At 35.5% G+C, this 72,089-nt stretch overlaps 1 long non-coding RNA gene across 1 annotated transcript; it reads right to left on the bottom strand.

The window, feature by feature from the left end:
- Nucleotides 1-14,412: 14,412 nt before the first annotated feature.
- On the bottom strand, nucleotides 14,413-58,047 carry LOC127834906 (uncharacterized). The gene is made up of 2 exons (XR_008028277.1): nucleotides 57,694-58,047; nucleotides 14,413-14,933 (listed from the first exon to the last, which is right to left on the bottom strand). It is a non-coding gene; the product is annotated as an uncharacterized LOC127834906 (long non-coding RNA).
- Nucleotides 58,048-72,089: the final 14,042 nt, after the last annotated feature.

Raw genomic sequence — 72,089 nt, 5'->3', positions numbered from 1 at the left:
TGTTCTATTATTTGACCTAGTTACCTAGTTTTTGACCTAGTGACCTAGTTTTTTACCAGACAACCCTAAAACAATCCCAATCCAGATTTCATCAAGATAAACATTTTGACCAAATTTTATAAAGACTGGATTGAAACTGTGACCTCTACTGTTCACACAAACTGTTGAGAGACGCACGCACGGACGCCAGACAACAAACAATCACATACAGTACAGGCAACGTGTACTTTGACAAACGCCACTCGTTGCGGTGTTCATTTTACGGTGTTCGCTTAAACAGATAAAAGTGTGATAGAAACGCAAAAATCACAACATTCGCCATATCTCTAAACTATCAAATGAATTTCTGCATGTTTCTATTTAAAGATTTGATGTAATAAGCGCCCAATCAGAACAGGTGTATTGCAACATTCGTAAATCACCTGACGCCTAGTGTGCGCGTTGTGTAGAGTTCATGTTCTGTTACAAATTGTAGCCACAAATAAATACATGTATATATGCCCATGATATTTTCATTTTCTTTGTTCTGAACCATAAAAAGCGCGCAAAAATTGGCATGGGTGTATTTATTTTTGACACAAAATCTTTGTAGCGCAGACAACATTGGGATCTTTTAATTTCGATTTAAAGTTTCGTAGTGAATTTCTTCCTAAGAACCGGGGTAGCTTGCGAATTATTTGGAATTGACATTTCATCTGATTAAAATAAAAATCAAACACGCTGTAACACGCTATATTTAGATTTCATGCAACATGTACAAGTCATTTTCTGGAAATCGGGAAAAATGAAACCCAATTTTGTGAAAACAAAAAGGGCAATTGCATTGATTAACACCATAAAAGTTAATAGTATTGATTATCTAAACGCTTAGTTTCAGTTTCCGACTTAACGTACTGCCCGAGTTTAAGTACACATAAAAAATGTGCACATAATATCAACATGTACATAAAGTATATGATTTTATTTTGTACATGTACATTTAAAACGTGTGAATGACTCTCACAGACAGGTGTTTACGGTGGCTGCGCAGCATCGCGGTGATCACGGGTGTTCCCGTTTACGATAGCGTGCAATCGCGGCAATTTCAGGTGTTCGCTGAACACCGCGGTCAGTAGTGTGTCCGCCCCCCCCCCCCCAAAATGTCACCCATTGGGACAATTGAACACCGTGGACACGCGTTTTTGTCAAAGTACATATTGCCTGTACTGTGAGCTCACCATGTAACTTTGTGACAGGTAAGCTAAAAATAGAGTAAATCAGGTCCGTGAAGCAAAGTTTACATGTAATTTTATAGGGAGGGCTACCATCCCGAAACCCAAAATACTGTCACACTTTTTATTTTAGCTTCATAGGCGCATCTGATTATTACAATTTTTCGGCCACAACTTTTTCAGCCATTTTTACTCTTTGTCCGAAAGTAGACTGTTACCCGCTTATTGATTGGATGACCAAAGTAATAATTAACCAAATCGCGCGTTGTTATTTCAGGTAAAGATAAAACATTGACCTTTCTGTATCAAATAGTCAGAGTACAGGGCACTCTACTATCTATGGCTATATATTAAAGAATTAAATCGAATTTAGTAGGATTGGCATGGTAATCAAATCGATGCATTTAATTATAGTTATAACTCGTATTAGCTGCTCAGTGGCAGGGGTATCAACAGGCGCCATCCGATTCAATGTTCCTAGGCTCGGCTTATATCACCTTATCGGGCTTCTTCTCCCATTTGTAGTTTAAAAATCCGAGTGTCACTTGTGTTCGGAGGCACAGCACTTAAAAAAAATTTCGAGTGTCACATGTGTTCGGACGCACAGCACTTTAAAAAAAATCCGAGTGTCACATGTGTTCGGAGGCACAGCACTTTAAAAAAATCCGAGTGTCACGTGTGTTCGGAGGCACAGCACTACAAAAAATCCGAGTGTCACTTGTGTTCGGAGGCACAGCACTACTATTTACGTAAAACATTAAATAACATTGACAAAAAAGATGATTTCTCCATTGCAACACAGACGCTCTATGCATTTAATACATAAAGTGCCTCGCCGATGATGCTAACGGTGCGTGCATAAAAATCGCACTCCGTTAAAAACGTTGATGTGGCTAAAAAACGTTCCTCCAGTACAGTTTAAATTTTATCGCGATTTTTTTTATTTTGGCTTTTAATTTTGAATATAATGATGTAGGGTCGCAGCAAAATAATAGGCCCCGTTGGGGAACCGTAACCACAACATTATTTTGAACCCCGTTGATGCTGCACCCTGTAAATGTTATTAGCAATTTAACAATTGCTCAGTTATACAATTTTATTTCACGGTCAAAGAATTATTCCATTTCTGATATTGCTTGCAAATGCTATTTTACTTAAAATTAAGAATATCAACTGACAAAAGCCTTAAAAACAAGAATATCAGTGAAACTGATGGATGCTCCCCGATGACGGGCTTTGTCAATCTATGTGTTAAAAACCACCTAAAAAAACTATTATAAGCCTTGGTGACCTTGACCCTAGTGACCTCATCAAAAGGTAGAGGTCCATGCAAGGTACCTACATGCCAAATATGAAAGAGATCAGTAAAGAATTGAAGGTGCTATGAGAAACTGTTACAAACGTGTGACAGAAGAATCTATTATTAGCCTCAATGACCTTAACCCCAATGACCTCAAACCTATTCATAAGGTAGAGGTCCATGCAATGTACCTTCATGCCAAATATGAAAGAGATCTGTTAAGAAACTGTAACAAAAGAGTGACAGAAAAATCTATTATAAGCCTCAGTGACCTTGACCCCAGTAACTTCAAACCTAATCAAAAGGTAGAGGTCCATGCAAGGTACATACGTGCCAAATATGAAGGAGATCGGTTAGTTATTGAAGGTGCTATGACAAACTGTAAAAAAAGTGAGACATTAGAATCTATTATTAGCCTCAGTGACATTGACCCCATTGACCTCAAACCTCATCATAAGGTAGAGGTCCATGCAAGGTATTTACATGCCAAATAAGACAGACACACAGATTGTTTTATTGACGTAAACTTTACAGTTTTTTGTCATTTACAAAATAGTTATACAAAGCATTAAGTCAATGTGAGAACAAATAAGAATATTTAAACATCATATTGATCGCGTAAAGATCATCTAACACTGTATTATGTGACATCAATTTGGGAATAAATTGTGTTTTATCAAAAGTGCATAATATGCAGTTTTATATGTTGCATTTTTTTAGTTTTACAAATTATACTTAAAACATATACTTGCATATATAATAGCATCATTAAAATTGATTATACTTCAAAACTGGATTTCTTATTAATAAAAAAAAAAACCTCATGAAATGATACTGTGTCCATGCCGCGCATGCACACGGTTTCAAAATACACTTTAAATGATACAAATTCAATCACTGTTAATGAAAGTCATGGAAAATTTCTTATTAAGCTTAAATTATAGATAATGTATTACAAAATATATGTAGATCATGAAATGAATAGTTTTGTTTGAGAAAATCACCAAAATGATGTCCATTCGCAGTTTGATGTCTTATTCCAAATTCACATAATACAGTGTTATATTCATACATACATGTACATGAATTTAATAAAGAAGTTGAACATAATAAAGATTTGTTTTACAAGTATTAATAATAAAAAATAAATAAATGTATTCATGTTTCGCCAGATTAACATATACTGATGATGAAAACAATTATTTGTTATTAACTTTCATAGAAATATTGGAAATATAAGAAAGAGATTGGTTAAGTTTTAAAGGTGCTATGAGAAAATGTAACAAAAGTGTGACAGAAGGAAGGACAAACTGGCAACTATATGCTCCGCCGAAATTTTATTTCGGAGAGCATAAAAACTAATTACTAGAGAACATTATATTTACAAAACACAACAACATTAATCTAACAGTATTTACAATTTTACATGCAATAATATATTAATAATTAATATCCAATGCTAACACAAACCTTTAAACATCATGTATATTTACATAACAAACAACATTAATTTTACAGTATTTACATGCACAAAAACCCAATGAAACATGTATATATTTACATAACACACAACATAAACTTTCATGTAACTCATCACCCTTCAATCCCATGAAGATGCTTTTCCGTTATCCAGCATATATTGAGAGTAAAGTAAGATTGAAATCATGGGTCGGAGTGGGCCGACAAGATACAGGTTATTAGTAGTCTATTTATGTTTTGATACAAATTTCCTATGTTTATTCCGACAACCTTTTTATTGGGATTATATTTTTTATGCTTGACATGTTTGTAGATATTTTGTTTTTTTTTATTTGTTAAATAGATTTGACGATGGTAATTTCAGATTTATGTAAAAATTGTCGATTTTATGTGCCTTTCAACAGATGCAGCCAGAGCAGGGCGAATAGACAAGAAGCCGATGACGCTGCGTCGAGGGACCTGTCATCTATGCCCTGCTCGGCGACACCTCTCGTGGCTATTGTTGATGGGTCAGAGTGGGCTGACAAGATACAGGTTATAAGTATTCTATTTATATTTTGATACAAATTTCCTATGTTTATTCCAACAACCTTTTTATTGGGATTATATTTTTTATGCTTGACATGTTTGTAGATATTTTGTTTTTTGTTTATTTGTTAAATAGATTTGACGATGGTAATTTCAGATTTATGTAAAAATTGTCGATTTTATGTGCCTTTCAACAGATGCAGCCAGAGCAGGGCGAATAGACAAGAAGCCGATGACGCTGCGTCGAGGGACCTGTCATCTATGCCCTGCTCGGCGACACCTCTCGTGGCTATTGTTGATGGGTCAGAGTGGGCTGACAAGATACAGGTTATAAGTAGTCTATTTATATTTTGATACAAATTTCCTATGTTTATTCCGACAACCTTTTTATTGGGATTATATTTTCTATGCTTGACATGTTTGTAGATATTTTGTTTTTTGTTTATTTGTTAAATAGATTTGACGATGGTAATTTCAGATTTATGTAAAAATTGTCGATTTTATGTGCCTTTCAACAGATGCAGCCAGAGCAGGGCGAATAGACAAGAAGCCGATGACGCTGCGTCGAGGGACCTGTCATCTATGCCCTGCTCAGCGACACCTCTCGTGGCTATTGTTGATGGGTCAGAGTGGGCTGACAAGATACAGGTTATAAGTAGTCTATTTATATTTTGATACAAATTTTCTATGTTTATTCCGACAACCTTTTTATTGGGATTATATTTGTTTGACATGTTTGTAGATATTTTGTTTTTTGTTTATATGTTAAATAGATTTGACGAAGATGATTCATCCATTGCATCGCAGGCTCTCTTTGCATTTAATACGTAAATCTCTGATATGATGGTGAACATGATTTTGTCTGTAATATCAGATTTATGTAAACAAAATTGATTATATGTGCCTAGCAGTTGTATGTTAGGTGCCTACATACATGCATGTACTCATGTTTTCTGAATATAATTTGTTCCATTAGAGACATGGTATTTATTTCCCAGATGTAATTTTAAGTTATAAATGCAATTGTCGTTCATAGATTAAAACAATGGCACATTCTTCAAGTGGTGTTCTCACTGTATTTATGGAAAAATTTTGTTGTTCTGTTTCCTCTAAATTTCCGTGGCACAATTGAACACGCTCATCACTGTAAAAAATATAGTGATTATTATCAACACACCCAACAGTAGTGTAGTGTTGGTGGTGATGATTGACAGACGCTTTGAACTCATAGGTCTCGTTGTTAATAAAAATGTTATTATCAAGAGAGATTCTCTTTTGTGCACTACGATGAATATTTATTATCAGGAGACTGGGCGGTCTGACCAATTCACGTTTGACCTCATGTAACTTTTCACCACAATGTTCACAATTAAGCAATTTCTGTTCCATTAGCCATTTGTTAATGCCCTCTTGTATACGTATTTGTGCTTCTTCTATATCTACAAGATTGATTAAGATTCTTTGGGATCGGAATTGTTCTTTGATTTTTGAGGAACTGCAACTTTGACATGTTTTTGTAGTTTTGACAGTTCCCTTGTGAATTTGGCAATCGTATGTTTGATCAAGACGGTCAAAAAGTTTAACAAGGAACTCATCCGCATCGTGTTCTATTCCTAGGCGCCAACCAGGGAGCAGGGACTCTGTTAGTTTTATAATTGGCATTTTAGGGAGATCCCTTAGGGGTAAATTGTGATGCCGATAGGCACGATTTACAACCTCATTCAGTGCACAAAGAGGACAAATCTCATTTTGAAGGTGGTAACCAGAGCATTGCTGGTGCAAGTATTGACACTCCCTTAAGAAGGCATCAAAACTTCTGGTATGGCAAAGAGCTATAATTGGGGCATTCAAAAAGCACACATTATTTCCACTGTTTTGCAAACCTTTAAATGTTTGTCTGGAAATATCAGGTCGAGTTTTTAGGGACAGCAAATTTTCATTAGGTATGGGATCAAGAGGTGACAATTTTTGTTTTGGGGTTGGTAATTTCCTTTTCTTAATGTCACATGATGGGCCTCCTAGAGATAACTTATCGTCAAATTGTCTTTTTAAAACCTTTGGTTTAACAGATTTGTTCTTTTGGTAATTAGTCAAGGTTTCATAATCCTCTTGACTTATGTGTGGTGCTGCTTCAGCTACCAGATATTCCTGGGTTTCGATCAACTTTTCAAGCACTCTCATAATAACATTTGTATCGGTGTCTATAAACATAAGTTGCACGATGCGAATCAGTTCCTCTTTGTCCTTTTTGATACTTAACCTTTTTGCAAAAGCTTTATCTATGATACTGTCTGCCAAATCATTATAATGAGTAGTCCAAAATGGGTCGCCACAGTTTTTATGTCGGTACATGCGTTCAGACTTAACTTTTACGGCTTCTTCAAATGCTTGTGCATCAAGAACATTTTCCTTAAGCCTTTGTACTTTAAGGTCCATGTAATTTGGAAAAGTACGTATATGAAGATGGGCGGGACTTCTAACCCTAGAAATGGCAACCAGGAATATGCCAGGCACATGAAACCAGCCATCCAGATCAACTTCAGCCAATGGGAAATTAGCTCCTTGTCCTTTAAAACTTGTTGCTGCATCTCCTCCTTCGAGTGGCAAGGCGATTCTAATCATGGGTATGTTTGACTTTGTCTTCCCAGCTTTTTGTTTGTAACTTTCAACAGGAGGAATTGGGACATAATTTTCGCATCCTGGTAATCTTAAAATATTTGGGCCCGAGTAATTGGAAGCTTGTATTACCATAAAATCAGGCATTTCTGGTGGGTTACTAGGACCCTGAAACTTACAGGTCATGTGTACGCCTGAAGGAAACTCATCAACAGTATCCTTACAATAAGGAACATCATCAACAGAAAGCAATACACTCTTTGGGGGAATCTGCTGTACTTTTCCACATGTATCGATTGGTTTTGTAGTAATGCAGTCCTGTAATTCTCCTGTTTTCAAATCTGCACTAGTTAAAGAAGCAACAATGCTGTCCCTGTTATATATTGGTCCCACCAAAGTATGTAATGATCCATTGTACAGACCTATACTTGGAGCAATGTTACGTAAGAGCATGACTCTCATTCCCCTGCATGCGTGCCAGCTGGGTGGGGCACCTTCAAATTCTTTTGCAGACATTGCTCTCAGCTTGTTTTCTTTTGCTGCTGGACGATGTATTGAGTCGATTCGCATTATCGGATTTCCTGTTATTTTGTGATGTCTAAGAAGAGCTTTTGCGTTTTCAGACTCAACAGTTGACCTATTTTCATGGTTTTTTGAATGAAAATGATACCCATGGATGATATGTGCACTGTTCCACTTCCCGTCCATCTTCATATCACGTTCTGTTGCACAGTTTTTTCTAAGGAAAAGCATTTCTTTTTCCCTGCATTTTTTACCATACCTCATATTGACAAGCACTTTTCCAGTGAAACATTGACTAATGGGATCAACATCTGTTCTTTTGACTTCAGTCAAAAACACAGCATCAAATTGGCCCAGCATCAGATCTTTCCGACAAGCAGTAATATCATCTGATAAAAGACGATCTTTAGGCGATGTTAACGATTGCCATTTGTCATAGTTTGGAATTGTTTGTAACGGTGGAAATTTGAAGACCTGTCTAAACCTTATCAAACCATTAATAGAAAGGGAACTGCATTTTTTGTTTTCATGCGTGTAAGAACGAGCGCTCCAGAGAGGTTCAGCTGCAATCGGAAGAATCTGTGCTGGGTCCCCAATAAGAACAATGCCAATATTGTCGAGATCAATGTTGCACTGAATCAGTCGTTCAGTTACAAAGGCAAACATCTCTCGTGACAGCATGGAAAACTCATCAACAATGAGGAGAAAGAATTTTTTGGGGTCAAAATTGAGCATAAGTCTGGAATATGTGGCAGATGTTTCTTCCAGACGCAAATCTTTTTCATTTAGATGGACAGGTATACAAAAAAGTCGATGCAAAGTCTCTGACTTGAAGTACATCTGACTTGATGCAGCTCCTGTGGGAGCTGCAAGTTTGATTCTGTCTGTCCAAGTGCTTACCTGTGCATCTGAATCAGGGTTAGATTGTAAGAGGCTTATTACACTGCTTATGATGCATTTTAGTGTCCAGCTTTTTCCAGTACCTGGATTGCCCATTAGAATGAGACGCAAGGGGTTTGGGGGAGGTGCTTGTTTATTTTTTTCCCAATTTAATCTAATTTTAACATAATCAACAACAATGTCATGAGCCATCTTTTGTTTATCATTTAATGAAGATGCTTCAAATGAATTACTTGACAAAACTCCTTGTGTGTTTGTGAGATTTGAAATATGAGCATGTATTTCAGCCATAGAAGGTATAACATTCTCTCCTAGCCAGCTCTTCATAAAATCAACACCTTCAGGATTGGCTAAAACGTCAGAATCACTGAAACATGGCTTGGAATCTATGCCCTGCTGCGGGGCAGACCGCAAGCGATCAACGGGGTTTTGATAAAACTGTTCATTTCCGGGGCGTGCTATCGGTTTTGAAGCGGAATCGTAATTACTGCTTTTAATTTTGCTAAGATTAGTGTCATCAGTTGCATCTAATGCACAAGCTTGCTGGTTTTCTTCGACATCTTCGTCTGAGGATGAATCTGAATCAGAGTTGTTGTTTCGAGGAAGATGGTGATGTTTCCAAAATTTGTATGCCCATGGTGGAAGTCCATTACCATCAAGAAATGTTTGATTGAATAGATCAATCCAAGCTTTCTTTAAAGATTCTGCATCTTCAGCAATTGGTGAGAAGTCAGTAGTTTTGTGGCAAGGAATCTTCCAAAGGCAGAGTGTTCTACAATAGTGCCAATATTGTTTTCCACGGGGATTTGCCATTCTTATACCATGGCAAGGTATCAGCTTTAATGCATTTAATCTGCCATTTCTTGCAGTACTTCTTCTTTTAAATTGTAAGAATCTTTCCCCCCCATCATTGGGTTTAATTTCTTTAACATCAAACAAGTCACAAAACTGATGTAGACACATGTTGCATTGTATCTCTGCCTTCAGTTTTGGCGACTCTTTGCCACATTCGATGAAAACAGCTGTTGTGCCATGTCGCCCATCAAATTGTTTAATGAGAGGTGGGAGAATGTAATCTTCGCCATCTTTTTTATCATAGTCAGTTCTCAGCAGAGACAAACCAGATACACTGCAACTTTTGATGTTAACATTGGAAAGAACATGTGGGATATTTTGATTGAGGTGAGTTGCCTGAAAGATAGATGTTGTTCCAGCAATGGCATGGCTATTGTACATTTTTTGAACAGCACCTTGATTTATTGGTTCACCATCTTGCAACTTCTCCATTGCAGTTATGAGCACTTCGTTAGATGTTTTAGTGGGAATTGCATCTTTAAAGGCATATTTAGTTACATACTCTGTAGCAGAGTCACCAGTATCTGAAAAGAACTCAAGATTTAAGTCCTGCACCCTATTGTCTTTATTTTGGCAACAACTGACCTCTATTACTGGAGGTTTTCTGAGAAACTCTGGCACAACAGCTTTGTCATCAGCATTGCTAAGAACATGCAGAATCTCAAAAGGATCATGACCATTAAACCATTTGTCGTTACATTCAAACTGAAGTTGAAAAATTTTCTTATTGTGTTTGTCAGGCTCAATGGTGGGTACTTTATTCATTGGTTGCGGTTTTCGCCTTTTACAGGTAATAACCTCTGTGGACTGTTTATTCCCTGTTTCCTTGCATGTTGATTGCTTTTTCTTAACCACTGCACATTTATCTGTCTTTGAAGGCTGATCGTTTATTCCTGTATGACCTAAGTGGCGACATGTTCCATTGACAACAGTCACATATATTGTGTCCAATGTTGAAAAATCACCGGTTGTGAGGGCATTGTCTATCACACTTGCCATGTTCAGTCTGCAGATGGCGGAGGTCCTTTCATAGATGAAATCAAATGTCTTGTTTTTACCATCTGCTAGTAAACCTGCATTCCAGTTGGTGTAGAATGGTCGCATATATTCAATGTAATCCTTCCTAGCATTATCCCAACAGTCGAGTACCCTAGTACGGATAGTGTCTTGAACAAGAGGATTGTCGAGATCCTGGCCAGTATTAAAGCATTCGTCTTTGGCACTCTGAAGGCAGTTTTGTATATTTAGTTTCAAGCTGTCCATGTGCTGACTGAATTCACGACTAAAATACAGCCTATGAGCATGTGGATTGGCATTTGCACCCCATTCAAACCGTGTAAAATAGGCATCACCATCATATCTAATTCTAGATAAAAACGTTGTGTCCAGTTCTGCCATCAATGCGCACATAAACGATACGATGCTTGGATACTGTAGTACGTTTCTTCGCCGACCTTCCAAAAATTCTTGGTCACTCTGGATGGAGAGGGTCTCTGTACCTGGACAGACGTTGTGAATTGCCGGGTGATGGTTATACGGTGGAGCACGAGTCTGGAACAGCATAATTGACATTGGCATTTTGTCTTTTCGCCAAGGAACACTTTCTTCCCAATCCCGTTGAACAGCTATTGCATCATCCCTTGACCTTTTCCAGAATGGAGCTGTATCCGGTATTGATGACTTGAACATCATTAGGTTTGATACGGTCCAGTCACGAAGCTCTGCATTTTGCATTAAATCCTCTTTTACAGGTATTCCAGTTGTTTCAAAGGCATCACTTTTCAGAGCGAGCTTGGCCTTTCCCTTGCTATGTTCTCGTTTAATCATGCTATGAACTAGAAATTGAAGCTCAGTATTGACCATCGCTCGTTTTTGTGCGCATACCCAATACAGGTAAGCAAATTTGTAGCTGCCTGATTTATTTTTAATGCTACGGGGACGTTCTTGGTGTGGACATGCATCACCAGTGAGGAAGACATCCGGGAAAGCCATTTGTAGGTATCCTTGTGTATCCTCAGCAACAGGGTTCTGGCGGTCCACATCTGGTGCTGAGATCCTTTGTAACACTGTGTTTTGCATTCCATTCTTGAGAATTTGCTCTGGGTTTTCAGACAAGTTAGAAACTCCACCCTGTGCAACACTACCTGAATCTCCTTCATCATTGCTGCTCTCCCTTAGGAGAAGTTCTACTTCTTCACAGCATAGGTAGGTTAGGTTTTTCAATTCATCTTCAGGTAATAATACCTGTTCAATGTTTTTTTGTGATGCATTTGAAACATCTGTGCTAGGATTGAGCCATTTCCTCTGAACACCGTACAAGACAACATCAGTGAGTGTTATTTTTATGGTTTCATTTGGATCTTGATCATGGTTAAGTTTGTCATTAGTTTGACTCTCTAGTATGAACTTTGCTAGATCGTTCCATATTAGATTTGCAATTTGTTCCATGTTAAGGCAGCTGGATGTGGCTTTTTGATTTTCAATTAGAATCGCATCTTTTATGCCACTTCCGATAATAAAACCAGAGTTTATCCATTCAGAGAACAGCTGAATAGTTAATCTTTTAGAAGCACGCTCATGGATTAGCTCAACATTGATTTTTCTCAAACCATTTGGGTAAACAGCTGTGCTTGTATCTGATAGCTGACTTGCTAGATTCTCCATGGCAGCTACTGTAAAAGGTGTATGAACCTTATCACAGTACCTGTAAAATGGTCTTTTGGTACCATATACAGGACAAGTCACTTCACGCTCCATAAGCTCTTTTGCATGAACAATCTTTGCCATATTAATTTTAGCTTCATTAATGCTCCCATCTTCTTGCTTAGAGACCATGATAACAAATGGCAACTTTTGAAAAGTGTGCCAAGGAAGAGCTTTAGTTTTGACTGGTTCTTTTATCGCAAAAGATATTGATCCATATCTGGAGAATGGGATATTATTTGTTCGAGAACGCAATATAACTATTACAGCATGGATCGGTGACAGAACAAGTTTTTCAGCCTGAGATAAAGTGTCCATGAACATTGCATGCTGATATGAGGCCTCATTTTGAAAAATATCAAGAGCCATCAGATTTTCAGGACCGTAAGGGTTTATATTTGAAATATTGTCATCAATAGATTGCTGACTATCAACAGTGGTTCCCTGAGAACTCTCTTCAGCAGCAGACTTTTTGTGCAGCAATGTTACAATTCCATTATCAATTTTGCAAAATTTTGAACAATTTGTACATACCCCTGTTACTGTTTCATCATTATAAACTCTAGCACTCGAAAATGCTGAGTCGAGAGTGACACTAGACCCTGCTAAGACCTGAGACTTCTTTAAAGCTTGCAGAAGAAAAGAGTTTGACAGTGGAATCTGTTGGCCAGCTTCAGGGACGTTTATACAATTAGCTGCATCTGCTTCAAAGCCAGGTGAACACATTCCACATTGAGAGCAATGGATCATCTTCATGGCACCATATGTTGCATGGAGATCACGAATTCCACTTAGATTTAGGACAGTGTGCTGAGCAGATGGGTCTTCAGATGACAGCTCCCTATGATCTAACCATGATTGACAAACAAGAGCTTCGCGTGGTTTCATTATATTAAGCTTTCCTTTTTTCAAAGTAGGTATTTCTTTACAAGACTTAAATCGACCAGTAGTCAAAGATTGAACAAACTTCACACATGCCGAAGGCAGAGACTGAGTGTATACTGCCTTGCCTTTGATTATGTCAAATTCTTGACTCGTGCATGCATATTTTGCCATTATCTGAACATGTTCAACGCCTGCACTAACTTCGCTTATTGTTTTGAACACAAAAGCAACTGGTGGAAGCTTTGACTCGTGCAGACTGTTGTATGCTACCCATAGTTGTGGACTTTGTTCAGAACATGGAAGAGGAATAATGTCATTCTCCTCCTCACATGAAGTGCCATGAAGCAGATTGCAGGAGAATTGTACTTGTTTATGAAGGTTACCATATACATATGAACCCAAGACAAACTTTTCAGCTGCTCTCTTTCCTAACCATCGGACTTTGCTGCAAAGATTGCATTTTCTAAGATAAAATTCGCTTGTGTCTGCTTCTGTTAGTTCTAATACTTTTTGTAAAGGCAAGTCCGAGCCCAACTTAAGATCCTGCTTTGCCTTAGAAGAGGCAGATGTAAATTTCACATCATAGTTGATCCTCTTATGATTTAAACGATCCTCATCACATTGAGGCCCAGCAAAGTTTTCTAACAGCTTAATGTGTCTTGAATAATTGTGGGCAAGTTCTGAATGAACGTCTTTCAAAATTTCCTCAAAGTCTGCGCCACTTATGAGGTGTGTAGTTGGTTGTACCAAATATTCAGCCTTTACATTTTCTCCATATTTGTGTGCTACAAGCTGCAAGAAAGTTGTTTTTCTGTAATATTTTACAGTGCCCTTTCCATAATAATGAACGCGCTCTAAGTTGAAAGCATCTTCATGGGATTGTGGTCCACGATTAGGCTCCAAACCTTCATCTCTACAAGCATTGGGACTCCTAGTGTAATAAAGATTGACTTGATGAAGAAGTGACAAAAATTGACCCTCATTCGTCAGCACTGAGTTTATTGGCAAGTTTTTTTGATTTGCAATGGCCTTCAAACGAATCCATGAATACCAACGGAAAGCTAGAGATGATTTTTGTGTAATTGGTATTCCTCTTGTTAACATATGATCAAGTCGAATTGATTGACTGATGTCTGAGCCTTGAATGGTATACTTAATGATAGAGTTGTTTGCATTTATATACTCCCAGGGTCCAACAACAGAATCTTGTTGACCAAAATCAGTTGTGACAGACAAAACATTAATTGGGCCAAGAGAAAGCAAATTCTCTAAAGTTAATTTTTTTGTTGTTGTTTTACTAGCATTTGCATTAGCATTGGATATTTGTATACTTTCCTGTGTGGTAGAATGAACATCCACATACTTATCCTTCTTAAAAACATCATCTGGTCTTTCTTCCTGCAACATTAAGTATGACAGAAATTATTGACTTCATTTTGTTATCTTGCTGCTCCAAATGAGAGATGCGCTCAGGACAAAAAAATTGCTGGGATCAAGGCTTTGATGATATATTTTATTAATTGTAATTTTTGTTACATGCATAATACAAATGATTAAATGCAAATACATTTCAAATGCTATCAAAAACTTTTTTCTGGTCAAACATGTGTGACTTCAGTTGGAAAATTATTATGCCATACATGGAACTTTTGTTTTTTTCAAACATATTTTCATGAATACATACATATAAAGTTTACAGTAACAAGGGCTGTTTGTAAAACATGCATGCCCTCCATATGGGCTGTCCGTTGTAGTGGCAGCCATTGTGTGAATACGTTTTTTGTCACTGTGACCTTGACCTAGTGACCAAATCAATAGGGGTCATCTGCGAGTCATGATCAATGTACCTATGAAGTGTCATGATCCTAGGCAAAAGCGTTCTTGAGTTATCATCTGGAAACAATTTTACTGTTTCAGGTCACCGTGACCTTGACCTTTGACATAGTGACCTGAAAATCAATATGGGTCATCTGTGAGTCATGATCAATGTATCTATGAAGTTTCATGATCCTAGGCGTAAGCGTTCTTAGGTTATCATCCGGAAACCATTTAACTATTTCGGGTCACCGTGACCTTGACCTTTGACCTAGTGACCTCAAAATCAATAGGGGTCATCTGCGAGTCATGATCAATCTACCCATGAAGTTTCATAATCCTAGGCATATGCTTTCTTGAGTTATCATCCAAAAAACCTTTTTACTATTTCGGGCCACCGTGACCTTGACCTTTGACCTTGTGACCTCAAAATCAATAGGGGTCATCTGCGAGTCATGATCAATCTACCCATGACGTTTCATGATCCTAGGCATATGCGTTCTTGAGTTATCATCCGAAAACCATTTTACTATTTTTGGTCACTGTGACCTTGACCTTTGACCTAGTGACCTCAAAATCAATAGGGGTCATCTGCGAGTCATGATCAATGTACCTATGAAGTTTCATAATCCTAGGAGTATGCGTTCTTGAGTTACCATCCGAAAATCATTTTACTATTTCGGGTCACCATGACCTTGACCTTTAACCTTAAAATCAATAGGGGTCATCTGCGAGTCATGATCAATCTACCTATGAAGTTTCATGATCCTAGGCGTATGCGTTATTGAGTTATCAATCGGAAACATTTTACTATTTCCGGTCACCGTGACCTTGACCTTTGACCTAGTGACCTCAAAATCAATAGGGGTCATCTGCGAGTCATGATCAATCTACCTATGAAGTTTCATGATCCTAGGCGTATGCGTTCTTGAGTTATCATCCGGAAACCATTTTACTATTTCGGGTCACCGTGACCTTGACCTTTGCCCTCTAAATCAATAGGGGTCATCTGCGAGTCATGATCAATGTACCTATGAAGTTTCATGATCCTAGGCCCAAGCGTTCTTGAGTTATCATCCGGAAACCACCTGGTGGACGGACCGACTGACCGACATGTGCAAAGCAATATACCGCATAAAAATACAGTTACACATGAAAAATTCCGATTTCACTCGGTATTTAGATAATAGTGTCTTTCATTTTTATAATCCAAAAACAACCATGCACATCAACACAGTAATCTCAGCGATTTTCCTTGTCCAATTGGGAAAAGTACCCATACCGGTCCAATTGGGAAAAATTGAGATGTGAAAACCTCAAAATTGGTAAAAATCGAGTCGTGAAATCCTTAAATTGGGAAAATCACGTCGTGAAGTTTGGGTCTTATTGAATACATCATACAGTTCAAACTTAATTGAACATACCCATTAAAATAATCATTTGCAGTCATGCCTTAATGACCATTACTTAAAGTAATAAAGTTGATATAAATAACAAATTATTATATAGAAGACACAAAATCAATTACTAGTTGATTTAATCTCTTATAAAGCAATGTCTCTCTCTTTCATTTTTTTGAAAATTTCAACAATCTTTGATGTTTGATCATCACTCAGTTGCTGGCATCCCTCTCTGCACAGCATCATTAAAGCTGTCAATGTGTCCTGTGATAGACGGTTCCGATTGGTCGTGCAAAGATTGTTCATTAGACTGAACAACCTTTCCACAGAGGCAGTGCTGGAGGGCATTTCAAACTACGATAAGGTTTCAAACAGACGTCAAACAGTACGCTGGCTGCCTGACAAAAGAACAGCAAACAGTAACGACTCTATTGATTGAACGCGCTGAATAATAAAACCCGATATTAATCGAGCGTGTGGTTACACACAACTATACGATTTTCTTTGTTCGCTCGCCGAAAGTTGGGTTTTGTTACGAAACTTTTGATCGTTTTGAGAAAAAAATCGGACGTCGATTGGGATTTTTTCAGATGCCGATTGGGAATTTGGGAATTTTCACTCGATTGGGAAAGTACCGTTAACCGGTACTTTATAAAGAAGGAGGAAAATCGCTGAATCTTCATTAAAAATGTCAATCTTAAGACTTGAATAGCACCGTCATGGACATTCTTCAGTTTTTCCGAAAGTATCCCACATTTTACAGGACATTTGGTCTGGTTAACTTTGACTTTTTACCAGACGAAAAAAAAAAATCCTGACCGAAAACATTTTTCCAGACAAGGCATATTGGGCAAATTTCTTTAATTCTAAAAGGCAAGACACTTGGACTAACAGATACATGTACTGTCAGTAGGGCTGTAATGTCTCATTTGAATATTCGAATTACTCGAATACGGCTGTGGACTATTCTTATTCATTATTCGCATTTTGACAAAGTTACATGAAGATTGGGCATGAAATGTGACTTCTACACTGTGTACAAGGTTTTTCTTTTTTTGACCTAGTGACCTAGTTTTTGACTCGGCACAACCCAGTTCGGAACTCTACCGAGATTTCATTGGGACAAAGCTTTTAACCAAGTTTCATGAAGATCGGACAAGAAATGTGGCCTCTAGAGTGTTTACGAACAAATGTGAACGGACAAAGACAGGTCACAAAAGTTCACCTGAGCAATCAGGTGAGCTAAAAAAACTGTGAAAATGGGACATTTTAGGCTAAAAACTGTCAAAAACTGACATTTCACAATTAAAAATTACAGTTCGAGTTAATATTATACCTAAGAGAGACTGCAGCTTTAGATTTTGACAGTAGTTAGGCTTTTGTATGGTTTTAGATATTTACCAGTGAGAATATTGTTTATCTGGATGTAAGTGGTTCTTTGTTAAAAGAACGTGTCAAGACAATAAAACTAGTATTTTAATACATTATTTTAAGACATTTTAACATGATGCAAGAATTAAACATTTTTTTACTATTCTTTTTATTAACAATCTGAATTTCACAATGTGTACAAGTTCGTGACTTGTTTTTTCCCCACAATTTTCAGAAGTTTGCGACTCACTTTTTAATTTTGAAAAATGCACTACTAGAGCTGCAACAATTCACCAACAGCTCGATTCGATTTCAGACAGTCCGATACCGATTGTTTCGATTCACTTCATCTTTCAACCTAGTTTTATCATATATTGACTATTCTGCCTCAAAATAAACATTTCTGTTCAAATGTGTTGCATACCTAGATTCATGTATCTTGGGCATTTGTGTGTTTGTTAGATATAGTTTGGTTGGTTCAACAGTGTTTTAAAAACTGTTGCCATAGCAACCAGAATTTTTGACGTAGAAACAAAATGAAATGACGTGCATAATGTCGATATTGCCATCTATCCATGTTTTAAGTTTCATGAAAAAATATTAAGAACTTTTAAAGTTATCGCAGGATCCAGAAAACCACCATTTTCAGAAGTATTTCTAGTCTATTTGTTGCCATAGCAACCAGAATTTTTGACGTAGGAACAAAATGAAATGACGTGCATAATGTCCATATTGCCATCTATCCATGTTTCAAGTTTCATGAAAAAATATTAAGAACTTTTCTTCAAGTTATCGCAGGATCCAGAAAAGTGTGACTGACTGACAGACGGAGCGCAAACCATAAGTCCCCTCCGGTGAAACCGGTAGGGGACAATAAATAAATAATAATAAGGCTGGCGACTTGAGTAGTTGGCTGGTGCTACCTCCTGCTAAATCAACGTTATGTTTGCGTTTGACATGTTGCATTAGATTAGTGGTTGAGCTGGACTTGGGGTACGCCACGTCCGTGAAGCACAGTTTACAAGTAGCTTTATCAGGAGGGCTACCATCCCGAAACCCAAAATACTGCCACACTTTTGAATTTAGCTTCTTAGGCGCATCTGATAATTTAAATTTGTCGGCCACAGCTTTTACAGCCATTTAGACGCTTTTTCCGTAATGTAGACCGTAATGCACTTATTGATTGGATGACTAAAGTAATAAGTAACAATTGCAAACATCGTAATTACAGGTAAAGATAAAACCTATACCTTCTTGTATCAAATAGTCAAGAGTACAGCGCGCTTAATGTATCTATTTCTATATGTTTAAGAATTGAATCGAATTTGGTAGGGTTGGTATCGATACCGAATCAACGTATTTAAAACCGATTTTCAATGCATCGGATCGAATCTTTGCAGCAATATGCACTACTATTTTTTTTCACAAAGTGAGGGGGCAATGGCTGCTTCAAAAAATCAGAAAAAGCGCTGTTCTCAATTAATACTATTCTTACCTTTTTGTGTTGAAACTGTCGTTTCTTTGGTCTCCCGCGGGCACTTCCAGTTCTGTTGTTGTTCATAATTGTTTTGGATCTATTGGAAAAAAAATTATAGGTTTATATCTACATGTATAACTGTGGTAATGTGGTAATGGCACACATCACAAACAATACCATATGGAATTATGGAGAAGACATGTTTTGTACTTTAAGGGAAGACAACTTCAAAAATCGGGAAGAAAAGGGATTTTTTTCACTTGGCACTTCATTTCAATTTTTGAAATATAAAAAATACTGGACCAAATTTCAATTAAATTTGACTTTCTCGCTATATGTCACTCTGTGTTTCATCTACACATGTACACCATTTTAATTTTATAACGCTTCTTCTGGTTGGTTGTTCTCATTGTGTTGGCCACTGATATGGCGTTTTAGAACCGAGTATTTGATCGACAAAATATGACAGCAAGCACAGACATGTAGCGAGAAAGTCAAATTTAATTGAATATTAAAGTTATTAGCCGAGCATGAGATCGGTTAGTAGTGTAATCTCGTTGCTTTTACTGTCTTTTAACGAATCCAGTTGGATTTTAGCAGCAACTGCATGGGAACATGTGTGTTTTTGATGAAAAAGGTCACGTCCAGTCTATGTTAGCGTTTCCGATCGCCAAAATCGCCAAAGGCGATTGAATCTTTCAGCTGGCGATTAAAGTTAAAAATGTGAATGAAAATGGCGATTTAAAAAAAACATGATATTTCTCTATATGTTAGTATATAATATTCCTTACTTTTAAAGAGAACACGGTACCGATTTCCAAATGTAATCGCCATAAAAGCTACAGGTGGTAATAGATAGTCCATTGATAAGAGATAACCGGATCGTATATTCAAGCCACATAACACAGTCATGTATGCTGCCAGATGCATCACGGGAAATTTTCGGGTAACTTTCCAGTCGCCAAACTGAAACTGTGATATTTAAAGTCCAATCGGTTACGAGAATGTTTATGGAGGCGGAGTTATATAGTGATTATTATTTTTTATTGACGTGTGTCACAGAGTAAGCGTTTATCGCAGGTTTATTAACAATGAATCACAGTTGTAGCATTAATACGTGATATAAACAGTGATTTTTTTTGCTTTTTTTGTTACAGCCTGTGGTATTTGGATTGGGAAAATTTGCGCAATAAACCATGAAATTGGGAAAAATAGCGCAATAAACCATGAAATTGGGAAACATTATAAATATGATTATAAGAACAGAATAAAAATTGCTAAGTTCATGTTTGACAGCATTTTTATATTATAAAGTGTTGCTTTAATGTCTTCTTACAACGTTTAGCTAATATCCTTCCACATGGATATTAAACTTGCCATAATCTATAGATTCTTCAATATATATGTACCATTATGATTTAATCATAATCTCTTTAAGAGTATGAATTAAATTCAGGATGTTTTTTTAAGTAAAATATGATATGGTGAAAACATTAACAAATATTAACAAACATGCTTAAGTGTTCTTGCTGTGTTAATGTTGTATTAAATGGAGCTAAAATAATACATTTCATTTGTTTACCTTTTAATATCTTGCACAATTGACATCCTCAGTTCAATGTCATTTCACCAAACTATACAGCGTGACAAACATAATAAAGCAGAATATGCATATGAATCTGATTATACACAGATCCACTAACATATAAATCAAATCATGTTTGTCTCTTTCCATTTTCGAACGATACCCATCTTAAATGCTTTAACTTTGTGAGTAAACTAACTCCAATTTCCCAACACAGATTTCCGTGACGCACATTCACTGTGAAGATTTCTAATAAATATTTGTTGTTGTTCATCTCAAACGTACTATTTTGCGTTAATTGACACACACATTAAATTATCTCCTAATACAGCGATTTTCCTCCTTCTTTATAAAGTACCGGTAAACGGCACTTTCCCAATTACGAAAAAAATACAAATATCCCAATTGCTGTCCTTAAATTCCCAATTAAAGGTAAAAAAAAAAAAAAAAAAAAAATTTTTTTTTTTTTAAAGCAACATTTAGTTAGTTTCCCTTTGCAGCTCTATAGCTTGAACCTAGGTTTATATAATATTAACAGCTTGAAAACACTTGGTTATCAATTTTAAAGTATTTGGGAGCAAAAAATCAAATACACCAATTTTCCAATTTGAGGTTTTCACGACTCGATTTTCCCAATTTTGATGTTTTCACGACTCGATTTTTCCCAATTGGACCGGTACGGGTACTTTTCCCAATTGGACAAGGAAAATCGCTGTAATAACCATGTGATGTCCGCTGTTAATTTTAGTGTTATTTATCATTTTCGCTGCTCATCGCAAACTTCTCGTTTGCTTGCCACCATCTTGGACGTGTTTAAAAACAGGCATTAACAATCGTAATACATCGACTATCGACGGTATCCTCCGCAATATAGAGAGAGATGTGTGGATAGCAACGTAAAATCGTATTCGGCTACATTCGTGAACATTCGTAAGTCAGTTGTCATTCGGCGAAATTAACGCTAAATGACATTGTAATCTTATTGGCTTTATTGGGAAAATTTGGTCAGATTTTTGGGAAATTTTGGTCAGATTTTTGGGAAAAAACGTCATTTTTTGCAATTGGGAAGCAGCCGAATATCAGCGGTAATTTTGGGCAAAAAAAATCACTGATAAAACCGGTAAATAAAGCAGTACATTAAAGGCGGTTTTGGGCATCATCATCACACCCATTTACCGTACTGTAAACAATCATTAATTATGAGGAGTTAATTGCAATTGGTGAGCAGTGTAAAATTACTTAGGCCTAAAAAAAAAATCGTTTGTTTCCACTGACATGGCCAAAAAAATTAGGGTAGGTAGGTAGGCAAATAATTTTATTTTTAAAAATATTTTTTTTTTAGAAATTGTCGTACATGGTGCATTTTCTTCTCATGTTTTGTGTATAACTGTATGTACAATAAATTTGATGATGTCTGTAATGCTATATGACCATATTTAAATGCTTTTATGAAATAAAAACTTGCTGTTCATTAATATTGAATGTGTTGCTTTCCTTAATTCCGAGTTTAATGTTGACTTCTGGCAACGGCTTAAATATACCATTTTATGACCAATAAAAGGCATAACTATAACAAGTCACAGAGAGCTTGACCCTCAGTGTCTATAGGGATTCAGTGTTGTTATACTTTCTGGTCCTTTGGGTTCATGCAGTGTATTCTATATTATTTATTATTTATAATATATTAAATACCTCAAAAGCAGTGCTACGGGAACACCAGTGGTGTTGCATTTAACATTATCACCATGGAAAGACCCAATCAAACCGGATGTGCTTTTATATTTCTTGGATGCAGTTAATGTTCCCAAAGGACCACATTTTCAGATTATATTATGTACTGGTGGCGTGGGGTCTATCTACCCATGAATTTCAGGAACAGAACAGAAAATTTATTACGACTTGTATTATATACATACAATTACACACACAAAAATCAATAAACAATCACAAAATCAAATCACACCAAGCACAGAAAAGCAGAAATTTAATGATATAAAGAGAGGCTAAACAATTATTTAGACGGGCTATTCACAAACAAATCAAAATTATATACCTGAAGAAAAAAAATCCTCTAAAAAAAACAACAAAGTCCAGCCCTCTGAAAAAATCGAGCACCAGGGGTTCCCCATGGGACCATGCCAGCATAGTTTAACCCCCCATCCCTTCACCCAACTTTATCCCAAGTCATACAAAGTTTTAATATTTTATAAATAAGTGGGTGGGGTAATACGAAACTACTGCACCATATAAATAAACACATACCGATTCTAACATGATATATACCTGTTTAAAATATATTTAATAATAAAGATACTGTAAAATTGACACGTTTGCAACTGCTTTAATGTAGGCCTACCTTCGATCTCAAAACTTTCAGCCGATTTTGACTAGTCCAAATAATTAGACGTAAGCTACCCCGCTTAAATCGACCTCATATATATAGGAGTAGATTTTGACATGTCCGTCTTACACTTTACTGTGTAAGTGACAGTTATGTCTCGAGAGTGATGTTCCTGGAATAAATCGTCCATCTGCTTTGAGTGAGAAACATTTTTTATTAGTTTTTGCTCCTCCAGATGTTTGCATTTGAAAAATGTTATCGCAAGAACTGACGATGCTGCATTCGACGTGCTAGCGCTGGGCGCCGCCATCTTGTTTATGTTGAAAGTTTAATGTACGGCGCCGATAACGTTGAACGCTTATTGAGCGCGCCGAAAAATACGCGGTCCGATTTGTTTCGAATTTTGGCCTCAAAAAAGATTAGGACCGGCGGCAAAAAATTAGGTAGGGTCGGGCCACCGGCAGGGTTTTTTTTGGCACGATTTTATAGCCGAAATTCGGCTATGTTCCCAATCCCAAAAAGTATACTATTTACCCAAAATGTGGCAAAAAATTCCCAATTTTTTTTTTTTTTAGAAAGAAGTCTTATGTGTATTTTATCTCAATTTTAATTCAATTACATCTAACAAAGTATTATATGATTTTTTTTCTTTTAATTTGAATGATTATAAAGAGTTAAATCAAATTTAGTATTTCCCTAATCAGTGGACTTTTCGTGTGGAAAAAAAGGTTAATGAATTTATTTTCCCACTTTCATGAAAATGCCGATAAAATTCCCAATTCCAAAGCCATGGGCTATCTTCCCAAAAAGTGGGGAAAAAACCCTGACCGGAAACAAACAACTTTTTTTGTTACGCCTTACAGCGAGTAAGTTGTGAAAAACAAAACCCGTTAATAATTTGATGCGGTAACAAATTAAATCCAGTGCATGTATATTTTATCATGTCTATTTGTAAAACTGGCCCCGTGTTCACAAAGCAATTTTTGCAATCGAAAATCGATTTTGCTTGTCATTGAAAATGGATTTCCATTGTAGTTGATAGGCAAAAATGAAAATCGATGTCAGTTAAAATCGCTTTTCGATTTCAAAATCGTTTTGTGAACACGGGGGCAGCTGATTTACACCGTTTTTCTACAGCCATGTGATAATAACTATTCACTATGCACCTATACCGGTATGCCATGTAAAACCTGTGTTATAAGAAAGAGCGCGAAAATATTGCTGTCGTCTGCAATGTCTAGTTCTACGCATGCAAAGCATGCTTTTGTAAAAACAGACGATGTGTAACTAAATATAGCCTAGCCGCTCAGTACATGCAGTATTTAAGACTTACCGGTACGTTTGAATAAATTATATATTGCAACTATGGAAAAATATGTCAATTCAAGAATACTTTGCAGTAAATGTATTTTTCAAGAATCAAGAAGCACCAGACTGCGGCAAAAATTATTGGGAGAAGGGGGGGGGGGGGGTGGCGAATAGGAGTTACGCAAGACCCACCCAATCAAAGACCGGGGTATATCTATCTAAAAGTTCTAACATTGTATACCGTTTATGCCAGTGCATTAAAATAACTATTAATGAAAAAAAACACAAAAAAACATTGTTGATACCTATAGATTCATGATAATGATTATGTCGTTCATTGAGCAAATAAGGTTATAATGTGGGTCGTTATCGTAGTGCTAAAATTTGGCTATTTTTTTTTCTTAGCGCCAACCTAGCCAGTGTTCCACAATCTTTCACCAATAGGCATATAGTGCGTTTCATACCTTGCAGGGATTTCAATAGACGCAGAATTTTGCGTATTGACGCGAGCAAATTAAAAACCGACTCGCTTTTGACGCAATTTGACCTGTGCGTCAGTCAGTTAACATCACGAGTTCCAAGCAGGGTTGGCAACAATCGACCGCCCCAGGTTTAAACCCGCGTTTTTTACCGGTTAAAACCGCCCGTTCAATACTCCCGAAGTGGTCATTACTGGTCCATTGAACTTTACCCCCAATTTTAATTTATATTCCATGCCTAATTAAACAATATTGATAATATAAATTAAACAGACATGTTGCCAATAATGTCTTAAGCTATTAATACACACTATTTTATACCTGTTCATGCAATTTGTAGGCCAATCTCTCAAAATTTTGCAAATAAGTCAAAGTTGGTCCATTGGATTTTTCTGGTTGATTGAACTTTTTTTCAATTCTAATGAATTATGATGCTCAGATAATTCTGTGCTTGATTCAACAAGAACCTGTCAATTACTGTGTATGAGTTCAGGGGAGTTTTTTTTAATAAGAAAGTTACGCCGACGCCGATATTCGGCGTCTTCCCCTACCAGAATTTTTCCCCCAAAATACAATTTCCCCACCAAAATATCATTTTTCACAAAAATATAATATTTACTCTGAAAGAAATGTTTACTTTTCCTTTGGGCATTCGACAATTATCCAAATTTACACCATGTACAACGATCTCGCTCTCTCTCTCCAGACGAACACACAAAATCTGGGAATCCCAGTTATTCTTATTTACAGCTCTTAAATTACGTCATGTAAACTGGGCAACTAATTGTAATAATCATGTGACTATTTTACTGGATACCGATCTTGCGTGAGAAGGGTGTTTCGTCAATTAATTACCGGAAACCATTCAAATTTTCATCTGGGCTATGTGCAAGCCAAGGTATAAACGTGAAAACAAAAAAATGTCTCACAATTGGCGTTCTTACACAAACAAAATAAAACATTTGGACTCGGAAAATACTGAATGTATCGATGCATTTTTTAAGAAAGAATCATCGAAAACCGTTATTACCCAGCAGGATTCTGAGGAAAACAACATCGAACATTGTGAAAGTGAAAGTAGACAATCGGCAGCTGCCCCTCCTTTCCCTTCCTATACTGTAGCAAATCAAGATCGTCAACCCATTCATCATGAAATTGAAATCACAAAATTGACATCGTCCCCCAGCCCCAGTACAGAAATATAGTTGAAAACATTTCCATTATTAGATATACACCTGCAACTTTATTAAGGACTTTGACTTTAATACGTGCTAAATGTGTTTAAGAACAAAAAGGACAAGAGACAAGCCTCTTTTGATGAGTTATAGACATTGAAATGAACAGTTTTTAATAATATAAAAACATAATAAGAAATAATTATTAAAAGAAAAAAATAATTGAAAAGAAGAGTAGATCCACAATTGAAAAACATTATTTGTTGGCAAAATCAAGAACTTTGTTGTTGGATTGTTTATTCATGTGAATACCAATTGAACTTTTCAATATGAAAGGGAAAAAACCTCTCTTAATACAGAAAGGAAACAAGTTAGAAGTAACTATAAAATTAATAGCAAGTACAATGTAATTTTCTTTTTGGTGAGTGATATGAAATAGCCTAAGGGCAGATTTGCTTAATTGTCAATATCAGAGACATAACACTGCATGCATTTTATTACGAACTAAGAGGCCAGATTTATAACCCTAGAATACACAATAGTTCTGTTTGTCCATCTGCTTATCAAATAGATATATCAATAGATAAGTGAAATGCTATGGTACCTACAATAGTAATAATACTTTAGTAACAGATGTGATACACTGAGATAAAGATATTGCCTGAGTCCTTATGTATTTGAGGTTGTTTCCATAAATAATAAAGAAGTAACTTTTTACAGCTTTAAAGACTTTTTTTTTAAAATAAATAACTCAGAAAACAGTTTATCAATTACAGAATAATTATTGATTTGATATAAAATGGCTCCATTAATTTTTCAGTATTTAAAACTTGGTCTATAATCGAAGGAATACACCGGGCGTTGTTTATCTTATCTCATCTCTTCAAATACACATGTCACTGTCTCTACACTAACTGGGTAATTAGCAGCAGTGATTATGGATAATCGATTGACAATCCGATAATTGCAGGTTTTTTGCAGACTTTGCAGACGGCACGGTTAAAGAAAATAGACAAAAATAATTTAAGAAAAAACAAAATTGATCAAAGGTCCATTAATTACGTAGATCCATTATTAAGCAGGGCTCGAATTTAATTTTTTTTTCTACTTACAAAACATTGCGAGCAGCTTTAATACCAACTCGCAAAATCAAAAACATTCTTGCAAATTTTGCTGGACACATAATTTAATATCGTTTTTTTTATTCAACAGTTAACTTTGCTTTATCTTTCGTATTGTTATTTCCATCTGTGGGCAAAAAGAAACTACATGTAGTTATTTTTCGCTTCGACGCCATGTATGTTCAAGTTCAATGAACACGTGTGAATTAGTCGACTGTTTAACGTTCTTTGTACCAATACCATCCTTGTATCTGTACTATAAGTATACCAGTCTATATACAAGGTGCGCGCTTCCGCATACGGGTATTTGGACGTTCTATGACCTATGGTTTAGCGTTCAGGACGTCAAACGCATTTAGCAATAATACTTGTTTTTTTCCACTATTTCTTTACTCGCAAAAAATTACTAGTGGCTTAAAACTTAACTCGCAATCGGTATTTTTCACTCGCATTTTGCGAGTGTGCGAGTGTTAATTTCGAGCCCTGATTAAGCCCAGCCAGTTTTGTCAGTTTGTTAATCCATCGATAATTACGAGTTACACCCATCTTATATAAACTGGAATCACAGTTCATTTATTATACTAACAAGTCATAATACTACACATAAACATTGAGAAAACACATTTCCTTGATAAGATAAAAATATTCCGAGTAGATTTAAATTGACACGTCAAGACCTTTGACATTGTAAATGCCGGATTTTTTTAAATTAACATTCAACCCGCGTTCAATTCAAAGCTGGCGATTCAACAACAACAGATTCAAATTACAAGTAATGGTTATTCAATAATGGAGAAAGCATTAACTGGATTTAACAAACATTTGATTAGGTTTGTTAAACCAGATAACAACAAGGAAAATTTGGATTATTAAAGTTAAACAACTATAGGTAAGGCATTCTTAAGTGTACATATTTCAGACATGTATAGCAGTGCTTTCCACAGGTTTTTGTCAGGCGCCCCGGGGCTGCTAGGGGTGGTTCGGGAGGGGACAACCCTCCCGACGTTGATTTTTTTATAAATTTAATGTGTAAATTCACATTCTGTGGTGCGTTATAACTTATAACTCAAAGAAAAACAGCGTCAACATACGTCATTTGGTGCGCTATGACTTTTTTATGAAGTTTGAAGCCACTAGTATTTTTGTGCGAGTAAAGAAATAGTGGGAAAAAAAACTAGTAATATAAATGCACTCGACGTCATGAATGCTAAACCATAGGTCAATTTATAGAACGTCTGAATACCTGTATGCGGAAGCGCGCACCTTGTATGTAGACTGGTATACTTATAGTACAGATACGCGGATAGTATTGGTACAAAGAACGTGAAACAGTAGACTATTCACATTTGTTCATTGAACTTGAAAAGACATGGCGTCGAAGCCAAACATAATTAGTTTCTTTTTGCCTACAGACGGATATAAAAATACGAAAGATAAAACAAAGTTAACCGTTGATTTGTATTTTGGTGACGTCACACTCAACACACGATATCATAGCTGATTTTTTTCAATATTTGAAAACCCATTAACAATATCCCAAACTGACACTTAAACTTTGTTTTCTGAGTGAACACGACACACTTATATTTGAAAACAATACCCTTATGGTCCAAGGAACTGATATCTTTGTATGATTGCAGAAATAAAATGTGTATGTTAAGTACTTTTTATTTTGTTTTAATAGTACTAAATTAATGTCCAAACTTTTTTATGTTTCCTGCAAAATTTGCGAGACTGTTTTTGATTTTGCGAGTGGGTATTAAAGCTGCTCGCAATGTTTTGCAAGTAGAAAAAAAGTTAATATCGAACACTGGTATTAATCACTTTCTGGTAAATATTTACGACAAAAGCTCTCAATTATTTCTTTAACACAAACCTTGCCATTTTTTTAGTGACTATTTATAGATTTGATGAAATATTGCCTCTGAATATGCGTCAATCCCCTGACCTGTTGTGTGCTTGTTAAAACGCTCAATACACGCACGCTTTTGTATGCAAATGACGCGACGTTGTACATGCTGCATAATTTTCGCGCTCTTTTTAATTGAGAAAAAGATTCGACACAAAATAAATTTGCACTGCTAATTTGAAGCAAAAATATTTAACGTTGCAGTAACATTTACATTCAGAAGTGTGTTTCGAATTAAAAACGCGTTAACATCGACTTCCGGGAATGGGTTTCGGATTAAAAATTTAATTATACCCATTTGAGATTTTAACAAATATTAACCGTTGCGCTATAAATTCAACGATAATTTGTTTAAACACTTTACGAGTCGAATAAATGTTTTGATGGAATAATGCATGAAATTCACGTTGTCCAAGAGGATCACGGCCAGTTGCCATCATCAGTCTTCTAACTATCGATTATCGGACAAAACATTTACAAGTGTGCGTAATTAATTCAACGAAAATTTGTTAAATGGCATTACGTGTCGAATAAATGTCAGAAAAACGAGGTGAATCAGTTCTATAAATGGACATGATGAAATATACATGTACTGGAATTAAATTGTTATCACATAATTGTAACCGGGAGTCATTTGCACAACTTACTCGCTATAAGAAATTAATTGTTGACCACTTGCAATTAATTTCTCGTATTAATTATAAGTCATAGGTAACAGTTGTTTACAGTAAAAAGGTGTGATGATGATGCCAGAAACCATCTTTAATGTACTGTACTGTACTAATTACCAGTTTTATATTACGTAAAATGGTACAACTTCTTGCTAATCAAGCTGCGATAAACTCTTACTTCATGCCCGACGTCAATCAAAAATAATGGTCGATAGTTAACCCCGCCCTCATAAGCATTCGCTTAACCGATTGGACGATGAACTTCACAGTTTGACGACTGGAAAGTTACCAGATACATCCTTTTCAGCATTTAAATGACTGTGTTATGTGGCTAGAATAATCGATACGCGCGTCATGTTATTCTCTTATCAGTGGATTATCCATTACCCCATGTGGTGTTTATGGCGATTACTTGCAAAGTAGGTACCGAGTGCTCTTTTAAAACAGGGAATATTGATACACTGATAAAAAAAACTTGATTTTTTGGACAATCTCCACTTTCTTTTACTGAAAAATACACTGATCGGAAAATTTCAAGCGCCCCGGGGACTCTGATTTTGAAATTCAGGCGCCCCGGCAAGGGGCGCTTAAATGGCCTGGGAAACCCTGGTATAGTATTTGGATTAACAGTAATAGATATACTATAAGTTTCATGCAGTTAGATTGTGTTTTGTTACAAAAGCTATCATAGGGATGATGATAATATACATGTAATGATGATAAATATGTGATGAAAAGGTGCTACCGGTACATATCTTAAATTACTTAAGTGTGTTTAAAGAATTAAATGTGTTATGATGAAGTAGATTTTAATGAGCATTTATTGTTTTTACAAATAAACATAGTATAGTGATAGAAATAATAAAAGTTGTGAAAGGAACATGTTTTGTTTTGAAAAACTTAGTAGATATTGTTTGCACAAACTATTTATATTTTGTCATTATCTTTGTGTACCTAATCATTAAAATATGTTGTGTTATGTATCCTGGTATTGTTATTTAATAATTAAAGCAGTGTAACTTTTTAAGATATTGTGTTACTCTTAGAGCATCTTTTTATCTAAAATAAATGAATAATACAGACAAAAACACAATTAACGCGCTTCAAAATTGACCCCAGGCCCAGCATTTTTCAATTTGACTCCTCAAAATTTCAATCCAGGGGTCATCGACTCCTGGTTTCAAAAATCTTTTGAAATCCCTGCCTTGTGTATATATAATACCGTACATTCGCGGCCATAAGTCTACCTCGGCCATAAGTCGAGGGGTATAATGTGGCTAGAAAAACTTGGTTTTTTGCCTTGACTCTGCCATAAGTCGGGGGGTAAGTTTCTTCAATATCTCGGACATGTTTAAGTGACGTTTTAGTCATGGTTCTGAGGGCTTTTGTACCGGCAGTTGACATTTTTTGGGATATTAATAATAAAAAAATATTTAAAATGAAACATTCAACGTTTCAATTATTTATTATCACGAAAAATATATTTTATTGTTCAAAATCATAATAACATATCATTCATTATTTCGAACTTAATATATACTTCACAAATCAAAATTATTATCCCATTTAACGTAATAACTTTCAGCGTTTATATTATGAGCATATATTTTTGTATTCAAATGTTAGTGCTATTGATGTGAAAATTCGGTAAAATCTTGAACGCAGAAATTCATAATATGGTCAAAATAATTGTAACTTGCTCTCAAATAATCAACAACGCTTTCGCCATTATGCGTGAAACACGTGAATTTACCAACACTCGCATAGCTCGCTATTCGACTGTTACATATTCGTAAATCACGAGATACCCGAGGAATATTTTCTGCATACTGGAAAAACGTCTTTTCTAATAATACTTAGCAGATAATCGAAAGTAATTGTGTATTTTATATGTCCAATTACACTTTTTAATAATCCAGGGTGAGTGCGTAATATTATTATAATCAAACAATGAATGAAATCTTCACTCAGATAAGATCTATATATTTACGAAACGATTATGCATTAATTGTGGGACAGTTGTGAATAAATCAACGAAACCACACCTTCATCCAATCGAAAGTAATTGGTGGCCTGGCATAAAGACATCTGCACCTGTTGACAGTTTGTATTTACACGGATTAACTTTAAATGGGTACAAGTGTCAGCAGTCGATTTTCTATTGTTCTTAGAAGACAACGGACGATGTATCGATAGACAAATTGCTATTTTTATTTTTCGCCACTTTACCGTATTTCACAAATGTTTAATATTTTCGAAGTTATTTTTACATGTTTTTATTTGGACTTATTACGAAGATTATTGCATTAAAAACCAATGTAAACATGAGTATTTTATTATCGGCGGACATTTAAGTAAAAGACGAGTCGGCCTTACCGTAAACAGTCATTATTCTTCCGCTTTGGAGATTTATTACTTTAAAAAAAGGCACAGAAATATGTTTATTTTTTATTTTTATTTAGTACCTCATCCATAAGTCGAGTTGACTTTTGAAGTCAATTTTGGGAGCGTTTTTAGGTCGACTTATGGCCGCAAATTTACGGTACCTAGGCTATACGAGGTGTTTTTTTTCAAACTGTGTATTTTTGTCAATATTCGTTGTTGAAAAGTCAACCATGATACTGCTGCCTGTGCCCATGGCCAAGAGAGAGCGCATTGCAACTATCAGCAACACATTGGGTTATAAAGCTGATAGTTGCATTAATGCAACTAGAATGCAACTAGAAACAACCAAACTTTTAATAATCTCAAAACAGTTAATTTTGAAACCAAAATACTATTTCAGGGTTATCACTACCTTGGTTGCCTATACATAGGCTATAACAGGGCGACCCCAATAACAGTGTACCTGTTAACGAATACCCCTGTTAACTACATTTTAAATTTATAAAAGTTAATAAATTATTATAATAATACTATTGTAAACATCCAAATTGTCAGTGGTTGACCTACCGTAATTTAAGTTTAGAGTTGTTTGTTTTTGGATCTAGCTTCAACACTGTGTTGAAAATAAGTTTAAGCAGGCAATCATCCGGGAACTCTGGTAAATATCATAACACACTCTATTCAAAAGGTCGATTCTAATTGGTGCATATACAGCAGCGGCTCGACTAAAGCCAATCAAAAGACTTGTTGCATTATTCGGTTAAACTTGACTCATACCCAAGATGGTTCGTACTGTAATCGTGATTCGAGTATGCGTTAACGGATTCATGTCAGCAATGCGTCCCAGTGGACGCAAATATTTCAGGTGTGTCAATTGTCCCAAATTTGAAATCCGGAAAATAAAGGGAAGAGAGCCCCCCCCCCCCGAGCCCTAGCTTATTGTTCTTTTTTTATAGTCTTTCTAGGTGCAATTTCTGGTGAGTACAATGCGAAATATTATAAACCAAACCATCCGTAACACCGCATGTGTATTTGTCAATCTAAACAAATGATATTAAAAACTTCAAAATTAAATTAAAATCGACAAACCATACCGTATCCGAAAACGACTGTCCGAAAACATGTCCCGATACATCATTTGCAAATGAAATAAAATATGCATATCGTTTGACTGCAAAAAATGAAAACCAGTAACCAGTAACCTAGCAAATACGCAGTCAATATATAATTTGATTAACATATTGTTTTAAAATATGATATTGCAGTGCTTTACTTTGTTACTGCTCATGTCAGTGCCAGCCGCTTACCAATCAGATATCAATAAATTAAATCGGTACCAAGCGCAAATGTCCGAAATGCCGACGATGCTATAACAATATTCGTTCTGAAATGATCCCGCACTAAAAGAATTTTGTCCCTACCCCCACCCCCCTTAAACAAACTCATCGAATTTACATTCACCTCAAAATCAACCCTGGACGAATTTACATTCACCTCAAAATCAACCCTGGACGGCTCAAATCCGGATTTCCGGAATAATCCGGAAAATTGACACCCCTGATATTTCAAATGCGTCTAATTTGATAATTGTGCGTCATAGACGCGGGACACGCGGCAAGATTATTCACTGATTAAATCTGTGTTTTATTTACATACTCGGTGTTTGTACGATTCACCGTTTGTACGATTGTTTTAAATTTTAAGTTTTCTGTAAAATTCAAATCGTAAAAACGACCCTTATCTCTTGACCAGATAAAAGTTGATGAATACTGAAGACGGCGTCAATGTCCCGAATATTAATATTTACATATCCGAGTGTAATTGCAAACACACATTTCTGCAAGCAATGCGAAGATGGGCATTACGCAAAGCGAATAAATCTGCGCTGATTTTTGTCAATAAACTGCATATGTTCTTATCGATATAAGAAATGAAATGTATATGCATTGGAACATGAAACATTTTGGGATTTTAGCGTTCATCTTCGTTTTCCATAAAATTCAAAGACATTTAACATGTTCAAATGACATGTATGGTGTGATTGAAAAATCAGGAGAGAAAACTACTTCTACTTCGTAACTTATTACAGTCAATTGCTGACTATGACTTGAGATAGCGAAAATTTAAAACGTAAAATGGCATCGATATACATAGACAAGTGTAAACGTATTTTAAACATACCGAGAGTAAACTGAATTAATGTCCGTTGGTCACCTTCTTGCTTCTGGATAGGAACGTAGCAGGGCCAAGGGCTTTCTGCTTTTATCCGTTTTAGAGATTTTAGTTTTAACACATTTAATTTTAAATATTAATTTTATGAACGTTAAACGAACTAACTATTAAACTGACTAACACACGCGTTTCTTTTTTCCAATATCCGAACCAATGTCACGTGTTACTTGTCCGATTTGCCTTGGAAATATAGCTTTACCGCCTTTTTTCGAATTCAGTGACGTTTTGCATCGAATCATATAAATCAGCCAATGAGAAATTAGGCGGAATGTGTCGCGTGGTGTTTCCCGGTAAAGACCAGTTCACGCGTGACTTCATGCGCACCTGCGTGTTTGCATCTGGACTGCATTGGTACATTCTATACATAGATGGTGACGTCACTACGTTATTGTCAGTAAGACCGGTGTGTACACAATGGCATTGGTAGGCAAAAAAAAAGACACATGGGGACAAATAGAGCGTGATCATTTATATTTGAACGATTATATTTAGACTTTATTTTTCAACGTGCCAGCAAGCTGTTCTACTCAAACAAATACATTAAAAAACAAGCCAGAAATACATCAATTCCAAATAAACAACATAAAAAATAACCATAATGGTATTTGTCCTAGAAAACTAACACGTTGACACATTAAATAAACATTAAATTAAATGCAATTTCATTGTTTGCATCATAAAATTGTGTAAGCCTTTGTATTTCGGTGTTTAATTGCCCCTTTGTTCTGCATAATTCGATTATCTCTTTTTAATCAGATATTGTCCAGACTTAATTAACAACATGGTGTCATAAAACACACTGGGTGGCAGTCTGGCCATTAAACACAATTGATGATGCCACCATGTCTTCACTTTCTGGTAGTAAGTATAAAGCAGTCATTTGGTTGAATAATTAATCGACGACATACTTAAGTTGAATGGTACAAGGTCCCCCTGGGTACTACTCCTCTCTACTCCAGGTACTTTGAAGTATACTTCAAAGCACCCAGGGTACGGGGAAGTATACTTCAAAGTACCAGGGGTACGGGCAAGAAGTACCCAGAAAAATTTGTACCCAATTTTGTTTGGTACCTAATTTTTTTTGTACCCACATTTTTTTCTTGCTCACAATATTCGTACCCATTTTGTTTACGTACCCAAATTTGTTTTTGTACCCCAATTGTTTTGTTTTTGTAACCAAAATTTTAGTACCCACATTTTTTTCGTACCCATATTTTTCTTACCAAAATTAAAAGAAATTTGCAACCATTTTTTTTTATTTTGTACCCATATGTGAAAAATTTAGGTACGAAAATTTTGGGTAAGAAAAAAAAATGTTGGTACTAAAATTTTGTTTACCAAAAAAATGTGTGAAATCAAATTTTGGGTACGAACAAAATTAGGGTACAAAAAAAATGTGGGTTCGAATATTTTGGGCATGAAAAAATTAGTATACCCGGGGTATGAGTAAGTAGTATCAAGGGGGACCTTGACCCATTCAGCGTTCCTTATGGTCTGCAAATCTGGGCAGTATATTTCGCTAATCTGGGCTGTATGGTTTGTGTCGTTTGGTATGAATGTTCAAGTATTTTTTTACTTGTTAGTGGTACACCGAACAGTATTCAAATCTAAAAATATGCCATATTTTTGTTTTACTCTGTTAGTAACAAGAGGGCCATAGGGCCCAGGCGCTCACCTGAGACCCTAAGAAACTAAACTATTGGCATCAAAAATGAAAGTTCTTTATGAAATATAAATGCTTAATTTATATACCCAATATTAATTTTGAAGTTAAATGTTCATACCGATGTTCATGAATATTAGAACAAACAAAGTGAATTCTATGGTATAAACATGTTTTTTTGTACTTTTTTGCAACGCGTTTTATTTCTTTTCTAACCTAATTTGATTTAATATAGCATATAAGCTAAGTTTATTGTTAAATATGTTGCAATTTTTATGCACATTCTTCCATTTTTTTAAATTAAAACACCGTTATGGCTAAATTGGGTGATTTACTGCTGAAAATACGAATCATGCATGGTGCATTTTTATTTAAAAAAGTAAACGGTAAATGTCTCTATTTCTTGGTATTTTTGCTGTATATAGTGTATCTTTAAAAACTAAGTTCAAAATATTACTTAAAATAATACTATGTTGAATTTTATAAAACTTTGTTTTTAACCAACCCAAGTTCTACTTGGCTGAAACTACTTACATTTCATGGCGCTATGCCCTAGATAACAAGTTATAAGAAGAGATGAGTTTGTCAGAAACACAATAACCCCTATTGCGCCACTTTGAAGCCATATTTTGACCTTTGACCTTGAAGGATGACCTTGACCTTTCACCACTCACAATGTGCAGCTCCATGAGATATACATGCATGCCAAATATCAAGTTGCTATCTTCAATATTGCAAAAGTTATGACCAAGGTTAAAGTTTTGGGACACACACAATGAATGACTGACTGACTGAATGACACTGAGTGACAGACAGGCCATAAACAATATACCCCCGATCTTTCAATCCGGTGACTTAAAAAGATAATTGTCTTTAAAAGGATACTTATTTCATCTTGTTTAAACTGTTAACACCTTTACTGCATCTGTACACACCAACAGCATGCCCATATTTGGAAATCTGCATGAATTATTGGAACTTTAATATACTCTAGTGGTGCAAATAAACTAGATAAAAGCCGAGCGTGGGGGTGGTTTAAAAAAACTAGAGCACCGCATAACAGGTGCCACGCTCGGCTGCGGATGTAGTTTTTAATAAATTAAAGTTTGTCAGATTATTATTTTTTTAGAGGTCATAGTGACCTTGACTTTTGACCCAGTGACCCAAAAATGGGTGTTGCATGTATAACTCATCAAGGTGCAGCTACATGTGAAGTTTCAAAGTTGTAGGTTGAAGCACTTTGATTTAAGAGCCAATGTTCAAAACCTTAACAAAATGTAAAGGTTTTAGCACGACGCGGAAGGCGGACGACGAGCTGGCTATGACAATACCTCAGATTTTCTCCGAAAACAGCCAAGCTAAAAATCAGTAGAATTTTTTAAAAGCATGCAAAGCCTACCTAAAAATGTGCATGTAGTTCAGTGGAATGATGCTGATTAAGAAAATAATACATTAATTATATTTGGATAGGTGCCCATTATGTGTGCGCTACCTTAAATAAAAAAATTTGTGTCGTGTAGTCTTCACGCTGGGACAATTTGTTTTGCTCACAAATACTTGTAACTGATAATTTAGTGTTGCCAAGTTGACAATATTATATTGACTTATGTTCAAGCCGTACTGCTGCATAGACAAACTAACTAAATGTTGCAATTTATTTATAAAACCTTCAGTTGGGAATTTGTTGACAGCCATTGGGAAATTGTTTTTTTTCCCCAAATGGGAAAGTGCCAATTTCCTGTACTTTACAAAGAAAGAAACAAATTGCTGATTTCAGCTTTATAATAGGAGTCAAAAACATATATATGTATATATATAGTGTAAACAACAAGCTTACTCCAATCACAACTTAAATGGGCCTTTTCACCTTCGGGTAAATTGACAAAATTGAAAAAAGTTGTTTCAGATTCGCAAATTTTCGTTATTTATGATATGTGTGAGGAACAGCAATACTGAACATTTACCATGCTGTAAAATAGGCAGTATATGCATATTTTTACAATTTAAAAAGTTGAAAATTATAAAGCGTTGCAAGGTGAAATGAATTAATAATTATAAGAGTTCTGTTGTTGTCGTTATATTTTGTGAAACTACGAGGATTGCTTATATAAAGTATAAAATACATCTTAATTTGTATTAGGAAGGATGTCCAAGTGGTCTAAGTGTTAGACTTTTTTCTCCAGAACTCCAGGGGTCAGAGGTTCAAGCCCAGGTGCTGAGGGTTACCTTTTTTATTTTTGAAATTTTATTCTTTAAATTTAACTGGAGCTTTTGAAATCCAATGTTTACATTTATCAATATAAAGCATTTAATTACAAACTTCAAAACATGCCAAAATCTTTGAAAAGGCCCCTTTAAATGCAATGCTTATAACAATACAGTTACAATGGTATGCACTTTCATTTTCTGTCCTTCCATCCCTTTCTCAACATTTATTTTAAACCACAATATTTTTTAATAACATTTGTATTGAATGCTAACCATTTCAACCCAAAAAACGTTTACAAAGCCATAATCCTGTCGCAGCGAGTTATTTTATTTAGTGTTCTCTGTAAGTACCGGCAGCCGGCGAAATTGCCGGTTACATTTACTCTAGATGCCGGCTAATCCCCAAATATATAAAGTAAAATGTCACAAATGCTTTCGTTTCACTCCATAGTTGCCAGCCATATAACTGGCTACTCAAATTTTTCTGGAAAACACTGAATTATGCATGACAAACACACAATACTAAAATACATTTTAGATTCATTTGTAAAATAAAATGACACTTCCATGAGCTTGTCGTCATTAAAATCCAAAGAGTCAAATAATTTCCCACGAGATACACCAAAAATTGCGTTATCAATTGAATGAAAAATAAAAGTAAAGAAAGCTGGATTTTACATAAATTTCAGGTTGATAAACACAACAAGGTAAAGGAAGTCGATGAGATATAATCATTATACAGTTAGTAAGGCTCGATTGGTCATTGTCAGCTCGGGTACTACTTACATGTTTCCCAGGTACTCTTAAGTATACTTACATGTATCCTGAGTATGGTAAATATACTAAAACTTACCGGGGAATTTTAACGCTAAATCTGTTGTTGTCAGCTATAAAAATTCATTTTGTTCACATATATGTCAATTTTCTGCTAAATGGCCTTTATATTATCGAAACTCATTCTCAAAAAGCATTTTGATGCAGATTTTTTAAAAGATAAGTTTGTTTAAGGTGATCATTTTACGGTAATTGGTAGCGCGTTTTACGACATGGGATTTTGGGCGGATATACAACTCATGTCCAGTCAAATATCACCGTGTACGTTTAAGTATATTAACCGTATCCGGGGTACATGTAAGTATACTTAAGAGTACCCGGGGTACATGTAAGTAGTACCCGAGCTGACAATGACCAATCTAGCCTTAGTAAGTGAGTGATGGTGTATGGAATATACACCCTCAGTAATTTCATACCATGAAATAACATGCACTGAGGGGTGTATACACCATCACTTTCTAACAGTGTAAAAGGGATGTAAAATTTTGCTAAAAACAAGTGGCCCTGCAGGTCCACCTGAGTACAAAATGAAGTCGCCCATACTGATTTTGTGGTTGGCTTGATTCTTAAAAATTAAATGAGTTCTGTATAATGATTCTTTGTTTTAAGCTATCAATTGTTTACTTAACTATACTTCTGATCCATGGATCATGATCATGATAAAGCTTGCAATGTACATAGATATACATGTAACTTGTATAGCTCTCATTTGTTGAATACATGTATAATTTATTTAAAATACTCTATTGACTCACTGGATTAAATGAATGTTATTAACTTAAATTATCAAAATTTATTTAGTTAAATCAATTTTGAATGTTAATTATGACATATACAAACATGTAGCTATTTTTAGTCCCAAAAGCGTTTCTGACTTTTTATACACACAAGGCACATGATTACATAAAATAAGCTGGTGTGAACGTTACAACAATGCATATATTTTGTGTGTAAGAAACAAAGAACAAAACTTGATTCCATAAATTACATGTTGTCTGCGTGAAACGCATGGGCTTATTGATTGCTATAATTTTTAAAACTTTGTAGTGTAGAGAACCTTGAGATCTTTACTTTTGGTATAAAAAATCGTAGCTTGTGTTAACTAAATTTCAGTGCCTACTATATCGCAAACAGTGTTTAATTTGTAAGATCAGTATTGAATCAAAATTATTCACTGTATTCACACCTTCCACGAGCACTGCATGTAACTCAGGTGCTAATGTGTGGCACGCTTTTTTTGTGCTGATGACATGAAACTGTTACAATGCAAGGGTGTTGAGCATTCGGCCGACTTGTTTGTCGCTCTATTAGGGTGTAGACACCATGACGGGGTGAACAACTGGATTAAACTGGATTCATTCATGGGCGTTTAGAAAGCGATTTTTATGTCAATGAAAATGCAGTTGCCAGATCGGGCTAGTAATTTGGAAATTGAATTCGCCCGAGGCTTATATGAAGTCGCAAATGCGAGCGGGCAACCGTAATTTTACACCCCTGTGTTAGTTATAATAAAAAAAAATCATCGTTTATATAAAAATACTAATTAACCATTAGCATGAAAATAAATGTGGTTTTAATACTTATAACCGTAATTTAAGTTATCAAAGGTGTGAGTGTGCTACATGTAGTGTGTATAATTTTTCATGAATAAGTCAATTCAACGTGTTAGAGGTGCATTGATTCAACCATAAGATTAAAATGGGTGATTAAAAACCAGGCGTACAATGCTGAAAGGAAGAGTGTTCAAATTAATGAAAACAATAATATTAAAACAATGACATTAATCGATTATAATTACCAGCTGATGATGGTAACGAAAGTGATCGCAGAGATTCTAATATACACTTTTTCAATTAATGCTATTTTCAGACGTCTGGTTCCTTTGCCGTTTGTTATGGTTCATATAATGTATAATACTGTATAAAGTCCAAATGAATCCTAAGCTTGCAATATTGTAAATGATGTAAACCACTTACCTTGTATTAAGTTGGCACTTTGTTGTCCGGTGTAGACACTTTAAATACTTATTTCTGTTGAGTTGCATTGGCTGAACCACAAGAATAATGTAGTCCTTTCTAAGAAATCACGAAACAACCAACTTATGTATATGTTTGCCAGTTACTGAGTTTGTGCATTTCCATTCATATTGTTAAATACCTGCAATTTCGTACGCTGAAGATTTCAGAAATGATCAAAGGCTCTGGGAGTCCGTTTAATTGGACTAGGTTGTTTCTGATTGAGTCGTGGGTTCATGTTGAGTCGTGTTTATAAAGATCGCATGAAATGACATGATAGAACGTTCTTTCACACTGTAGTTCGTTCAGGCAAAAAGGGTATTTTCCATTGTTCTGTTTACATTTTTTGCAAATGGCGGACTGATATTTAATTTTTCTTAGCATATTCAATTGATAAAAAAAAACTCAAATGGATGTCTATTCTTAGTTTGCTGTCTTATTGTACCCTCAAATTATAAATGTTTCTTCAATAATTGAATTTTCAGAAACCATATTCTTTAAAATAAATTTTCAAAGTTATTTGGTTAAAGCCACACACTTTGAAATGAAATACATGTTAATCAATACATAAAGATGCAATTTAAAGTGTGCAAAATTGTCATTTAATCTATAGCCTAGGTAGAAAGTAATTTATTATTTTTTTATTTAAAAACAGTAAGTAGGATTTCTATATACGTATTCTCATATTTTGACCAAGGCAATTATTTTTTAGTTTTAAAGCGCAAAATAGACGGATTTCTACCTTGTAACCACCAGATACATTGTATATTCTAATTGGCATAGATAAAATTAAATCTATAGCCTAGTTACAAAGTAATATATTATTGTTCAAACGGTACCGCTTTTAAACTGAAAGTAGGATTTGTAGACATTTACGTCTATTTCTACAAACGCGATTATTTTTAAGTTTTAAAGCGCAAAAAAGACGGATTTCTACCTTGTAATCACCAGATATATTCTAAATGGCAAAGATAAAGATATGTTTCTTATTTATACTTAAATTTACTATGCCATGCAGTTAATTTTAAGGTGTGTGGCTCAAAGTCATTTAAAAAGATGAGCAAATATAATCATTTTTCTAAAAATAAATCATCCTCTGAAGCCCCCACTGAGATTCAAACTCAGACCTCTCTCCTCTGTGAAGGAAAGTATTCTATCTTGAAATACAAGGGCATGTAAGAGGAAAGTCAGCTATTTTAAATTTATCAACAAATAGATTTAAACAATATTTATATGGTATTAAAATATGCAAATATTAATGTAATATGACCAGAATTGGAGGTTCAAATCTTTGTAACTTTATTGTTCAAAGCAAAGAATTAAAGTTAAAATTGATGTACATGTAAGCATGTTGTTAATACTAAATTGAGTTTTTTTATGACTCCTTCGCTTCTGTATAGTATGAAATACATATCTCGTGTAACATAATTTCATGTAAACTCTGGACTTTAATGACGACAAGTTGGATGTATGGTTTCCTGTATTGTGTTTTAGGTCAGAATGGTTAACATTTTATACTTGACAAAGATTTGAACCTCCAATTCTGATCATCCGTCTCTTTCTCAAAATTTATTAAAAACCACACTATTTTTTTTAAAACTTGTGTATCAAATGCTAACCATTCTTACCTAAAACATGATTAAGGAAACCGAAATATTGACACAGCGAGTTATTTTATTCTTATGGAAGATTAAATTATGCATGACAAAAATACAATCGGAAATATTTTTTACAATCTCTTGATGCTTTAAAAATATTTTACTGTTAAATAAAATAACACGTCTGACTTGTCGTCATTAAAATCCAGAGTTTGAATGAAATTACGTTACACGAGATACGCATTTCATACCATATAAGAGCAAAGGAGATATTAAGAAATTAATTTAGTATAAGCGACACGCTTACCTAAATTTAAACTTTAATCAAATTCTTAAAACAATAAAGTTGCAAGATACAGTAACATGCACGCACTTCCATTTTGTGTGTTTTTTTTTCGTTCCATTTTGTCAAAATTTATTTACAACCACACTCATTCTTAATAACATTTGTATCAAATGCTTACCATAACAAAGCCGTAATCCTGTCGCTGTAAGTTATTTTATTCCTATGAAAATTTAAATTATGCATGACAAACACAAAATCCAAAATAATTTTGGAATATTTCTATGCTTTAAAAAATATTTAACTGCACGGCCGACTTGTAGTCATTAAACCCAGAGTTTAAATGAAAATACGCCACACGAGATATATATGTATTTCATATCAAGTCATGTGTGCTGAATTAATGTTACTCAGCTTTACATATTCTACCATTTATTAATTAAACAGAACCTTGTCAAGTTGACGATGCTTATAATTTGAGAAGTTAATGATTTATAATCATCGAGGGGGGTATTCCAGACGTAAAACATTGCATCATTACATGGAAAACAGCTGCACAACTGTATGCGAAAGGTAAAACAGTATATTCTATCGAGAACTAACTTGCAATTTGCATAGCAACGTCCGAAATGTGCAAACTCCGACATCTATTTCGATATTTATAAATTCAAGATATAACGTTAACTGAACTGTTATACAGAAATCAAACTATAAAACTTGTGTTTTGATAAAAAAAATAAGCAAAGCAAACCAAAAAAAATTACCCTTTTAACGGCAAAACGATTAATTTATCCAATATTCAACACATGTATTTCCATTCAAATTATGCCCTTGAACTTTAACGGTTGATTGTCGTTTCGTGCCAATACCAGTTCGTGCCACTAATATTTGTGTTGTTTATTTTTAAAGGTAAGTTTCGTGAGAAATAAATGTGTTTGAAAACTTTCTCGCATGGTAATGGTATATAAAATTCAACTCATCGGACAAATTCAAGAACACAATGACACTTACCAAGTTTTCTGAACAACCGTACACAGCGCAAAATGCGGGAGCCGCGTGATGTCTATTTCCATATCCACGGGTGTGTTTATGTCAAATGCTAGTGTTTTTCAATAGATCGTATACTTATCTAAAAAACGGCGAAGTAGCGTTCACTTTAATTATTTTGATGATGTTATTTTGTAAATACTTTCTCGCGTTCTTTTCGAACGTTCATTGGCAGCCATATTGAATGTTGGTTGTATACTTCCGAAATTATGTGTTTTAATGACTCTCAAAAATGTTTTTAGTGCAGAAATTGTATTTTTAAGTATCAATTTCTCGGATTTATTTTATATATTTTGTTAACTTATTTGCGTTTAAATTTGATTGTTTGTTGTTTACTTGCGAACTATTTTTCATGTGTACGCTAGTGGATATGTAATCAGGTTACCATATTTACATTAATGAAATTTAACTGTTGTTTGTTTTTGTTTGTTTTGTTAATATTTTCTAAACGGGTTCAGCTATGTATGTTAAACGCAATATGAATTTATTTATTAATTTGGGAATAAAATCGCAATATGTATTAATTAAAATCAAATTTGAAGTGTCTATCGCGTGAATTGTCTCCTTGGGTTGAATTGTGTTTGGGTTGCTATTAACGCTATTAACGCTTCCGGCGAGAACTCATTTTATAGCGATTGCGCAATAAAAAACACCACTTTTTCGTAATTTTATCAAAAACTGGACTTTTCCCAGATATGACGAATACGCCATCGTGTAGATCGAGTTCTGGTCCATATACATGTCAAATTTCAGCAAAAGTTACAGACCAGTTTTCAAGACTCCCAAATCGCTGCTATACGCTGGAGCTTAACGAATTTTAGCCCCCTTTATCATTCGTTCGATTGAACGTCATCAATGATGACGTCCAATACAGCACTCATTCCATACATAAAATTGCTTCAAATAATAAATTGTAATGATGTTCTGAATATGCCTCTATTTTATTATTATAATTTTAAAATTAAGAATAGCTGTATTTAGATTAAAAGTCTTAGACTACATGCTAGGTTTATTCATTTTGTGAGTAATATCATTATAGAAAGAAATTGTAATATTTTGAAAGAATTATTGGATACATACGTTGGAACAAATACAATTTCCAATTGTAACAAGGATTAATTAACATAATAATTAAATGTATTTTACATTTTGATAACATGCCCAATTTGGGCAAAAAATATAACTGAAGGACCTATATTACCAATTCACATTTAGAAAATATCAACACGCGGCTGCTTGATTTCAGGATGATAACTCAAGAACGCGTAGGGATCATGAAAGTTCATAAGTACATTGATCATGACTGGCATATGGCCTCTATTGACTTTCAGGTCACTACGTCAAAGGTAAAGGTTACAGTGACTCAAATCAGTAAAATAGTTTGCGGATGATAACTCAAGAACGCTTAAGCCTGGGATCAGGAAAGTTCATATGGACATTAGCCATGACCGGCAGATGGCCTCTATTGACTTCAGGTCACTAGGTCAAAGTTCGAGGTCACAGTGACTCAGAAACAGTAAAATGGTTTCTGGATGATAACACAAGAACGTATTCACACAATTGCTGCCACTACATCTGACAGCCCATTTTTGGGGCATGCGTGTTTTACAAACAGCCCTTGTTTCAGCCTTAGGTTACACAGACAAATGTGGTCATCAGTAGTTGTTTTATTGTCTGTATATACCATTTACAATATATTGCTTCATTTATATCAATTTAAATTTGAATAATCTTTGTTGTTTTCCAAACATTTTGCTAGTTTTAGCACTCAATTTTTATAGCTTGTGAGTAAAAAGCTTGTAAAACACTGTCGTCCGGAGAATTAAAAAAAATCTGATATTTCAAAGGGTCATAACTCTGTTATAACGTATGATATCAAGATGAAACAAAGAAGCATTTATCTTCTTTTCAAAAGACCTTTCCAACGCAGTATAACAATCAATACTTTATTGTAAATTAAAAAATAGTCTGTCCTCACTACTTCGTGATTTAAAGATTCTTTGATGTATATGTGTAAAAAACACCTTTTCAAAATTCAATATACTGAACTCAAGAAAGCCTTTAGAACCGGAATTTGAGGACTTCATGTACCAACTCTTCATAAACCATAGGAACAATTTTAAAACCATATTTGAAAAGTATTAAATGCTCTTCAAATACTTAAATAAGTACTTACACGAATATCATTAACTTTTTGAAGTACACATCACATTTCGCACGTAGTATAATTGAAAGATATATAACTAAGGGACGAAATATTTAATTCAGTAGGAAAATGGAGGCGACTCTTTTTACTTCCTCCAAAGATTGACATTGTATCAACGATATTTATTAATCGATTATGCAGACACACACATTTAAAACAAGGGCTGTTTGTAAAACATGCATGCCCCCCTATATGGGCTAGAAGTTGTAGTAGCAGCCATTGTGTGAATACGTTTTTTTGTCACTGTGAACGGTGATGGTGGTGGTGGTGGTGGTGTAGTAGTAGTAGTAGTATTAGTAGTAGTAGTAGTAGTAGTAGTAGTAGAAGTTGTAGTAGTAGTAGTAGTAGTAGTAGTAGTAGTAGTAGTAGTAGTAGTAGTAGTAGTAGTAGTAGTAGTAGTAGTAGAAGTAGTAGTAGTAGAAGTAGTAGTAGCAGCAGCAGCAGCAGCAGCAACAGCAGCAGCAGTAGTAGTAGTAGTATGCATTACTAAAATGCAGTTAGTCTTACATTTGGTAAAATTTAAATATATTACAAGGGAGGCAAATGCTGTAACAAAAAGAACATGCAAAAACGGTAGTTGTTTCCCTTGTTTGAACCATGCTAAATCCTTAAAATGCCTATTTCCAGTAACTGTGACCTTCACCTGTGACCTTTGACCTAGTGACCTCAAAATCAATATGGGTCATCTGCGAGTCATGATCAATGAACCTTCATGATCCTAGGCCCAAGCGTTCTTGGGTTATCATCTGACAACCACCTGGTGGACGGACCGACCGGCCGACCGACCGACAGACAGACCGACATGAGCAAAGCAATATACCCCCTCTTCTTTGAAGGAAGGCATAAAAATATTCACATGTGTCATGTCATTTTAAAGGGATCTGGCCACGGATTATAAGAAATATAATATTTGGATAGTATATATATATATATATATATATATATATATATATATATATATATATATATACATGTATATATATATATATATATATATATATATATATATATATATATATATATATATATATATATATATATATATATATATATATATATATATATATGTATATATATATAAATAAAAGCACACCAAAACCTTATTCTCTCATGAGCAATGACTGAACTAAACGATTAATATATTTAAACATTTATTTTATTTAATTACATGCTAATAATTTTGATTCCGGCGTGTGTTTTTTTTTCATCTTGTATTGTTATGAAATTGTGATTAATAATACACATACAAATAATCATTTACACTATTCGCTGAATAGTAAGGAACACTATGCGTGATTTCGTAGATTAAACAGTTACGTGTTGACTGATTTAATAACAAAGGTGTATAACAAATTCCTTAAAGAGATAAGCAATAAGTCATAAACAAAATATTATTGCGAAACTCTGACATTGGGTGACAATTAACTGTATACACTTCAATACTTTCATAATTATATACTAGTATTACTCTTACCGTCATTTTACAATTATTTTTAATTAAATACTAATGCTGTTTAACTTACAGTTTTATGAAAAAAGTAATTAAATAAAGTTTTAGCTTATTTTCATGCAGACAGACGTTCCATAGTTTCACGTGACGACGATTGCCGTTCGCAACTAACTTGTTGCCGCGTATACCATACATGTTAAGAATGACAAATTTACTACGTCAGACATTGGTAGTGTAATCACCGAAATGTGTTTTTGAGAAATTTTCGTCAAGTGTGGATTTCAAGATGCAAGAAATTTTGTATTCTCATATATATATATTTTATTTTAAACACAATCAATTCCGCACATATAGGTTTTTTACTCAAAGATTTCCGCATGCATAGCATCATAATCGTAAGTGCGACGAAAATGTAAACATTTCAGATAAACATGCGGCTTGTCGAAACGATTATTCTTTATATTCGTAATGTCGAATGTCAAGACAATACATATATAAATAACTTGACATTGGTAATGAAGTATCAGTTCATAAGACACAGTATTATGTCATTTAAGAAGCATTACACATATCACATTCTTGTTCCCATCATGGAGACAAATTATTCTTGTAATATCGGATGAAGTGGCAATATTCGAACTTGCTTCGTCAAGCGATCAACACATGTCTTTTCTTGAACAACAGCAACTAAACGTCAAACTATCTTTCTTAAATGTAAGTTTCGGAATATCAAGTTTCACATTACATCATAAACAACAAAAGTAGCATAGAATAACAACAACGGTGAATCACGTCGTGCGTTAAGTCTCTCATAAAACTCTCTTGTGCTGCAGAAGTCGCGTTAATGTCGTCATGGAGACGTCAATGTCATCAGAGGTGTTCTTCTGCAGCTCACATATGCTGTCGCCGTCATATACTAGTAATGCAATAAACGAGTTTTCCACGGTTGACGTCATGCTTACGTCCTCAATAGTGCACAGGTCTGAAACACAAACGTCATGCGTTTCTTCCTACGATATGAAGGCTGCGTTCAAATCACAAACAGCGGGAATCAAGTCAAGTAATATTTATTTATAAAGTCGGGAATATAAACATATAAACAGACGCTCTAAAGAGCTTTTAAAACCGACTTATAAACTCAACATTTACATGATAACACAATAGCACATACACTATACAACTACATAACTTAAGACACATTATTAAAAAAAGTTAAAACTGTTTAACATGACAAAATGAGCAATACATGGCAACACAACATTGGATAACGAAATCGATTATTTATCAAACCAGTCAGTAAATTAATTAGTTAGATAATTAGACAAACAAAACAATCAAACGAGCAATCTGCTAAAATTGAACCTACTCAAGCATAGATGTCTGTAGATACAGATTTTGAAACAGCATAGTTATTATATAGCATTAAAATATAATAAAATAATCTGACTAGAATCATTTTTCATGAATATTTACATAGGTTTAGCACAATAAGGTTTAATATCACAAATTTCAGTTTGTATTTTATAATTTGAATATAAAGCATTTGGACACATAGTATTTTATCATCCTCTGGAGAAGGAGGAGGCTAAAGTATAACAAGTTACAATACATGCATATCACGTTATAGCATAAGTTTGAAAGAACTTGGTAAGAAACAAATTAAAATAAATAAAACAGAATATAGAACTAAGCTTAAAACTTGTGGGGTATCTGCTGATCTTGACCATGAAGGCCTAAAAGATGGTTTAGTAAGACGCTGAAGATTGAAATAACCACAAAGTGTGATCAATAAAGAGATTTCAAAACACTTATCCCCCCAAAACGGATTCGGAGTAGACTGATCAGCAGCTACCTCACAGGAAACTCAAAAATACTACAGCAAAGGATTGAGCAGAAACATTCTCTACATACATAATGACAGACATGCATAATAGTCCCGCAGGAGCAAACTAACTAGAGGGAAACTAGACTCATAGATACAAGCACGCAAAAAGTAGCAAGACTAAAGGCAAAACATATTGAGGCACAATAACGTCACAGTCATTTCCATTTCCGAGAATGCGTGCCGAAAGTTCCCACGCAGTAACGTCATCAGCAACATCGCTGCGCGTTCTGGAAGGGAGGTCTGTCATTGTGACGTCGCCGACTTCATCTTCTTGCACCCTGGCCGGAAGTAGTTTTATCACGGTTTACCAATGTGAAACAAAATATGCATGTCTTTATTTTAACTCGTTTTCACTGGTTTTTCGCAATCCACGTTCTCAGTAAACGACGACCGAAGTTTATTACATGGCTGTCAATCACGAGCGCCACCACTTTTTTGAGATGCATTAAAAACTGAGCAAAGGCAACTTTAGAGGCGGCGCTCAGGCCCGGATGTTTTGAAATATATAGGAAACTATTGCAGGGTGACTAGGTTTCACATGTTTTTCAACATATTTCCCATGATTTAAAAAAAAAATCGGCCAATGCGGTGCAATTCAGCGAAGATTAATTTATTAGATAATGTACAAAAACTTACAATCACAACCCATTTAGAAATTGAGGACCTTTATAAGTTGTGGCATGATAGAATTCGTAAAAGAAAATCGATGTCTTTTACCGGTGTGACGAGCACATTTCCAGTCAATTTAATCGCTCATTACATAAAACGATTGGTTATGAACATGAAGGAGCCAATGCTAAGGTGGTGGAACTAAGAATAGGAGGTGGCGTTCATGCACATTTATAGCTATTTTAAAGTGATATATGTTATGTAATGGTTTCTATTATGTTTACAAGACTTACATTTATTTTTGTAATTTTATTAAAATTATTTATTAAATGTTTTTTATTTTTTTCGCGTGCGTTTTTAATTAGAAAAGGTAGTTCTCTAATAGTGCCTTAATGGATCTAAACGTTCGTCTTTGTAAGATAAGAACATTTAATATGTATAATACAAAACAGTGAACGGAACACGACTGAGCTATCTTCATTTTTGGAGTTGGTAGTGGGAAAAGTAACATATATGAGCCGAATTAAGATTCGTTGACCTTGGCCTTATAGTAAATTAAGCATTTGGATTAAGGGACACACATCATTGTTTCAAGAATAAGTATTATCTTATATTTAATTCGTGAATTATCATTCTGTATAGAAAAATTGCTGTCGATGAACTATTATGGCAATTTTGTGAATTTATTTATTGGTTTTACTGAGTACTAAACATTTTTGGTTTATATCGTATAATATGTTTTATTCAGGTCGGTTACGAATATATTAAAAAAGAGTACATCATATATTAGTTTTGTGAAGATTTTGGCCTTCCTATGTACGTTGAAAAATAAAGTACCGTAAATATAACTAATAACATTATCTATCAAATGTACTTAACGTGATGATGTCATTGCGATACGATTGTAAATTGATACATTGTGCTTTGGCGCCACCTCATATCAATAACGCCATCTCCTTAGCATGTGCTCCATCTCTTTTGAAAAAATGCAGATAGTCTATTACGTCGACAAGAAGCCAATAGTCTATGCATGATGGATCTAATATATAATGTACGCAATCGTTTGATGTCTTTAGCGATTTAATTGGGTGGAAATTTGCTCGCCACACAAGAAATAACTCAACGAAATGCTTTTTAAAACTCCACCATGCCATAACTTATCAAGTTTCTCTCGTTTTAAATGGGTTGTGAATGTATGTTTCTGTACATATTTGAATGAATTAATCACCGCTTAATCGCACTTCATTGCGCGATTTTAAAAATTATGCGATATATGCTGCAAAAACATATAAAACCTAATCACCCTGTAAAATTATTTTTGTAATTTTAAACCATCTGGGCCAGAGCGCCACCTCGGAAGTTGCATTGGCTCATTAATTAATGCATCTCAAAAAGAGGTGGCGTCAGTGATTAACGGCCGTGTGATTATTGTCACCAAGAAACCGTTTAGAGCACATACATCGCAATTTGCTCGTGACGCTTGCCTTGTACGCCTGCTTTAATGTGTGCCTTGGAAATTAAACGCACGATGTATGTGAAGTCCTTTATGTTTTCGTCAAGACGGATATTCATCTGATAATAAATAAGTTAGTGAATATTATACATGTCAATAAATGTGATAGGCGGACTGACTTGATATGTATACTGTGGTTATAAGTTGACCATAGTTTTACTCGGTAAAAAGGAAGCAACTTTTAATAATGATTTGTGTCTACTCAAATGAGATAGCAACTTGATATTTGGCATGCATGTTTATCTCATAAAGCTGTACATTTTGAGTGGTGAAAGGTCATCCTTCATGGTCAAAAGTAAAAAAAAACATTCCAAGGGCAGAAATAAGCTTAAAAATGGAAATAATTTCTAAACCTACCAAATGATATATTTAAATTTTATTTCAAAGTGGCGCAATAGGGGACATTGTGTTTCTGACAAACACATCTCTTGTTAGTACAAAGATTGTACTATGTGTAATGCAATTTACTGGTGGACCTGGATTTTAAATCTCATAAGAATACTAACAAGGAAAACAACGCGATATCGCATACTTTCGTGTATTTCTTTTTGAATTTATTTGATAATTAGTATACACAACAAAATACACTTGTTAACTATATCTCTTCATTTGATCTTTTTGTAGCTTGCTTACCTTATTCCATATCATGTTTTATACAAATGTTCTCTGGGCAGAAATTACCGCATAACCGCCCATCTATACTTGATTTACATTCATCGCATAAACGCTGATCTTTAGATCAGATCGTATATTACGTTTAACAATAAACTCATTGTCTCACTATTCAGGACCAAACGCTCAAAGTATGTCTGTCTGTCCGTCCGTCTGTGCGTCCGTCTGTCTGTCTGTTGTTGACGTCGACGACGCCGTTATGGTATTCGTGTAATGACATGTACGTTGTGTATTGCCAATTGACAAATGAGCTCTAGTGATTTACAAAAGAATGACAATGACAATTTAATAAAGTGTATACACCACAATTCTGCTGTCGCAGCAGTTGTGTAAACATCACATGACATGTAAACGTCTACTTCACAGGCAAATTTTGTCTCAGAATATTTTGATAATCCATGCTTAGCATGGTTCTTATGATTACATTTTTGGTTGACATGTACAATCACCATTTTATTGTTGTTGCAACTGCACTGTACTCATGCAATTTCGTAAAGAATTGGAATGGAAACTAGCGAAACAATGTCATTTGTGCATGCTATTAAAACGTCGAACGAAGATGAATATCGCAACATAGTCTGTCGGTGCCCCGGGGTACTATCACTGCAGTGCAACAATTTAAGACTGACCGATGATAGAATGATATGTCTGATGAAAGTGCTTTGGGACACAATTGATGTTAAATCTTTGATATGTTATATCTGTATAGCTAGTAAGGCATACATTTTGTTTATACCATACGACATTTACGCATCATTAGTTATAATAATAGTATATGATATGATAACATAATAAGTGTTTGTGTTCTGCATTGCAATCGTTTAATTCCACTATTAAAGACAAGGTAAGTATTGATGCAAAGCATCTAGGGCGTCTGGAAGTTCAGTGTAAAAGGCACTCAATGAAGTTATATGGAACGATTTTTTTCTACTGTAAATATTAATATATTTGCCGATTATTTTAAACAAAATAGAAAAAAATACTAGTTTAACCATTATCTATAATTTTGTGTTGTAACCCCCAAATAACCAATATTTATGATGTTGTGTTATAATCCCCAAATGACCATTATCTATGATTTTGTGTTGTAACCCCCAAATATTTCATAGTTCATTTTATTTACATTGGTTTCCTTTTTTACTAGGCATCCGGGTGCAGTTTTCATTTATGGATCAACTGTGTAGGTTTTAAAAAATCTGCTTCATCTTCTAAGCGTAATTTCATATTTTTCTCAACTTCAAGGGGAGATAATTCTGAACTTATTCTTACGTCACGGGCGTAGATAACCACCAAACATTGGGGAGGCGGTCCAGTTTCTGTACTGGGAACATAAAGGGGTTCGTTTGAGAGTGTTTTCTTCTCCCGTGGTTTCTAAAAAATTTACAATTACAATTAATATGGTGCGTTTTGGGGGATCTTTCATGTTGATATAAATGCTCGATTTTTGTCTCACTCTCAGTTTGTCATGAAATCAGTTTGTCCAATGCCGCCGCCGACGACGACCCAGAAATCTCAACAATTATTTTTTTCTTTCCAAAAATTCGTGCTAATTAAAACATAAAATAAAGTAAAGGTTTATGTATTTTAATGACGGAGTTTAACAAGTGATATGAGAAATAATAACATTAACACTACATTAACAGCACTAATATTTTGTAACTGATGGACATGTTTAACACCTGAAATGGGAAGACTGTAATAAATAACGACATGAAAATACACAACAATCAATCCAGAAAAGAAAAGCCTGTCCTTAATCAAAACAAAAAAATATTATATGTACATATGCATATATATATATAACACAAAAAAACTGTAAAGTTTACGTGAATAAAATATGTTCTGTTCTTAATCAAAACACCGACAGTGCAATCACGGAAAAGAACAATAAAACAATTAACGCGGCATTTACCCGAGCCCCTGGTTTATGACACCTAACAAGGGATATTGACACGTCAATATTGGCAACCTCGGAGCAGACGGAGAGGGGACACATGGCTTCTGAACTGATGGCGCGTGATTACAAAAATACTGGTTTGGGGAAAAAATGATTGAAAACTGTAAATTGCATAAAGACGCTGCATTTCACAATACTTTAAATATCAGTAAAATATCATAATAGATTTATTGCTCCGATAGTCATCATTTTCAATAGAGTTCGAGTAATACTGATATAAAAACACTTAACACGTTTGGAAAGATTCAGAGGACAGTTGTGAAATCTTTTAAACAAGTGGAAATTGTTTATTTTGTCAAATTTAATAGAAAAAAAAATCTAGACTTATTGTCCCGATGTTTCTCATTTTAAATGAGGTAAAAATGCTCATTGATATGAAGACACTTTAAGTTTGGAAAGAATCTGATGAAAAATGTTGACATAATCACCTCACCAAGCAGTTTTTCACATTTAATTTTAAATTCAAAGAGACATAATTCTGAAGTTATGGTCCGATATTGCTCATAGAGAGTTTGGGTTGGGTCCTCATTGATAAACAAGAGGGCCAAGATGGCCCTAGTTCGCTCACTTGAGAGGATTTGGTTAATTCAATCTTTACCAAATGTCAAACTTGACCTAGATATTGTCCAGACAAACATCCTGGTCAAGTTTCATCATTATTTCATATGTCATGATCAATGTACCTATGAAGTTTCATGATCCTAGGCGTAAGCATTCTTGAGTTAACATCCGGAAACCATTTTTCTAAGTTGAGTCACCGTGACCTTGACAGCCGTTGTGTGAATACGTTTTTTGGCACTGTGACCTTGACCTTTGACCTAGTGACCTGATAATCAATAGGGATCATCTGCGAGTCACGAACAATATACAGAATTTCAGAAATTTGAGAAATAAAACTCAGTATATGATACACAAGGCAAAACAGGATTTTTTTTAAAGATAAATTAGAAGAAAACAAGTCTGATTCTAAGTCTCTCTGGAATACACTAAAGAATCTTGGTATACCTTCCAAAAAGTCTAAATCATTCTCTTGTTCTAACATTGGCTTGAAATTGGATGATAGTGATGAAATATGTTTTGATAAGAAAAAGGTATCAGAGAATTTTAATATTTTTTATACAACAGTTGCATCTAATCTGGTTGAGAAGTTGCCAAAGGCTATTTATAGGTATGGAAGCAATTTTGTGTTTAGTTTTTACTCACAGAAAGGTATAAGTCACAACAATTTCTCTTTTTCAGTTATGTCTGAGAATCAAATTTTGAAATATTTAAATAATCTGAGTGTTAATAAATCTACTGGGTTGGACGGTATTCCATGTAAGTTTGTTAGAGATAGTGCTACTATTATAACATGTCCACTTACTCATATCATTAATTTGTCTTTAATCCAAGGGGTAGTTCCTGATGACTTGAAATCAGCAAGAGTTGTCCCCCTTTTTAAGAAAAATGATAAATGTGATGTTGGCAATTATCGCCCTGCGGCCATACTCGGTATCATATCTAAGGTTTTTGAAAGGGTTGTTTATGACCAAATTGAATCCTATCTCAATGAAAAAGAAATATTATACAAGTTTCAGTCTGGTTTCAGAAAAAGATTTTCAACTGACACTTGTCTCATTCACTTGTCTGATTATATTAAATTTGATATAGATAAAGGTCACTTTATAGGCATGGTATTACTGGACCTACAGAAAGCGTTCGATACTGTTGATCATTCTACCCTTATTATGAAACTTGAAGCCTTAGGCTTTAGTCAAGGTATTCTGCGTTGGTTCAGGTCATATTTATCTGATAGGCAACAACTTGTTGATGTGTCTGGTATCTTCTAACAGCCTTGTATGATTACATGTGGTGTCCCACAAGGGTCCACACTCGGTCCCCTTTTGTTTTTAATTTATATTAATGACATGTCCGCAGTGGTCAAAAACAAATTGTTACTATATGCGGATGATTCTGCTATTTTGGGTTCTGGGAAAAATAGGTCAACTATTGAAAAAGAATTGGCAGAAGATCATGAAACTGTTAGCCATTGGTTAGTTGATAATAAATTGTCTCTGCATCTTGGTAAAACTGAATCTATCATATTTGGGTCTAAGCAGAAACTTAAGCAAAATAAGGATCTTCATATTACATGTAATGGCCAGGTTATTAATTCAACTTCATCAGTAACATATTTAGGTGCCACCCTTGATCAACATTTAACCGGTGAATCCATGGTTACTTCAATCATCAAAAAGGCAAATGCCAGGTTAAAATTTATGTACAGGAAACAAGCATTTCTTACAGTCCACTATAAAAGACTTTTGGTTTCTTCACTTATCCAGTGCCACTTTGACTATGCGTGTTCCTTCTGGTTTCATGGATTGAATAAATATTGGAAGGATAAGCTCCAGATCACCCAAAACAAATTGGTCAGATTTGTTCTCAATCTAGAACCCAGGTCTCATATCAGCAACCAACATTTTGTTTCTTTAAACTGGTTGCCGGTTTCCAAAAGAGTGGAACAAATTACACTATGTCATGTATTCAAAATTAAGCATGGTCTTTCTCCAAGCTACATGAGTCAAAACTTTGTAACTCAGGATTCTGTTCATTCTTATAGAACTTGGTCTAGTGAACATGGGTCATTGTGCCTCCAAAGGTTAAAACTTTTGGGATTAAGTCGTTTGCTTACCTAGGATGTAAGTTATGGAACATGTTACCTCCACATATAAGGAGTATTCCCACTTTCGATACTTTTAAAGGAGCAGTTAAGAACCACTTTTTAGAATGATGATTATTGTCCTATTTATTCATGTTTTGTTTTCAACTCCTAACTAGTCCCAAGAGTAATGTGATATTATTGTATTTGTAACGCTGTGCTTTTAGTCTGAGATAGCTACATAGATCTTTTACTATAAGGTATTTCTTTTTTATCTTGTTACATTGTCATAATCAATTGAGCAACAGCATAGTTGAGTCATTTTTATAAATACCTTTGTTCTTTTATATTGTAATGATTCTTTTTATTTTGTTTTCATGGTCCATGCCTCTCTATGTCAGACCACCATCAGTAGAAAGGACCTCAATGGAAACAAGAGATTATCATCTCTTTTTTGTGTCATCCTTGATATTGATGCTTACTGACATGGTTCATCACACAGCATTTCATTAATAACATATTTTAAATGTTGTTAAATTTTAATGTATGTATGTGTTGTTGTATTATGTTATGTTGCTCATTATCGAAATAAATCTATCTATCTATCTATACCTATGAAGTTTCATGATCCTAGGCATAAGCGTTCTTGAGTTATCATCCGGAAACCATTATACTGCTTTGGGTCACCGTGACCTTGACCTTTGACCTAGTGACCTGAAAATCAATAGGGGTCATCTGCGAGTCATGATAAATGTATCTATGAAGTTTCATGATCCTAGGCATAAGTGTTCTCGAGTCGTCATCCGGAAACCATTTTACTATTTCGGGTCATCGTGACCTTGACCTTTGACCTAGTGACCTGAAAATCAATATGGGTCATCTGCGAGTCATGATCAATGTACCTATGAAGTTTCATGATCCTAGGCATAAGCGTTCTTGAGTTATCATCTGGAAACCATTTTACTATTTCCGGTCATCGTGACCTTGACCTTTGACCTAGTGACCTTAAATTCAATAGCGGTCATCTGCGAGTCATGATCAATGTACATATGAAGTTTCATGATCCTTGGCATAAGCGCTCTTGAGTTATCATCCGGAAAACATCTGGTGGACGGACGGACCGACATGAGCAAAACAATATACCCCCTCTTCTTCGAAAGGGGGGGGGGCATAATGAAAAAACTGCCCCCTCCCAGCAGCCATGTTATTCAACTGACCGGAACCATTTTTTTAACTCATCTCTCGTATCAAGGAAAAAAATGTTCTGAGCAATTTTCATGAAAATCGGGCCAAAAATGTGACTTCTACTGTGTTCGCATGTTTTCACTATATACATATAGAGAAAAATGCCCCGCCCACTGGTGGCCATGTTTTTTCACCGATCCCGACCATTTTCAAACTCGTCCTAGATATCAATGAAACCAATGTTTTGACCAACTTTCATGATGATTGGGCAAAATATTGTGACTTCTAAAGTGTTTACAAGGTTTCTCTATAGCCAAATAGCGATAACTGCCACTATATACATATAGAGAAAAATGCCCCTCCCACTGGCGGCCATGTTTTTTCACCGATCTCGACCATTTTCGAACTCGTCTGAGACATCAATTGAACCAATGTTTTGACCAACTTTCATGATGATTGGGCAAAAATTGTGACTTCTAGAGTGTTTGCAAGGTTTCTCTATAGTCAAATAAGGAAAACTGCCCCGCCCACTGGCGGCCATATTTTTCAACGGATCGGAACCACTTTTAAACTCAACCAAGATATTATTAAGACAAACATTTTGACAAAGTTACATAAAGATTGGGCATGAAATGTGACTTCTACAGTGTTTACAAGGTTTTTCTTTTTTTTGACCTAGTGACCAAGTTTTTGACCCGGCACAACCCAGTTTCGAACTCGGCTGAGATTTCATTGGGACAAAGCTTTTGACCAAGTTTCATGAAGATGGGACAAGAAATGTGGCCTCTAGAGTGTTAACAAGCAAATGTTTATGGACGGACAAACGGACATACGACGGACAAAGACCGGTCACAAAAGCTCACCTGAGCAATCAGGTGAGCTCAAAAAACATGTGCAAGTTTGGAAACAATCGAATGAAAATTTTGGACTTCGAACAACGATTTCAAAATTTCTCAAATTCTAAGGAAGATAACTATGGACGTAATGGTCGGATAATTCAAAAGGGCCCATACCACCTGGATAGTTATACGTGTCGCGCTTTGCGCTCTATATGTGGTTCTTAAAAAAAAACTCCGAGGAGTGCTTGACACTAGGGAAACGGGTTGCTGGGACACTTTATCGCAACTCATTGTTACAATCAATAATACGTGTCGTGCTTTGCGCTCTATATGTGGTAGGGATAGTACTTGGGGCCTATGATAGACAACCATAAAAAAACACGGATAATATATGAGTTGTTTGCATTTAAATGATAATATAAAAACACTTGTATTTTTTATAAGATATTTAAGTGATGTAAGAAATTTTAATTATCGTTGTCACCACGCGGCATCCATTAATTTGAATAAAATTGTCCAATTGTAGTCAAATGGATTTTAAAAGGTCTACATAAAATGAAGCTTTATTATATTTATTAACCTGACTGAAAAAAATTGTCAGCCGCCGAATTATATCGTTCCTGCAGGAACGCGTTATTGAAGCAGGGGCCATTAGATGATTGTTGCGTGAACAACTTCAGTCTAACGCTCTCCCAACTGAGCTATTCCGGCTGAAATCATTTATGTACTGCTATTTAGTGAAGTTGTGTGCGATCGATATTATATGTCTATTAATAAACTAATGCATTGTACGTGTTTGTACCACTACGCCTTCCAATAACAAGAGCACCGCCTTGCGGGTGCAGACCGCTCATCTATTTTCTTTTTAAAGGTGAAGGGACTCTCATTTTCAATCACAAAGGAGGGAGGGGTGGAGTGAAGAGGGGTGTATAGTGTAAAAAAAAAATCGGGGGCGGGGGGGGGGGGGGTATTTTTTGGGTGCGATGGGTGCGATGGTTGGACGGTATTTCAAACATAACCGTTTAAAAAAAAATGTGGGTGCTATAGTGTGAGGGTGTGGTGGTAATTTGTGAGATCTTAAAAAAAAAAAAAAAAAAAAAAATCAAAAAAAAAAATTGGGGGGGGGGTGGGGTTGGGGTATAGTGTGAGGGTGTGGTGGTCATTTGTGAGATGATCTTAAAAAAAAAAAATAGGGGGGGGGGAGGGCACGGGGGATGGTTTGGGTGGAGTCTATTGTGGTATGTCAGGTAAGAGTAGTTTCGTCAAAGTATCAATCAAATCTAATCATAAATAAAGAAGTAATGGCAATTTTAGCAAAATTTAATAATTTGACCTTGAGAGTCAAGGTCATTCAAAGGTCAAGGTAAAATTCAACTTGCCAGGTACAGTAACCTCATGATAGCATGTAAGTATTTGAAGTTTGAAAGCAATAGCCTTGATACTTAAGAAGTAAAGTGGATCGAAACACAAAATTTAACCATATATTAAAAGTTACTAAGTCAAAAAAGGGCCATAATTCCGTAACAATGACAACCAGAGTTATGCAACTTGTCCTTTTACTGTACCCTTATGATAGATTGTGTGTGTTCCAAGTATGAAAGCAATATCTATGATACTTTAGGGGTAAAGTGGACCAAAACATAAATCTTAACCAAATTTTCAATTTTCTTAGTATAAAGGGCCCATAATTCCGTCCAAATGCCAGTAAGAGTTACATAACTTTGCCTGCACGGTCCCCTTATGATAGTTCATAAGTGTTGCAAGTATGAAAGCAATAGCTTTGATACTGTAGGAATAAAGTGGACCTAAACACAAAACTTAATCAAATTTTCAATTTTCTAAGTATAAAAAGGGCACATAATTCTGTCAAAATGCCAGTCAGAGTTACATTACTTTGCCTGCACAGTCCCCTTATGATAGTTAGTAAGTGTTGCAAGTATGAAAGCAATAGCTTTGATGCTTAAGGAATAAAATTGACCTAAACACAAAACTTAACCAAAATTTTCAATTTTCTAAGTATAAAAAGGGCACATAATTATGTCAAAATGCACGCCAGAGTTATCTAACTTTGCCTGCCCAGTCCCCTCATGATAGTAAGTAAGTGTACCAAGTTTGAATGCAATAGCATTGATACTTACTGAGAAAAGTGGACCTAAACGCAAAACTTAACCAAAATTTTCAATTTTCTAAGTATAAAAAGGGCACATAATTCTGTCAAAATGCACGCCAGAGTTATCTAACTTTGCCTGCCCAGTCCCCTCATGATAGTAAGTAAGTGTACCAAGTTTGAATGCAATAGCATTGATACTTTCTGAGAAAAGTGGACCTAAACGCAACACTTAACCGGACGCCGACGCCAACGCCGACGCCGACGCCAAGGTGATGACAATAGCTCATAATTTTTTTTCAAAAAATAGATGAGCTAAAAATGCTTGCGCGATAGGTCGTCAAATATTCGTACTACATTGATTCTCCACTAAATAAGCAAATTAGAAAAACCACAAAATAAATATATTTTGATTATGTTTTGTTTTTATACAAAACCAGAAAGTTTCGCGTATTTGCCCAGTCCCTGTGATCTTTCCCCTGTGATCAGTTGTGGATCAGTTATTAATTAAAACAATTAGCTTTGCATTATTGCCAATAAATGTTGTAATAAATGAAATAGGCACAAATGCAGTACTTATTTACACTAATTAACACAAATAAAACAGTTAATGGTACATAATACTGACATAATAAAACCAAACTTTACTACACAAGACCCAAATGTTCTGACAAAATTTCATGAAGATTGGGCGACTGAATTAAATAAAACTAGAGTGTTAACAAGATTTTACTATAGCCGTATAAGGAAAAATGCCCTCGCTCCATTGGAAGCCATGTTTTTCAAGCAAACATAATTATTTTCGAACTCATCCAAGATATCATTGAGACCAATCTCCTGACCAAATTTCATGAAGATTGGACAATAAATGTGGCCTCTAGAGTGTTAACAAGGTTTTACTAAAGCCATATATAGCCATATAAGGAAAAATTCCCCGCCCCTGGTGGCTATGTTTTTAAAGCAACAAAAACCATTTTCAAACTCATCCAAGATATCATTGGGACAAATCTTCAGACCAAGTTTCATGATGATCGGAAAATAAATGTGACCTCTAGTGTGTTAACAAGGTCATACATTTCAATATAATTTAAAATAAAACTAAAGAAGATCATGTGTTGAAAAATACGAAATAAGCGAGATATTTAATTCTGAAATCGAAAATGTCTGGACAGTCGAATTCGCCAGAATGTATATCATGCATGTACGATGTGAATCTTAATCTAGTTTAATTGTTGTTTTTACATTCCGGCAGCGATGTCTATTCATTCGACACACTAACACTAACTCGATCCTAATAAAAAGACGAATTATTTGGTTATTGTAGGAAAATATGTACAAAAGACCTTCGTCACCATCAGCTCGGGGGCTAATTTGTCTTTGCTGCATTTTATGAAATTCGTCTTCAATATCTTGCCTATTTTGTATTATTGCAACATGTATTTATCAATATATTACAATTTAACAGATATAAAAATCGTATAGTCTCGCTTTCATTGTTTGACAAAAGAATGCCATATTGAACAGAATCATATTCAAAAGTTTGCTATCTTCCAGAATGTAAAACTATCATTTAAAATTAATTCCACTTAATCTTCTTGTGCTTAAAAACAAATATTTTAAAAAGGGAGACAACTCTGTCAATTCAACATAATTTTTCATTTGCAGTTACTTCCCTTGACATGATAAACTATATAGTGTTCAAAAGCTGTTATTACAATATAAACATGACCTCCCCCCCCCAGCGGCCATGCTTTTTTACCAATCCGAACTATTTTCGAACTCAACTGTCATATCCAAAAAACACATGTTCTGACCCAATTTCATGAACATTGGACCAAAAATGTGACTTCTAGAGTGTTCCAATGTTTTCACTATATACATATAGAGAAAACTGCCCCGCCCCCTGGCGGCCATGTTTTTTCATCGATCTGGACCATTTTCGAACTCGTCCAAGAAATCAATAAAACCAATGTTTTGACCATTTTTCATGATGATTGGGCAAAAATTGTGACTTCTAGAGAGTTTACAAAGTTTCTCCATAAATAAGGAAAACTGCCCCGCCCACTGGCGGCCATTGTTTTTCAATACACAGGAACCACTTTTAAACTCAATCAAGATATCATTAAGACAAACATTTTGACAAAGTTACATGAAGATTGAACATAAAATGTGACTTCTACAGTGTTTACAAGGTTTTTCTGCTTTATTACCTAGTGACCTAGTTTTTGACCAGGCACAACCCAGTTTCGAACACGGCCGAGATTGTATTGGTCCAAAGCTTTTGACCAAGTTTCATGAAGATGGGCCAAGAAATGTGGCCTCTAGAGTGTTTATGAGCAAATGTTTACGGACGGACGGACATTCGACGGACAAACCGGCCATAAAAGCTCACCTGAGCAATCAGGTGAGCTAAAAATCACCACTATGCAAGATATTCTTAAAACAAAAATATATACATTGATCCGTATAATAACCTCTCCTCCAATAAGCGAAAAAAAAAGTATTACATACTAGTCACCTGCTCTCCAGAGCGACGCCAATAATTTTTGTTTGCCTCCAGAGTATTTCAGTAAAATATGTGTTCCCTGCAAATATGTTCACGAACATGTTCGCGATTGAAAATGTGTAAATTTTCTTACTTCACTGAGAACCTTACCGGATATTCCCGGTATCATCTCAGCAGCAAAGACATTCCCTTTTAATTAAATGCTTTGGGTTATTCTTTACATTGGTAATTTTTAGACGCTATATGCCCGTACTCGTTCCTTATTGATGTGTAGTAATTTGGTTAATAAAAAATCAACATGCTGAATTTCAATTAATATTTGCAGTTGATTTCAAACCTATTTTTTTAGGGGAGATTCTTTTGGCCCTACCAATAGGTATATCGACTATAATTGTCTTGGTTAGGCATGAATTAGCCTATGCAAAAACAACAGACATAATTTCTCTTTTTCATAATGCCTTTCTTTTTGTTGTTTATTTAAGTTCTAAAGTTAATATGTTGGAATTATGGCATTTCATGATGAACTGCGAATAATTAAAACATTTCTGTACAAACGTTCCTTGTATATTAATAAATTTAAGTAAGTTAGTCATTCAGATGTACGAGGAAATTAAGTTGAAAAATGCATAATGAACCGCATGGTCACATACAAATGCATATTTCTTTAGTGGTATTTTGCAAACAATTGTTGACTGCTTGTTAGATAAGAAGAAGTTAATTAGAACATAATGTTTTAAACATGAGAATGCATATTTAAGCATACGTCTGTAGTCAAGGTCAGGTCTTCATGTCATCGATCATGACGTACTAATTTTTTCTAACCAAGTATTTTTAAACAGATGCTAATGCGTCTCTCATTTTCTTTCTTGCTTGTTGCGCTACATGTACTTTTAGCCAAATGCTTAGACCCAGCACAGTTAGACTTAAGATTGTCTGCTTTTAACTGGGCAGGATCCGAGATTTTTTGACGGTAGCATAGAAGTGACATACACTCCTCGTTTTTAAAATGCACTCCCCTTTCTTCTATCCTCAATCCTACGACAAACTAACTCGAGGAAACGTCTTACTAACTCTTGTGGGCGAGTTCGATGTATCGTGGGAACGACTTACTAAGTCGATGGAATGAGATAAAAAAAGTGTGCAAAACTAAATAAAAGAGGAGTTCTATGACAAAAGAGCAGTGCAGTAAATACAGGAGGGTTGCACTAAACAACATATGAAAAGACATGTTATCTATGTCGTGGGAACAACTTAGTAAGTTGAGGGAACTCCTCTTTTTTCAATGTCGTTCCCTCCACTTAGTTAATCATTCCCACGACGCAGCTAACACATAAAAAAGGAAGAGAGAAGTGAATGACCCCTTTATGCCACCGTATTTTTCACTTAAAAAGCAACACCATTCTGAGTGACAGGCTCTTCACTCAGTAGGCTTCAGATTATTTTAGAATAAGGTCAGAGTTCCCTTAAATTTCAATAAGGGTCATCTACTGTCCAAGGCCAATGCACATGTGAAGTATCAAGCCAATCAGTCGATTGGTTGACAAGTTATTGATCAGAAACAATCTTCACACTTATTTTGACACTGACCTTAACCTTTGACCGAGTGATCCAAATTTCAATAGGGGTCATCTACTGTCCAACCCAAAAGCACATGGGAAGTATCAAGCCAATCGGTCGATTCGTTGATGCGTTATTTATCACAAACAATTTCACACTTATTGAGACAGTGATCTTGACCTTTGACCTAGTGACCCCAATTTCAAAAGAGGACATCTACTGTCCAAGGCCAATGCACATGTGAAGTATCAAGCAAATCGGTCAATTCGTTAATGAGTTATTAATCGTAAACGATTTTCACACTTAGTGTGACAGTGACCTTTGACCTATAACCCTAATTTCAAAAGGGGTCATCTATTGTCCAAGGCCTATGCACGTGTTGAGTATCAAGCCAATCGGTTAATTCGTTGATGAGTTATTGATCGGGAACGATTTTCACACTTATTGTGACAGTGACCTTGACCTTTTACCTAGTGACCCCAATTTCATTAGGGATCATCTTCTATCTTAGGCCAATGCACATGTGAAGTATCAAGCTATCGGTATATTCGTTGACAAGTAGTTGATCGGAAACGAACTGGTCTACCGACAGACATACCGACCGACCAACCAACCAACATCCAGCAAAACAATATACCCCATATTCTTCGAATTGGGGCATAGAAACGAGTGTTTTGTATCTCATTAAATATGTGTTACCAGACAAAATCTTACTTTGAAAGTTTTGCAATTGCTTTATGCATTTACTGTCTTTTCGAAATATTTTACAAAATATTCGTTGATTTTGAGGCTTTAATGTAGGCTAAATAAGTATAAATGATGGATCGGTCTATGCTAGACCATAACCTCTAAATTGGCCCAGAGTTATTAAACAATAAAATAGAATACCTTACATATATTCACAATTTAATTATACTCATTAGTCGGATGTTGACCAGATTTACATAACTGTATTTTTCTGAGGCACAATGAAATAAACCAAAACAAGTATCATCGTCAACAATATGGCTCTGTGTCGCTTTAAGTTGTAATCCGAATTTCCACATTTATGAAAACAAAACCTAGCGAGTAAGTTCTAATATTTTCTAGGTCCCCTTTATACTAGCGTACTCGAACACATGGTTTAACTGCTAAACACACGATGCAACAAAACTGCATCAAACTTTGTTTTGTGACTAGCATGAAAATATTAAATTATGCCTGCCCCACTCTCTTTGATTTTACATCATGAACCGTAAAGAACGTATAACATCTTACTTTAATAAACACATCGTAAAAATCTATACCCATACATAAAATGTTACAATTAATATTTTAAAGATTTACCAACTGTTTCACAATTCAAAAGGTTGCTGCGTTGTGTTTTGTTTAAAAACATTCAAGAAGAGCAACTCGCACAATTTTTGCTGTAGAAAAATATTAATAGACAGTAGCCTCCCTAATTCTTGTCGGAACATAAAGCACAAACATGGCTAATTATTTATTATGCCCCCCTTCGAAGAAGAGGGGGTATATTGCTTTGCTCATGTTGGTCGGTCGGTAGGTCGGTCGGTCGGTCCGTCCGTCCACCAGGTGGTTGTCATACGATAACTCAAGAACGCTTGGGCCTAGGATCATGAAATCATAGGTACATTGATCATGACTTGCAGATGACCCCTATTGATTTTGAGGTCACTAGGTCAAAGGTCAAGGTCACGGTGACCCGAAATAGTAAAATGGTTTCCGATGATAACTCAAGAACGCATACGCCTAGGATCATGAAACTTCATAAGTAGATTGAACATGACTCGCAGATGGCCCCTATTGATTTTGAGGTCACTAGGTCAAAGGTCAAGGTCACAGTGACCCGAAATAGTAAAATGGTTTCCTGATGATAACTCAAGAACGCATACGCCTAGGATCATGAAACTTCATGGGTAGATTGATCATGACTCGCAGATGACCCCTATTGATTTTGAGGTCACTAGGTCAAAGGTCACGGTGACCCGAAATAGTAAAATGATTTTCGGATGATAATTCAAGAACGCATATGCCTAGGATCATGAAACTTAATAGGTAGATTGATCATGACTCGCAGATGACCCCTATTGATTTGCAGGTCACTAGGTCAAAGGTCAAGGTCACGGTGACCCGAAATAGTAAAATGATTTTCGGATGATAACTCAAGAACGCATATGCCTAGGATCATGAAACTTCATAGGTAGATTGATCATGACTCGCAGATGACCCCTATTGATTATGAGGTCACAAGGTCAAAGGTCAAGGTCACGGTGACCCGAAATAGTAAAATGATTTTCGGATGATAACTCAAGAACGCTTTTGCCTAGGATCATGACACTTCATAGGTACATTGATCGTGACTTGCAGATAACCCCTATTGATTTTCAGGACACTAGGTCAAAGGTCAAGGGCACATTGACAAAAGTCGTATTCACACAATGGCTTCCAGTACAACGGACAGCCCATATGGGGGGCATGCATGTTTTACAAACAGCCCTTGTTTATGAATTGTATTCCTTTTCTGATTCTGGAAATGATATGTTTGTGCAGTTGAGAAAACAACTTTATAAACATTGTGTTACAACGGAGATTTAGCTTGGTCCATAAATTGCACACTAATGTTAACTTTGAACAGACGTTCAAGGCTCTGCAATATTTGTTAATGAGGTTCCAGGGCTTTGTAACCAAGTTAAGATTGTCATAACTGCATGCCTATGTTAGTCTGAAAGTAAACGCCGGGCTCAATTGTCATTTTGTTAACATTCACATGTGCTTTTCCACTGCTGAGCATTTAGCGTCCACCTGCAATATTACATTACTTCATTCTTGCATTTAGTGTAAATTAACATGTCGCCTGGAAGATGAACAATCCGACCAATTAATCATGGATTAAACATGAAATATCAATAAACAAGAGGGCCTGAAAGGCCAAAAGAAGCTCACCTGAGATTCAAAGGAACTGACCTGTTCCGTGCAGCCCAAGATGTCACTTGCACAAATGTTCTAACCAACTTTCATGAATAGAGAACACCCTAGCAGCAACGTTTTTCAACAAACAGGATACATTTTCGTACACATCCAAAATATCATTAAAACAAATATTCTGAACAAGTTTCATGGAGATTGGACAAGAAAAGTGACTTAAACAAGTTTTTTCAATAGCCGTATAAGGAAAAATGCCCCGTCCCCTGGTGGTAATGTTTATCATCCAAATAGAACAATTTTTCAACTCGTCCAAGATATCATTAGGACAATTCTCGTGACCAAGTTTCATGAAGGTCAGACAATAAATGTGGCCTCTAGAGTGTTAACAAGGTTTGTACTATAGCCATGTAGCTATATAAGGACAAGAGGGCCTGAAAGGCCCAAAGTCGCTCACCCAAGATTCAAAGGAACTGACCTGTTCTATGCAGCTCAAGATGTCATTAGAACAAATGTTCTAATCATCTTTCATGACTAGTGAACACCCTGGCAGCCATGTTTTTAAACAGACCAGAACCATTTTCATACACATCCAAGATATCTTTTGACCAAGTTTCAAGATGATTGGACAATAAATGTGGCCTCTAGTGTGTTAACATGGTTTTACTATAGCCATATAAGGAAAAATGCCCCGCCTCTTGGCAGCCATGTTTTTCAAGCAAACGTAACCATATTCGAACTCATCCAATCTTCTGACCAAATTTCATGAAGATTGAACAATTAATGTGGCCTCTAGAGTGTGAACAAGATTTTACAACAGCCATTTGAGAAAAAATGCCCCGCCCCCTGGAGGCCATGTTTTTCAATCAGCTTGCATCATTTTAGAACTCATCCAAGTTATTTATGGGAATAATCTTCTTACCCAGTTTCATGAAGATCGGAAAATATTATAAATGTTGCCTCTAGAGTGTTAACAAGGTTTTACTATGGCCATAATAGCCATATATGGAAAAATGCCCCGTCCCTTGGCAGCCATGTTTTTCAAGCAAACATAACCATTTGCAAACTCATCCAAGATATCATTGAGACAAATCTTCTGACCAAATTTCATGAAGATTGGACAAGAAATGTGGCCTCTAAAGTGTTAACAAGGCTAATGTTGACGCCGCAAGACGCACAACAGACAAAAGGCAATCACAAAAGCTCTCCATGAGCACATTGTGCTCAGATGAGCTAAAAAACGAATTATATAAACATAGTATGCCTAGAGCTTAAACAATATATTTTTCATTGTCAGAGGAAAAACAGAATCACTTCAAAGTATGGACGCATAAAAAGTATGAAGCACGCTTTTGAAATTTACACAAATACAACAAGGGCTGTTTGTAAAACATGCATGCCCCCCATATGGGCTGTCAGTTGTAGTGGCAGCCATTGTGTGAATACTTTTTTGGCACTGTGACCTTGACCTTTGACCTAGTGACCTGAAAATCAATAGGGGTCATCTGCGAGTAATGATCAATGAACCTAGGAAGTTTCATGATCCTTGTGTCAAGTCACCGTGACCTTGACCTTTGACCTAGTGACCTGAAAGTCAATAGGGGACATCTGCGAGTCATGATCAATGTACCTATGCAGTTTCATAATCCTAGGCGTAAGCGTTCTTGAGTTATCATCCGGAAACCATTTTTTTAAGTTGAGTGACCGTGACCTTGACCTTTGACCTAGTCACCTGAAAATCAATAGGGGTCATCTGCAAGTCATGATCAATCTACCTATAAAGTTTCATGATCCTAGGCGTAAGCTTTCTTGAGTAATCGTCCGGAAACCATTTTAATGTGTAAAGTCACCATGACCTTGACCTTTGACCTAGTGACCTGAAAGTCAATAGGGGTCATCTGCGAGTCATGATCAATGAACCTATGAAGTTTCATGATCCTAGGCCTAAGTGTTCTTGAGTTATCATTCGAAAACCATCTGGTAGACGGACATATGGACGGACATACATACGTACGGACGGACTGACATGAGCAAAACAATATACCCCCTTTTCTTTGAAGGGGGGGCACAATTAAATCAGAAGAAGAATGAAGATACTGGTCCCCTTGTTAAAATATTTACTGACATCTTATATAACAACAATACTATTAGTAATAATAACTAATAATATACAAAAATGTTTATTACGTAAGTTTGTTCTAAACTCTGCATTTTCAATTTTCTTATATAATGCAATTCAGCACTTACAAATAGATTTTCTTATGTGCAATACTTTAATAATCAATAATATACATACTTATATTCATTATTTATTCATTTTGTATCAAACAAGCTTGTTTATGTTTTTTGTGTGTACTTTGCTGTTGTAAACTACTTGTATTATAACACAACTAGATTTGTATATGAATGTATGTTGAATGTACGACAATAATATGTATGTACCCATCAAGTTGCTGTACATGAAATACTTTGCTTATGAAATTCTCAATACTAAATGAAAAGCTTTGTATGTAAGTACTGTATTGTTTACATAATGTATGTAATATTCTACGGAAAAACTGATGATGTGATGATGGTGTTTAGGGCGCCCACGCTGTGGCTCACAGTGTCAGGTGCAAGTAGCCTGCTCTCCGCCTCGGACCAGGTGACCCCATAAAAATTGGCATAGGTGGCTATATGGATAGCCTTCTTATAGGAGGGACACCCCTGGTAGGATGCGGAGTGCTGGCCACCACAGTTAGCGCACAAACAAAATTTGTTTGTGCACCTTCTTTGGCAAGTAGCGCCGGTGCAGCGGCAGCAAGAGGTGGTATTAGAGCATTTACCCCTGCTGGCTATATGACCAAAGCCCTGGCAATTGAAGCAACGGGCAGGTGTGACAGGGCAGGGACGAATGTCAAGGGTGATACTGGTGTCCTTGACTAAGATTTCATTTGGGACTGGTATGGACGCTAAAAAGAGATTTTGACCAGTCTCAGAAAGCCAGGTGGGGCAGGGCGATAAGGCTCAACCCTTTCCAAATTAGTGATGAGGATATCAGAGATAGAGATTGCAGGTTTAATAGAAAGAGATGTCTGAAGTTCCATCAAGTCCTGGCTTTTCGGGATCCCTGCTATATAACCATGAACCGTCCTCATGTTCGACGGGGATAAGGCCCGAACCGCGACTTTGCCAAGATAGAAAGTACCCCTAGAAAGGAGGGTGGCAAGCGCTTGAGCGGACTTGAGCTGCAATAGCACGCAGCCGGACGCCAAACCTGAGGCCAATTGAAAAATGGTGAGAAGGGACATGATGGGGGCTACACTTCCAGCTGACTGGAGGAGGCACTTAAAGGGCATGGTGTTATGAGATAGGTGATGCCTATCCGACCCTGAACGTGCCTCCCCTAGTAAAGGGGTCAGGTTTTGACACTGCCCCTTAGATGGGTAAATGGATGCTCTTTTGTGGGACGACATATTGTAGAAATGAAATAAGAAAGGAACGACGCTAGTTTCGTGGAAATCTTAGATGTTATGTGTGTGTATATCACAGTGGTTTTTATTTGGCACAGCTCTTAATACGTGTAAAGCACTAAATGCAAGCACCGCACCGGTAAACAACCCAATATAGTTTATATAAGTAAATAAAGGTGGATAATTTGTCATTTGGTAATGTTTAATTTATACGATGAAGAAGCCAAAAATAATTCCGAATACCAAATGACTTCCGAAATGCTACAAGTTTTAGAAATTTACGAAAAAACAAAAAAAAGAATCAATGGACGGGCAAGGGACAGCGCAGCGTAGTAGGTAGATGTTGTTGTATTGTTGTGCCTCTCTGGTTCGTCTGTTCTCTTTGTTTTACTTTGAAGTGGCGGTTAATCTTTATTTACAAAATTCATCTCTGCTCAAAATGGCTGCCGGAAACACGATGATGCTTTCACTGGGTCTTTTTTGTGTGACCTCTATTGTCTACACAAGGTTTTTCTATTATTTGACCAAGTGACCTAGTTTTTGACCCCGGATGACCCAAATACAATCCCAACCCAGATTACATCAAGATAAACATTCTTACCAAATTTCATAAAGATTGGAATAAATATGTGACCTCTATTGTCTACACAAGGGTTTTCTATAATTTGACCT

The sequence above is a fragment of the Dreissena polymorpha genome, chromosome 1, assembly GCF_020536995.1.
Source record: "Dreissena polymorpha isolate Duluth1 chromosome 1, UMN_Dpol_1.0, whole genome shotgun sequence".
Classification (NCBI taxonomy): Eukaryota; Metazoa; Mollusca; class Bivalvia; order Myida; family Dreissenidae; genus Dreissena; species Dreissena polymorpha.
Note: the sequence above shows the minus strand (reverse complement) of the source record. Positions and strands in the feature narration are given on the sequence as shown.